The 72089-nt window shown below is 30.1% G+C and overlaps 5 protein-coding genes and 3 non-coding genes across 11 annotated transcripts in view; 4 read left to right on the top strand and 4 right to left on the bottom strand.

Moving 5' to 3' along the window:
• The window catches only part of LOC100500578 (protein HIGH CHLOROPHYLL FLUORESCENCE PHENOTYPE 173, chloroplastic), a 6527-nt gene extending 1823 nt beyond the window's left edge, over window positions 1-4704 (top strand). For all 3 annotated transcript variants that reach the window (XM_003524924.5, XM_041015541.1, XM_041015540.1), the window contains 12 exons: window positions 1-118; window positions 321-344; window positions 491-602; window positions 1104-1229; window positions 1330-1379; window positions 2275-2433; window positions 2519-2614; window positions 2697-2815; window positions 2904-3027; window positions 3503-3616; window positions 3790-3870; window positions 4236-4704. The exon at window positions 1-118 is cut by the window's left edge and continues 17 nt beyond it. In XM_003524924.5, the coding sequence (XP_003524972.1) occupies window positions 1-118; window positions 321-344; window positions 491-602; window positions 1104-1229; window positions 1330-1379; window positions 2275-2433; window positions 2519-2614; window positions 2697-2815; window positions 2904-3027; window positions 3503-3616; window positions 3790-3870; window positions 4236-4382 (1270 nt within the window). In that variant the 3' untranslated portion in view covers window positions 4383-4704. The remainder of the gene's footprint in view (window positions 119-320; window positions 345-490; window positions 603-1103; window positions 1230-1329; window positions 1380-2274; window positions 2434-2518; window positions 2615-2696; window positions 2816-2903; window positions 3028-3502; window positions 3617-3789; window positions 3871-4235) is intronic.
• A 6909-nt stretch (window positions 4705-11613) lies between these two features.
• On the bottom strand, window positions 11614-13667 carry LOC100793777 (probable WRKY transcription factor 65). The gene is made up of 3 exons (XM_003524922.5): window positions 13228-13667; window positions 12696-12842; window positions 11614-12549 (listed from the first exon to the last, which is right to left on the bottom strand). Exons 1-3 carry the CDS (start codon window positions 13392-13394, stop codon window positions 12096-12098), a joined length of 768 nt encoding a protein of 255 aa, XP_003524970.1. The 5' UTR covers window positions 13395-13667; the 3' UTR covers window positions 11614-12095.
• A 7498-nt stretch (window positions 13668-21165) lies between these two features.
• On the bottom strand, window positions 21166-22911 carry LOC100793239 (uncharacterized). Its single transcript, XM_006580113.3, has 3 exons — window positions 22284-22911; window positions 22020-22166; window positions 21166-21562 (listed from the first exon to the last, which is right to left on the bottom strand). The coding sequence occupies exons 1-3, from the start codon at window positions 22359-22361 to the stop codon at window positions 21278-21280; spliced, it is 510 nt and encodes a 169-aa protein (XP_006580176.1). The 5' UTR covers window positions 22362-22911; the 3' UTR covers window positions 21166-21277.
• An 11267-nt stretch (window positions 22912-34178) lies between these two features.
• On the top strand, window positions 34179-34317 carry MIR399E (microRNA MIR399e). Its single transcript, NR_126685.1, has one exon. It is a non-coding gene; the product is annotated as a microRNA MIR399e (primary transcript).
• Window positions 34318-43243: 8926 nt separating this feature from the next.
• Window positions 43244-43346, top strand: MIR399D (microRNA MIR399d). Its single transcript, NR_126684.1, has one exon. It is a non-coding gene; the product is annotated as a microRNA MIR399d (primary transcript).
• Window positions 43347-50449: 7103 nt separating this feature from the next.
• MIR399J (microRNA MIR399j) lies at window positions 50450-50550 on the bottom strand. The gene has a single exon (NR_161687.1). It is a non-coding gene; the product is annotated as a microRNA MIR399j (primary transcript).
• A 6331-nt stretch (window positions 50551-56881) lies between these two features.
• LOC100792716 (uncharacterized) lies at window positions 56882-57876 on the top strand. Its single transcript, XM_003524920.5, has one exon. The coding sequence runs from the start codon at window positions 56971-56973 to the stop codon at window positions 57682-57684; it is 714 nt and encodes a 237-aa protein (XP_003524968.1). The 5' UTR covers window positions 56882-56970; the 3' UTR covers window positions 57685-57876.
• Window positions 57877-63359: 5483 nt separating this feature from the next.
• On the bottom strand, window positions 63360-68266 carry LOC100792185 (large ribosomal RNA subunit accumulation protein YCED homolog 1, chloroplastic). Of its 2 annotated transcripts, none has more exons than XM_006580112.4 (3): window positions 68130-68266; window positions 67150-67907; window positions 63360-63963 (listed from the first exon to the last, which is right to left on the bottom strand). In XM_006580112.4, the coding sequence occupies exons 2-3, from the start codon at window positions 67698-67700 to the stop codon at window positions 63558-63560; spliced, it is 957 nt and encodes a 318-aa protein (XP_006580175.1). In that variant the 5' UTR covers window positions 67701-67907; window positions 68130-68266; the 3' UTR covers window positions 63360-63557. The 2 variants fall into 2 exon arrangements, with proteins under 2 accessions (XP_006580175.1, XP_003524967.1); XM_003524919.5 differs by having other exon boundaries at window positions 67150-67729; window positions 68130-68262.
• Window positions 68267-72089: the final 3823 nt, after the last annotated feature.

Below are 72089 nucleotides of genomic sequence, written 5' to 3'. Positions count from 1 at the left end.
AAAAGATAGCACTTTGATCCCTGAATACTTTAAAGGCGTGAAGAAAGTGATTAATGCTGCTTCTGTCATTGTTGGCCCCAAGGAAGGAGACACTCCAGACAGAGCAAAATACAGCCAAGTATGTCCATTAGCTCTATTAAGACAGTAGAAATTTGATTTTTCTTATGCAATAATCCATGCTTATCTATCACTGAGAAATGGATGTGTTAACGTTGACTTATATCAACCTGTTACTTGTCTTAATTGTTTTTGTTACATGATTGTTTGCTGAAGGCTTCATATTTATTTTTCTCTAACAGAATGAAATTATTTATGTGCAGGGAATTAAGTTCTTTGAGCCAGAGGTAGCTTACTGATTCTTCTTTTGTTGACATTATCTTCAGAGTCAGATTTGTTCTTGTCAATTTAATTTGGAAGTCCAGTTGGTCTGCAAGCTCATTTGGGAAATTCTTGAAGCTTTTTTTTCTTATTTATTGGTTGTTGAAAACAGATAAAAGGTGACTCACCAGAAAAGGTAGAGTACATAGGAATGAGAAATTTGATCAAGGCCGTGAAGGACAATCTTGGACTTCGAAGAGAAAAGCTATTATTTGGATTTGAAGGTAGATTACTAGTTGACAAAACAATTGATTGTGATTGATTCAACTTAATTGCCCGACCTAACTTTTTGACATATGCATGACCAGTGACCACCAAATTTAACTTAGGTGCATGACAATAAAAAGGAAACTTGTAGAAGCTGAATTAATTTTTATTTTCTTTCTTGGGGGTTGGGTGGTTGTGAGGCACAGTTCATGCATAAATAAGTGTATTAGCTAGCTGATAACTTTTGAAGACATGTTCCACTAGGCTAATAGTAGGAAGAAAACTTAAAAGGGTGACATACTGGTTTGAATTTTGAACTTAGAACATTAAGTTGCACGACTGATTGCAGCAGCCTTCTGAATTAGCAGAAGACCGTCTCCGTTTCATGGATTGTGCTTGCAACATGCTATAGTGAATATAATTACTGTTGGTTTGTACTTTGTATTGAGAGAACAAGTGTTTTTAGTTTTACTACTGTGTGTCCAGTGAATATAATTTGTTTTCTATTTTCCTTGCAGGCAATAATTACAGGCAGCTTCCTTGGGGTGCTTTAGATGATGTGGTGATGGGTGGAGTTAGTGAAAGTACATTTCAAATTGACCCAAGTGGGGGTGAAAATGGTGGACCAACTGGGATTTTTAAAGGTATGTGTCAAATTCTTGCAAATGCATGTGACTGCACTTTGGGGTAATTTGTAACCTGTGTTTTAATGCTTGAAATAATACAAATGTGTGTCTAGTTCAGGTGTTGTTTCTACAGCAAACAATGGTGGCTTTACAAGTATCAGAACTAAGGTAATATGCAATTATTTATATTAACTTTTCAATGAGGCCAAGCAAATGGCAATGACATACTTGATTAATATTGTTTGAACCAACTCTGACATAATCTTTTTTTCTAAATCTTGAAAATGACCTCAATGCTTAGTTCATTCGGTTTAATAAAAAAATATCCTATTCCTATGTCTTTATTCTTAAATCTCTTCTAAATTCTGATGGATGGACATAAACATTGAATTGCGGTCCTGGTTCAATTATAGTTTTAGATAAGTGTTCTGATACTGCCTTCTAATGTGGTTTTAAACTTTAAATCACCCTTTAGCTATTTTTTTATAGTAATTTAATAGTTCAGTGCTTGTGAAATGTATAATAAAGAACCATTTTTTTAAGCAAGGAAAGCATTTATTTATTAGGGCAGTAAGAAATGAATACACTTTTCCCCTTGAAAACATTTAACTGGAAGTATGAAATGGTGGAACAGAACATATCAACATTTAAAATATTTTGCATTTATTATTTTTTCAAGAGAGGGCGAGCCCTGGTGCAGCGTTAAAGTTGTGCCTTGGTGACTTGTTGGTCATGGGTTCGAATCTGGAAACAGCCTCTTTGCATATGCAAGGGTAAGGCTGCGTACAATATCCCTCCCCCATACCTTCGCATAGTGAAGAGCCTCTCGGCAATGGGGTACGAAGTTTTTTTTTATTATTTTTTCAAGAACTATATTTTTCCAGTTAGTTGAATTATTAAAGTTAAATTGTATGACTGCAATTATTTCTCAGTTTTGGGTGTTACTACCTGCCTGTGACTAGCTTTTATTCTTTGATTAACATATATTTTGATTCACTTTAACTAGTTACTTAGTGAACTAAGTTCTTATTTAAAAAGGAGAGTTTTCACAATTGGTTTTCAGAATTTCTCAGAACCTGAAAATCTTTCTGCATATGATGGTTTGGAGTTCCGCCTAAAAGGTGATGGGCGTAGATATAAAATTATTGTTCGCACAAGCAGTGATTGGGATGCTCTTGGTTACACTGCAGGTTTTGACACTGAGAAAGGAAAATGGCAATCAGTAGGTATCATCTATTGCAATAGTTGCTGTCTATATTATCTAATAATACCAACTCTCGTGTGTTTTGTTCTTTTGTCTTTCGTAGATTCGAGTGCCATTTTCTTCCTTGAGGCCTGTATTTCGAGCAAGAACTGTGTCTGATGCTCCACCATTTGATCCAAGCATTGTTGTATCATTACAGGCATGACTCTGTATGTCTTTTGGCTTATTAGAAATTTCACACTTGTTCTTATTTCTTAATGATGAAGCAAAACTCTCTGCAGCTCATGTTCAGCAAGTTTGAGTATGATGGTAAATTAAATGAAACTTTTGTGGAAGGTCCATTTGAGCTTCCAGTGTCTAGCATACATGCATATATAATAAAGGATCCAATAACCCCCAGGTATAGCCTTATCTTTGTGCTTCTTTCCCCTCCATTGTTTACCCTGATATACTTAATCTTTTGTTATACACCTTTGTGTCACATTTAGGTTTGTACATGTGAGCTCAGCAGGAGTTACAAGACCCGAAAGGCCTGGACTAGATCTAAGTAAACAGCCTCCTGCCGTTCGATTAAACAAGGAACTGGATTATATCCTCACATTTAAACTAAAGGTAAAAATCTGATGATGGATCCTTTTTTAACATGGATATATTACTAATTTTTAAGGTCTCCAGTTTGCAGAAAATTGATGTCTATCAAGGTCATTTTGGTCTGCAAAACTAGTTTTCTTGGTTAAGACTTTACTGCAAAATAGACTATAAATTAGGCTTCAGGTCAGGCCAAGCTTTATAAAGACCAAGCTAGGCTTTAATAAAAAGACATATATTAAGTAAATTGGTCCGACTTAAGCCTTCTAGTTATTAAGTCAACACTCAACGATTGGAGTTTTGCTATAGTTTTAGAGTGGTTGTTGACTATGAAATTTTTTCCCTTGTCATTCAAGTTTATAGAAAAGAAGTATTCATTCTCTATTAAGAGTGTCTGATGGAACCTCCTTATTGCTTGCCATAGCCTATTTAGTTATGCAATTCATATTTCCCTGCCACATACTTGTTCATTTGCTAAAAGTGGTTTATGTTGCAACAGGGCGAGGATTTACTTAGAGAAAGTGGCATTCCCTATGTAATCGTGAGGCCTTGTGCATTAACTGAGGAGCCTGCTGGTGCCGATCTTATTTTTGATCAAGGAGATAATATTACGGTACTGTGAAAACAAAAGATGGATGCTTTTCTCGGTTCAAGTGCTCTTACTAAACTACCAATCTCATGATATATTTCCGCTTCTTGATTTCTTTTTGGCAATTCATGGTAACTATATAGTAGCATGCATTTTGCTCATTTTTCCAAATGCCAATCTAATACAAAGCTTAACAGGGTAAAATATCAAGGGAAGAGATTGCTCTTATGTGTGTAGCTGCGCTTGATAGCCCTTATGCATGTGACAAAACATTTGAGGTCAGCCTTTTCTCTTACTATGTTCATATTTTTTTCCAGAATTTGTTTAGTATTTTTACATTTTCTAAATGTAATGTGAACTTCTCTTACCGGTGACCTCCTTTGTGGAGAGGAGAAGCCTGCTCCTTCCAGGCTTTGGCTCGAATAGTGATATTAGCCTTTTATTGAATATGCTGTTTCTGCTTCTATTTATGGAACACCACAATCATAGTGCACATCGGATTTTATACGGGTTAACTGCATGAAATGGTTTAAGATTGAGATAAATTGTTTATCCGTGTTCATGGATCTAGTAATTTGATTGCGGATAGTCTCATTCTATTTTGCAAGCTAGCTACACAATCTCATTCTAATATGTGTTGCAGGTCAAAAGTGTCATTCCATTTAGTGAGCCATTCACTGTGGATCCAGCAAACCCTCCTCCAGAAAAGGACTATGACGTATATTTTAAAAATTTAAAAGAAGGCATTACTGGGAAGGAAGCTCTCCAACAAAACCCTGTTTCTGTTTAGTTCGGCTATGAATATTGCAGATGTGAGAGTACCTTGAGAGCTGTACAGTTATTGATCTAAAGAGATCTAAACTTGACAAATCTGTGATACTACGTTTTTAAACCAAGTTAGATATGGCCTTTACCTTACAATCTGCATGTATATCCTGTCTCCAAACATGAGTCCTTTTCCTTCTAGCAAATAGGAATGCAAAGAATTTTTATATTCAGACTGTAAGAAGATAGAACTATCGTTTTCTTATTCATGTAACAGTTTTAGGTTTACATCTCTCAGCTGATGAGAGGAATGAGAATTACAGGAAGACATGCGTGGAGTTAGACAAGCCTAACTGTTTATTATTATTATTATTGTCGAAATCAAAATCCACACACCACACTTTTGAAAGTAACTTTTTTTTTTGTATCATTCAGAAAACAACAACAAAAACTACATCCTAGGAAAGGAGACACTGTTTTGAAAGTGCTTTGTTTTGACACTCTGACGTCTGTATATTATTGAGAATATACAGTTCTTTAGATGTTTTTTGGTATCACTTCTCAAATAATATTAGACAACTAGTATTTTTACTATCACAACTAGTTTTTTTTATATACAGATTTGTTTTGTATGTTATCAGAAAAAATGTGTTGAGAGCATGCCATGTGTAGAGGTTGATGAGCATCCAGTGCTACAGAATACAGATTGTTCAGGCACGTGGATTGGTTACCGGACCGAGGACAGCGCTTATACAAATTGTTTGAAATTTTTCAATAGTGTGTTGCTGTTCCTTCTTAATTACTCTGATAATCTCCTTTTCCTTAATAGCTGTAAGAATTTTATGACTCTAGATTTGAGTGGAAATTGGATCATTCCAAATTAATTTATAACATCTCTAACTCCTCCTATTTTGGGTTGTTTACGCAGTCTCTTCTTCCACTTGGAATGTGTTTTTGTTAGTAAATCATATCTTTTCATGTTCGACATGTTTTTATCATTAAAATGTTCTTTTTCCTTACAAATTTGATAAAATTATTTCGTCTCTGTAAAGTTTTTCATCGGTTTTTTGTTTTTATAAATTATAACGTGTTATTTTTTTTTTGTTTGGATATCCAAAACTTTTTTATATTGTTGGTATCATGGTATGTATAATCAATGTAATAAATGTTATATTTAGATGGGTTATATGAATAATCAATGTAGAAAATGTTACATTTGATTACATGTATAACTGATATAAAAAATTATCATCGTAGGTTTGAATATAATCAAATCTTATTTTAGATCAAAAAATAAAACATTATGATTTTATGAATATAAAAAATAGATAAAAAATTTTGTAGAGACAAAATTGAAACATTGTCAATTTTATAAGAATAAAAAATATATTTTAATCTATTTTAATTAGTTAACCTAATTATTGGATGCAATTAAAATAAGGATTGAATGGGTTTTGGTTTTGGTTGCTTAGTAAAAAAATATTAAACTCAATCTATCCCAACTATATTTTATTAAATTGGGTCTTAAATTAGACTCAACTCAATCCAAATCATTTATACATTAATTTTATTATATTATGAATAATCTCAATATCCTTCTATTAGAATTTGTTAAATATCTTTTTGTTATTAAAGAAAAAAGGTTGGGTGTATAAAGATCTGATTATAGGAAGAATAGAAGAACATTAGCATTAGCAAATGCAAATCTACATTTCCCACATTTTTTTTATATTTTTATCTCCTATAATTTACACTAGTCTAGCTTGTAAACATTTTACGACGTAGGCACAAAATTCAATGCTCCACTAGCTATTCCAATATCCCAATGCTGGGGAAAAGACCCAAACAAAAGTGTTACATACGGCCCCATTATGCGAGCACGATAAAGATAATGTATATTTTTCTTACTATTTTTTTATAGGATCTTGCTAGTAAACTTAGGCAATCAATAATAAAATGTTTTTGTTTAAAAGCAAAAACCAACAATGTATTTATCTAAAAAAAAACAAGAATGTATTACTAATATTTTTTTTAAAGAGAACATTTATTTTTAATTTCTTAATCGTGTGTTGGACACTGACTAATGTCTGTCATTTCTATATGAATACGAGTTTTTTCTAAAGGATTTTAAAACATTGCTTTAATAGAGAAGAGGAACAGTGCTGACCCAACCCTACCATATATATCAAAATGTGACTATTAGCATCTTAATCAATTGATGAACAACATACATTAGAGATGGCAAAGGGACCCAAAGGTATTGTATGAATCGCATCAGAAAATAATGGGTAAGAAATTGATAATATATATATATATATATATATATATATATATATATGTATGTATATGTATAAATTCACACATATACATGACTTTTGGCTAGAGAAAAAGAAAAGAAATACATGTAAATTCCTGTGAATATGATAAAATAATCATAGGAAATTTTTGGATTAATTCCCTTTGTATTCTAAAACAAGAAACATTGCTGAAAAACCTACCCACTTTTGTTTACATTCAGTATCAGGCACAACAGAACACCTGCAAAAAGAATAAAGGTATAGAATTTTTTTTCAGTGCAAAATATGAAAGAAGCAGAGGAACCAATGGAACAGGGAAAGATAAGCAAGAAGTATTATCATTGTACACTGAAACAAACTCTGAATCTTTTGCCACGTCTTGGTGCATTTTTGCTTCTGAGTCTTTCAAGCATTTCTTGCTCAGTGAATATTCTTCCCGGTGAGCTCAAGAACACCGTGCGGGGAACTGGAGGAGACCACAACCCACTTTGCTCATAATCAAAATCGAACTCTGACTCATCATAGAACTTCTCTAGCAACCTATCGGACACACATTTTGGAACATGTTGGACCTGAATCTTCTGTGGAGATAAGGTCTCATGGGGCACGTTGGTTTTAGCAAGCATTTCACTCGGAGATATATTATGAGTGATGATGGTAAAAGAAAAATTTGAATGATATTGTTGTTGATAACACGCCAATGTGGTGCATGTGAGATAGTGAGAATACAGGGTGGGAGTGATGTAGCATTTGAAATGGAGACAAATCTTATGAGGGATGATGCAGAAGTTGGGAACTGTGACAAGGACGTGTATGGCTCTATGCAATCATAGATGGGTCGTGATCACCATACTATGAGATATTGAGATTCTTTTGGTGTTTCAATGCCAAGTGTTCAGTTTGTTTGGTATTAGAACTTGCATTTAAATATAAGGGAAAAAAAACTTAAATATACTTCTTTAGATGTTTTTAATGTTGTTCTCCAGTTAGAATTGATGTTCTAATTTACATTGGTTACTATGCCAAAATTTCGGTGGCATTTCTCTTTATTGAAAACAATACTAAAATTACATACAGAACTGTATCTAAGTTTTGTCTGCGAAGAAGTTCCTAGAAGTAATGTATGAGCAAAAACTCAGTTTGGCCTGGCCCTACTTAGTGGCTTATCCTAAAGCTTTTCCATATTGGTTGGTAGTGAAAACAGAAGCATGTGTAGATGAGACTATGTGAGGCCAATCATTTCTGGGACACCCGTTTATGCATACCTATATTTCATATGCATATATGTTAGGTATTATGTTAAAATAATATTTGAAATTTTGTGCATGTTCGGTTGAATTGTCTGAGTAATTTATAAACATGGAATGAAGACGACGTGTTTATTTATTGAATGATTAATAAAGAATGCACATGGGGTTGAAAATTTGACCAAAAATTCGGACAACTCAAGCCAGTAACTAATCTGTATTGTATTCCTTTCTCAGTTTCTCTTATGTTTTCAGCTTTTCTTTATTATATGAAATATTTAACTATACACACACGGTTCTCCCTTGGTGGAAGATGTAAAATGGCATGGGAAAAGTTTGATTCGTTTTTCCTTTCGTTTTCTTTCCCTTTGTACTTATGTTTATGTGCGTAACATGGGGGCCTAACTCTGCTCTTTATTTATTCTATCAGATTCTGTTTTCATATTTTAGGTAAAAAAAAAAGGCGGAAATGAACCTGAGGTATCAGCATCCTAGAAGTAGAAACCTTACACGCAAATTTTTTTATCATCATTTCACTAACTTCCCGGGTGTCAATAATGATGGTTAAGAATGATGCCTCTGAATTGGTTCATTTTGGCAATTTGGCTTTGGGATTTCCCTCCCTTCGTCCCCAAAAATTTCAATGACGAAAGATAAAGAGAAAGGTACAAAGGAATGATGAAATGACCTTATGTCACTTGAAAGGATTTAATATGATTTCCTTTGCAATTTTTTTTTAAAAAAATTGAGTTAAAATTTTGAATGGAAATTTTGGAATTTTTTTTATAATTTTTTTTAATGTGATGGACCGATGGTTGTCGATCACTGTGCGAAAAATTATAAAAAGCATCATAAAAAGATAGCTAATATTGTAGGAGAAAAAGATTATACATTTATAAAAAGTTTTACATTATCATTTAATTATAATTTATTATTTATAGTAAGTTTATTAATTTTTATAATCATTATTTTAAAATTCATATCAATAATAATTTATGATTTTATTATCTTACTAAGGTCATCCTACTAACGATAAGGATAATGTTGGGCCTTCGAAACTGAGGTCATATATCTATGGGGTTGCTATTGTCACTATCACAATTTTTAATTGCAGTACCAAGCATGTGGAAATGATCATTCTATACTTCTGAGTTTCCTATATCCCCATTTCTTCTCTATTCTTCTCTCATTTATCCATCATGACACCCCACCACCCTCTTCATCTCTCACTTTTTTCTCTTCTAATCTCTTTCATTGGATATATATGAGACTTGATAAGAACATTTTAATTTTTTTAGCCAATAAAATTGTGATTCCATTTTTTTAAATTTTTGAAATTCTCAATGGAATCATGATTTCATTTTGTATTTACATAAACAATAACATAATTTCATCATAAACAAAAATCTAATCACATTCTCATTGTGTTTTTGTCAAAAGGGTAATTTTGAAATAAAATGAAAAGACACCCTCTTGGGTTGTGGCATTAGCAATTTTGGAAATGAAATAGTAACTCCCTATCTCTATTCGTAGAACGCGCGACAATTACATGGGCCTGTCAGGTAAGGAAAAATAGATGATAGTGAGGACTGCATGATAAAGTGAAATTATAATTATTAATTAAAATTTAACAGTTAATGTTTAATAATTTTTAATTTATTATATAAATACATACATATATTTATTTTTATAAAATCTTAATTATTAATTAAAAATAGTATATACGTATATTTTTTTAATTAATCATTGTTAATGGTAATGGTCTTATCATTTTCTATTTCTAGTCAAGTTCCATGCAAATTTGATTTTTCTTTGATTGAATGAACTAAGCCTGTCTTAGAAAACGTTCACGAATAAATAAATAAAAAACCATGCGCCTCTTTTAACCAAAAAATCTGTAGTGATATTGGGGGCATCTCCTGAATGTTCAAAATTCAAAGTTTTTAATCCATGCATGTGAAGTTATGGGTTATTCATCTAAGAATAAATAAAATTTCTACCAACCGTTATATTTTCTTACATTGGGAGTTTGTAAAGATTTCTCTTAACAACGTGACAAACTTCTCCCCGTAGATTATTGTATACCATGTGATGACGTTAAATGAAACAGTTAAACGATGTAATATTTTAATGGTTCAACAGTTTTACTGTTAAATTTACTCTTTAAATTTTTAGAACAACGAGAATTCAAAAACTATGCTTGTATAATAAAAACATATTAAAATATAAATAAAATGCTTTTAAAAATAGACACACGCGCGCGGGCACACTTCTCAAATTGGCTGGTTTGAGTAAGTAATTTAAAAAAGAAAACCACATTTTTTAATGTCAAATTTATAAAGTGATTATATATTTTAAGGGAATTTTAATGCATGCTGTAAAGAAAAATTATTTTATAAACATGGAACTGTAGGCGAAAAGGCACGTAATTTTTTTTTATTTTTTTATATTAAAGTCATCGAAGTGCAATTAAAGATTAAAGAATACTTTGCAAAAGCAGCATTTTCAACTGTAAAAAATGTTCATCCAAACGAGTATTTTGTATTAATTAAAAAAACACTTTTTTCAGTTAAAAATGCTGAAAGTCATTCTTTGTGTGTGTGTGTATATATATAAAATCCTTAATTAATACTTTTAATGCAAATCCATAACCCCTATCTTGTTATATATGTATGAGGCCAGATGATAGGTCCTCGTGGCTCTATCTCGAGGCATGAGGGAAAGGAAAAAGGAAAAAGACAAGAGATTTTATAAATTGTTTAGCTAGAGAAAATATTCTATAATTTGGTTTTGTTTTATGCTATTCTTTAATTTCACGAGCATATAAAGCAAATAATAAAAATAATTTTTTTATTATTTTATATTTTCAGTTTTCGTTTTGATTTTTTTTTCTTAAATAAAGCTGATGGTTTCTTACTTATTGATTATTTGAAACAATAATCAAAACAAAATATTGATATTCGAATTTGCTAACATTTTGGTTTTTTTAACTTCTACATCTACATCCTCCCGTAAAAAAAAGAAAAAGAAAAACCTTCTACATCTGCATTAAACTCTTTACCTAAAAAATAACAACAAAGTTTGGCAGTAAATATAAATAGACACTTAATAACGATTTGAGCATTATGAGAGTTTAGAATAATGATCAATGAAAAGGTAGAAAAAGATAGATATAATTATTATTAAAGTCTTTGGCACAACTTTGAACTGAAATTAAAATGTTAAAATCATACGACATCAAATAAAAAAAGTCAAATTAGTTTTTCTGAGACTTGGACAAACTTTACTTTTTAAACTAATTTTTAGAGTTAGTTGAATTAAACTCAATTTATTTTTAATGTATGCAATATTACATGTTTTAAATGGATCGAGCCAAGTTTAAATTAATTTATAACGTAACTCAATTAAACATAATTGAATTTGGTTAGTTTTACCCTTTTTTTTCTTTTCTAAACAATCCAAACCATTTCAGCTCAACCTTAATTGAGTTGGTTGGGATGGAATAATGAACATTCTGACCATTTAAATTTCTCTATCACTTTAATTTAAGGTCGGATCCTCCATTGCATCACTTTTAGTAGTAAAAAAAAAAAGTTTGTTACTTGTAATTGTGTGGTTAACATCGTTATCAATTTAAACGAACATTTTTATTGATTATGGGCATTGGTTGCCATTTAATAGTATCTAGAAGCAAAAGAGGAAGAGATGGGGATAGGGGTCCAGTAAAATATCTTGTTTCTTTGTCAAACATTGTGCAATGCAAGTTGTTGAAATGGACGCCCAAAGTTACGCTAATTACAACCACTTCCCTAACTGCCCTTTTATTCTTCAACCCTACTTCTCCTATTTTCCTTTTTTTCTTTTCCATTTTCTACTCTCAATAAAGTAAAATATAGGTAAAGTCTACCGCTATTTAGGATATTAGTCAAAAAAATTAAAAAAATATTTTTTTTATTAAAATACATAAAATAATATTGTTTATAACTTCTTTTGAATATTTTTATAATTTTTACAATAACTTTTAATTTTTAATTAATGTCTTAACAACGGTAAAACAAAAAAAATAAAAAATATCTCAATACTAAAAAGGAAAAAAATGCTGGTATCTTTTTCTCTTGTGGCGCACGAAGAACGCGTCTAACAGGCACCTCTAGTTTTTCTACTTTTTTTCTTTTCGTGTTGACTTTTTTGCCCTCAACTTGTGGTCCCACACCACGGCGCCGTGTACCGCCGCCGCTCCGCCAGCAGCCCCTGCCGGAACACTACCGAGCACTCCGGCAGCTCTCCGAGGTCGGCGAAGAGCGACTCGTCCTCCTCCCTCATCGGAATCAGCGCCACGTCAGCATGGTACGTCGTAGCCATAAACGGGCTTTCGAGAACCGTGGACGACGTCGCTTCCATCTCCCCCAGCCACCCCAATTCTTCCGCGGTTGTTATCATGGACTCGTCCGCGAACTTCTCCTCCGGTTCGACCGGGTCCGGAACCGGTTCAGGTTTTTTGGTGGGCCTGGCGTGGTTTCTAGAAGGTGGCCAGGGATGGTTGTGGTCGGAGGAGTAAGTGACGACTAGCATCGTGGGGTCCACGCAGCTCCTTTCCACTTGTTTCCGTGCCGGACACCCCTTCGAACTGCTACACCTGTAGTACCCTCTGTGTCATAAACAACAAACACTTTCACTAATCAAATTAACAAACAGTTTCTTGTCGTCGGTTATATATATATATATATATATGTTCACAAATTAACCTTAAAATAACCAAAGTGTTGTTGCAATGCAATGGAATTATATAATTACCTGGGATAAGGGGAACCCTTGATGGGTTTCTGGCCGTACTTTCTCCATGCCCATGAATCCGAGGGTGGGGTGTTGCTCTCTCCTTTTAGCCTACACCCTTCTGTCTCCTTCATTGGGATTTGCACCACCCTTTTCTGTATTGCCCTCCTGCTTATTTCAACATAATCAATTACATCAATATTACCCTCTCAAAATTCCATAGCTATATATACACACTAACTAGCCAGGTGTTGTTAGAAGTATAGAATTTCTCATATCAAGAATTGTCATTTTACTAGAGAAATCTAAGAGTTTTTGATACAATAGTTGAATAAGCTTACACACTAATAAAAGAAAGAAGAAGAGAAAATTTCTCAATATCAATACCAAAATCTTAAATTTTGGAGAGTATATATATGCAATTTCTCATATCGTTGTTGTTCCTTTGAGAATTCGTTCCTAGTATTAATTTCCTTATATGTAATGTTTCGATTTTAAACGGAAGGTAATTAGGTATATATGTAGATAGCAAGAAGGACTAAGGAGTACTAACCTTCTCTTTGATGAGGAAGTGGGGGAGGGGACTAAGCCATCGATGTTGAACACAGTGGAAGAAGGAGGGGACTCGGCAAGGTTTTCTTGAGCTATATCAGTGTCTTGATCTTGTTCACTGGTATATGAGTTAACGTTGCGGTTCTTTTTTCTGAACTTGCTATCCATTTGTTGAGATTTGGAGCTGGTAACTGTGTTGAGTGTGATATTATATATTGAGCCCTGGATCCCACCTAGAAGGTGGCGATGGTGATGACCATGGCTAATGGAAAAAAAGGGTTAGCTAGATTATACCAGAATACAAGGAAATTAAGACAATTAAGGAGAAGGAAATTAAAGGGGGAGGAGGAGAGAGAAGGTGGGGTGCCCCTTTAAAAACGGGGGCTTCCTGTGTTGACAGATTGGCTTTGTCTTTGTTTATTAGGGGACGTGAGAGCAAATACTTCATCATATCCGAACAAACGCTAATTTATATATGAATATGTCATTTGAAAGCAACCCCATGATTTCTTTAGTCGTTATTTTATGTGAAATTTCCTTAAGGATAAGCCCATTCATTAGTTTAATGCAACTAAGTCTCCCCTTTTTGTCATATCTGGGGCACCCTTTCAAACACAACTTAGTCTACTTTTGCTTACATATATAGTGTACGCAGTATTAACTCCTCAATTTTAATTAATTAGCTGGGTTGTTATGTATGGAATGGAGCATCTTCTTCATATTATTATATAATATATAACGAAGATGATAATTGAAGCGTTTTACGTTGACGTTAGTTAAAAACGGATCCAGATTTCTTGCTGTCAGGAAAAAACACACATTTCAGTCAGATGATTAAAATTGTTTGATAAAGATATAACAGTTCATAATTTTTTTTAATAAACTTAATTAAAAAATACCTTTAAAATACTAACTATCTGATTGAATCAGACGGTCATTCATAACTGCGTGAATGCAAGTAATCCATTTCCATCAAAAACAGGGTGAAAAACCAAAAAGGTACAAGTTCCATACTCCAAGTGCGTAGGCTATATATTAAAGATAAGATTTTTCATAAAAAATTACAAAAAGAAATATTCATTTTTAAATATTATATTTAACAAAATGTTGAAAATATTGGTTTCTCATTTGAGATTAAAATCATATAATTTTTTTTTTTATAATTTTTAGGGGTTTTTTTATCAGCAATTTTTAGGGAGTTAAATATAAAGAATTTTTTATATAAAGATTTAAATTAAAAAAATACTCCTTCAATTCATCCTAAAATAAGTATCACCTAAGTTGTTTTATAAAATTCACCTTATTAAACAAATGAAAGGAAATAATATTAGTATTTGATTCAAAAACTAAAATAACATATATTATAGGTATGAGTGAAAAAGAATAATTAATATTATATTGAAAATTTATGTGACATTTATTTTGGGATATTTTTTTTTTCTTTCTATATGTGACATTTATTTTGGGATCATTGTTTTATGAATAAAAATTATACTTAAACTATATAGAAATTAATAAAGGTGCCAAACTTTTCGCCAAACATAAAAGGGCTAGCTGGAGGAACAAAACTGGCTTTCTTAAGCCAAACCAACGAGAACCTTTTCTGTGGTACATGTAATAATAATTAAATTAGTTATATTATGTATTGCATTATCATTAGTTAACCAGTAGTTGGTCATGTACGATACATGCCTAATTTCTTTTAAAGATAGTTTTGAATTCAAATTTTATGTATGAAAATGAAAAAGAGATAAATAAAAAAAAAGTAAATTTTGAGTTGTTTGATTTGAGGGATATAGGAGTGAAATTGAGAAGAGAAAATATTAAAATTTCTTCTGACCTTGAGAATCCTAGGATGAACAGGTGATTCATCATGGATCATTATTTAAGAAGCACAAGGTTATTATACACCATAGTCTAGCATCGGGAACGACGTTGCAACCTCAAATCTTGGTCGGAATCCTCACTTGTTGACGAAATCCACCAGATTCAAACGCACAAGCTACTCTTAGAACTCATGGCCTCTCTCGAATCCTTCACTTTTGGTCCCTTCGTCATCCTCACATCCACGAACAAACAAAAAAATCTCACCTTCTCCCCTGCATCCCTCCATGGACACCTCCTCCAACATTATCATGTACCTCTTCCGCCATTTAATCTTAAACCCAAACAACCCATTTTTTTTTTTATTACCATATATGAAACCCAATTGATAAATTTTGCTATCGTTTCCATTTCACGATTGTTGCTTCAATCAGAAATTAAAACCGGAAATTCAAAAGCTTTTTAAATCTATTTGGTAAAAGTTTATGACTTTACATCGATATGTTTTTCACAAAATTGTTCACATGAAATGTGAAAATCTAAACTTTCCAAGATAAGAAGAAAAATTTAACAATATGAAAATATTGCAATATTTTTATTAGCTCACTTAATATACTTATATAAAGTTTTGAATTTTTTATGAAATATATTTCCTTCTGTCCTTAATATAAGATACTATTTAAAAGAAATTGATGATAATTTTTTATAAGGCATTTAACAATTTCTAAGAATTATTTAGTATTTTTACTAGTTATTTTTATTAAATATTCTAAATATTTGTGCATTTTATTGATTGAGGTGTATAATACTCTTATACTTTAATGTTTTCACATCACCCACAATAAGATAAAGATTATTAATACGAATAAAATTTGTACTACCGTAGTCTTTGAATATAAGATCATTTTCATTTTATTGCTTAACCCTTTTTATCATATACTCTTATAAAAGTCTGGTGCATTCATTATTTTTATTATATAATATCTTTAATTAATTACAATTTTTTCTATGTAAACATTAATTATTCCTAGATGAGAAACAATTAGATGAAGAAGAAATAAAATATAATTTTGAAATAACGGTAAAATAATTGGTACATTTTTTTTATATCTATTGGTGTTGTTTTTTTAATACATCATCTTTCTCTCCATCTTGATAAAAAGTGCATAAAGGGAAATTACTATATATAAAGAGCTAATTAGCTAAAGCTATTATCCATGGGTTGTATATACGATTACATATGATTCCTTCTGAATTTATATATAAGTAAAAATAATTATTTTTAAGTAGATTAGATGATTAATTAAAATAATTTAATTTTATAAATCTCGAGTAAAAAACAAAATTATTTCTAGAACATCTTTCATTAAATTTTTATATCAAGAATAAAATAAAGTCTTTGAAAATAAAGTTATAATTAAATGAAATATATTTTAAAAAATAATATCATTAAAAATGAGTAAAACTAATCAGATTTACTTATATTTAAGTACAAAATACAAAATATTTTTTTAAAATATGACTAAAATTAATTAGATTTATTTATATTTAACTACAAAATAATTTTTTTTGTTAATATACGAGTTATGAGAAAATACATAAAAGGGATATTCATAGTAGTTCAGATCCACTTTTCAGTTTTCATATTGCAACTATATAACTAATTAATCATTGGTTAATTAGTAGGATAGTGAAAAAAAGGAAGCAAAACAACAAAACTGAGCTAAACAACGGTCACCAACCCCAAAATTGTTTAATATACCTTTAAATATTGATGATTATATGATCACATTTATTTTGGATCAAAATTCTAGAGAATGGGTAGCTATCGAAAAGTTTAAGTAACATTTTCATTTTTGTCATGACGTATCATTTAATATTCAGATCCCATTAGTTTTGACTGAGTCACTTATGGTTGGATCTGTCGCTCTCTAATGTGAAAGGGAATGGAAGTACCTATTGGCCAATATGTTACATAAAAAATATCAAAGTCCAGAAAATAAATCAATATAGTTTTCTAAGGTGCCTAAAAGCGTGAAGCAATGCAACAACTGGTTTTATATTATTGATCGTTTATTATCTCCAGCAACCCAAATTTTATATTGTGAAACTCGTTCAATCCATTTTTATTTTCTACATTTTGTCAGAAAAATAATAACTATATCAATCTACAAATGAATCGGGGGAAAAAATAATGTATTTGATACGTTTCTTGTTTCCCAAATTTTGACTTCCTTTCCTTACGGCATTAGTGATGCACATTATTCTCCACCTTAAATTTCTTTCTTATTATATACTACCTTCTCTGGATATCTTATATATTTTCGCTTTTGTTTATTTTACAAAAGATCGTGACAGAATCTAAATCTTCTTTCCAAAATAATCGAAGGCCTACTTATGACTCATTATATAGGTGTTTAATGGAGTAGTTTCTATTTATACAACAATTATCCTTAAATTCATGTAAATTTCTAACTTTTGTTTTTGTTGTTGCGATGATCGTTAAGCATTACTACTACAGTATATTATTTTGCCCTGTCAAATGGCTCATCATGATGTCACCGCCACCTTTCAAGAAACAGAAATTTCTTCGTTTCTTCGTTTCATTTTTCAAACCCCTTAATTAATTATATGACAGATTTATAAGTTTCACTTCTTTAAAAAAAAAAAAAAAAGAGTACTACTCACTTGAATAAATACTATATCTATTGATAGTATAAAAACAAGTTACATTACCATCTAATTATACTTGCAAGTAAGTTTCTTAATTTTTATCATAATTAACTTAAAAGTCACACTTATCATAATTTCTAATTAGTAGATGATGTAAAAAAATTATGCTAACATTTCATAAATATTAAAATCTCTATATATGTATAAAAAAAATGTATTAAATTCAAAATTTTAACTACATTTTTTATTCAATTTAACCCTCTCTTTGTACGGGATAATCATTTAAAAATATATAAACAATGAAAATTCTAAAATTAACTGGATATAATTTCCCACTTAATTCTACCGCATTTTTATGCATCGATTAAACCATTTTGATTAACACCTTTATTTCTTCATTTATCAAATTAATAATTTAAAATGGATGAGTAAGTATTTGCTACCTTTAAATAAATTACTGGCTGAACCAGATGAGGGATCAAAACATCTCACTTCCACACGCCGAACATTTTTCATTTTTGTCCTTTTCCTAAGCTAAACTTTGACAAAGGTTGCTTGATTGTTTTGCTTCCGTGGGAAAGTTATTTCCTTTTTTTTTCTTTTTATCGAAGCCATGTAGTATAAATTAATTAATAGTAAATGATATCCTCATGAATCCTCCAAGTGTGTATTGTTCGAGTTTTCAAAGAATAATGCCAATTTGATGATCCCCATGCTCTCTGTTTTGTAAAGACTTAAGACAATTAATTTTAGGAAATTAAAGGCAAAATTGGAACACAAGACTTTACAAAAAGATGTCGAAGCTTTGGAGTCCCAACATGTACATGCATTATGCATAGGTGGTTAAATAAAAAAAAATTGGCACCCTTACAAGACTTATACCTGTCGGCCCAACCCAAAATACAACAAGAGAACATACCAACAGACCTTAACAAAAGAAATAAGAAAAAAAGGTAAGATAACAGTGTTTAGGAAATGGAAATGGGCGGAGAAGATAATAAGTTTAAATTTTCTTCTATTTCACTTTTATTCCAAATTTTTTTTTTATCTCTCTTAGCATAAACATTTTCCTTGCAGTTAACTTTCCCACAGTTCAGTGAGTTCACTATGCAGTTACGATACAAGGATTACAATTTTTTCTTTTTGATTAACTTTGTTCATTGAGTTTCCTTTTTAATTCCGACTGCAGCTAATCCACACCCGTCTATAACTGAGAAATGGCTGAAAGCTACAGTCCATGAATTCGTGTAGGGATGCTCATGATTGATTATTCAAATAACGATAATCATAATTAATAAATAATTAGATTATAAGTTGTTATTATAATCATAATCATAACTAATTTTATATATAATTTATTATAATTTAGTATAACCAGTTATGAATATATAATTAGTTAATTTGAGCACCCCTACATGGGTGTAACATGAGGAATGAGGACAATTATAAATGTTTATTAGAATGTATTTGGATTGGATTCAATTTTCTCATAATCAATTTCAATTCTACCTTGTAAGTCAAAATAATAATCAGTTATTTTTATTTATAAAGTTTTTACTATTATTTTGGACTCAGAATCTATATTTTGATAGCTATTCAAACAACACACTATTAGAGACGAGAGTTGTCAAGAGACTGAATTTGGAGAAGAGAGGGACGGAGGAGGTGGGGTGGGGGAAGAGAGAAAAGAAGAAAGAAAAAAAAAGAAAGAATCCGAAGGGACACATTTTTTTTCTGTTTTTAACCAATTTTTTTCAATATGGATGCTTGTATTTTTTTATTATCAATTTTATGTATTATGGTAAGTTTAAATTATATTCATAAATAAATATATTAATTATTAATAAATTTTGTATTTTTGTTATAAATTTTTTGAAATTAAAAAATATATAATTAGTTAATTTTCATTGTTTTAAAATAATTTATAAATAAATATTAGAAGGTGGGTCCCTGTAGGATCTACAAAAATTTAATATCTTAAAATGAGATATACCATTAGAGTAAAAAATATAAGAAATATTGAGAATGATATACAACTGTTGAGATTCACCAAATAAATAATTAAGATTTCAAATTAAAATCTACTATTGGAAATGCCGTCAATAAAATGTATTATTTACCTACACAAACCAAATGAAAATAAGAGATTAATATTATTTTGGGTTCTCTACTTAGTAAAGTTCATTTGACATTTCACATGGAAGATGATTCATGTTAAGCATGTAGAGGAGGCTTATTTTCAAGGAAAAAGAACCAATAAAAGAGGGGGGGGGGGGGGGGGGGAGGGAAAAAGAAAACTCTCATAATCACCCAATAGTCACCATAAAATTCATTCTTTTGTCATTGAATTTGGTTAAAATTTGAGCAATAGATTCAAGACGCGTTATTCTTGATTTTCAGAAGTTAGACTGGGGATTGAGGTAACTCTGTTTGCAGATTCAAGAGCTTGAATTGCATAATAACTGTTTTTGGGTAATTTCTCATTTGTAACCATTGATATATATTTAGCCGATTATTAACACAATTTGTAACCCTATTTGAGACTTATTGGTATCTTTATTTGAACATTGTAGAATTATTTTTGGTTTGAATGGCTTTTGATTTTTACCTTTGTATTGTTAATTTTTCTTGTATATTTGTGTTCTTTTGTCTCTAGCTATTTGTTTGTTGTTGCTATTTCCAAATTCTTATAAATTGGAAGGAATTTATTTTTCACTTGCATATTGTGCAATTGTATTTATGCCGTTGTCTTGTTATTTTCCCTATAAAATATCTCTCCTATATCACTCCACTCTATTTCTTTCATCCCAAAAATCAATTTAACTAAAGAGTGTTGTTTCTGTAATTCCCTCGCACTTTATATATGAAGGAAAATTTTAGTCTAAAGTCTGGTTTCAAAGGAATTTTTAATGAAAAAAAGACATAGAAAGAGCTTTATCTCCTCTAAATGGGTCTCTACTCACTTCACCTCAGATTAGGCGAGATACAAAGCGATTTCTAGATATTTATAACTTAAGATCAGCAAAAAAATAAAAACACAGAAATTCACAACAGAAGTTAACAAATTAATATCTAATTCCCCAACAAGTTAGTATATGAAAAATGTGAATTATGAACACGAATTCATGATCCGTTTGTTAAGAAATTTTTTGTGTGCATTGGCAAAAGGCACGATGGGTAAATCAATAAGTCAATCTCTCATACTCAACGACTCTATTTGGTTAGGAATCAACATTTAAAAGTAGGAAAATGATTGTTTGTTTAGAAACGGCGGCGGCGCATAATCAATTTTCGGACAAAAAAATGGTGTCACCGTGAATTTTGAGAAGCAACTATGTGTTGTTGTGGCTCCACCGTGAGATTGGCCACGATTTTTTTTTTCACTTTGCTGCCACCCTAAACACACTAAATAATCTTTGATAGTGGAAAGCCTTACTCAACCTTTTTCCCCTCCCATGTCACCAATATGATTTATATTAAAGATGAACGTGAAATTGGTATTAACTAGTTTGAGATACACAAGATGCTGAACAGATTAAAGCACTTAAAAAAAGTTACAAATCACAGCATTTGTCAAACTTCTGCGAGTCCTTTTCACCACTCTGCTTTCCAATAGCTTTTAGAAGCGCTTCAGTAATGTCTCTTACATCCAGCGTTTGGTTCTCAGCCACAGCAATGGCTTCCAGAGAAAAACCATTTTCACATGAAACTCTGGCTTGTTGAACATTCAGACACATCTCATCAAATGCCTCTAAAATAGACACCAGATTGTCACCTCCTTTCTCGCACGTGACCCTCACCATAAAAGTTCCTGCCCCTACCTTCTCTATTTTCACATCCTGTTTCATTTTAATTGGAACATTAAATATATAAAAAATATTCAATATCATGTTAGCTATCATAAGCATAAAGATGTTGTGTTAACTACTTATATGATCAAAATAATGCAATATAAATAATGACAACTCTTACTCTATAAGTTAACTTTCAGAATTAAATTCATCAAACTCAAATTAAAATTCTAAAATGGTGATATAATCAAAATAATAATTCTTATAAATAGAGATAACTTTCATTTTGTAAGTTAACTTTTGAAATTAAATCGGATTCAAACCTAATGAATTCTAAAATAGCTAATGAGGTAAGTAGCCTTCCACTTGTATATATTATTTTCATCATATGCCTAGTCAACATTTGATCTCTAACATGTCATTCATGATAGGATATTTTCATTTCTATATATAGGCCTTGTTTTTAATGTGTGCCTTTGAGGAAAGGTTAGGAGAATAAGCATACCTTGTTCTCTTTGACATGGTTCGATAGGCTAATGAACTCTCTTCTGGTGGCTAACAGGTTTTCATACTGTCTTTTGACAGTTTCCAGTGCGAGCTTTAGTTTGTATAAGCGTAGAACGGTACTCTTGACAAGGGAGGTTCTCTTGGCCTTCAGAACAAAACATGTACAGAAACAATTACTTCATTGCATGAAAAATAGTTATTATCATTTTGAGACCATGGGAAAGAAATTGAGGTTGCAATAGATGGTGTTAGATAGCATTACAGAGTTTGAGCAGGTAAGTACTCGCACAATGCGAAGTTTTCTGCGCAGTGAAATCCTTTTCTGCACCCTGCAAGCCATCTCCTCTGTATAGCAGTATTTTTTTTTATAACTTTATCTTCCTCTCTAGTGAATGTGAATGTTATATTTGTGATTTGTGACTTGTGAGTACTTAACTCTGGCAGGGTATTTATAGATGGTGAATGGAGTGATGTGTCTCGGATTCTTTGCCATTTTTGAATTCATAAAAATAGCCCATTTCTACTTTGATAAAAACCCAAATTTAAATTTGGATAAAGACTAGCTGATACCTCCACACCTATTTCACGTAGTGACGTGGGAAAAAGAAAGCCACTGACGAGACTGTGAATGATAAAAAAAATGAAGAGAGACAAAGAGACATGAGTCACATAGCATTGGTGTTTGTTTTGAACGAAATCAATTTTAATAAAATTATTTTTAAATTATTAAACGTAATTGAAATGCATACTTAAATTAATTTCAATTATAAATTTATATTGGAATGTATAGTTTTTATTGAAAAATATTAAAAAAAGAAGGACTAAGAACATAAAAAATTAAGGTTGATATAAATTATTCAAGGTTTATAATGATTTATAGTTTTATACGTACACTTCTTCTCTTTGAAATGATGGGATTTTCATTAGCACAGAATCAGTCATACAATTTTCATTTACAAGTACGTAATGAGTGATAATTTTTAATAAAAGAAAATTCATAAAATGTAACATAAGTGACTAGTACTTTAAATTCTTTAGACACGTGTTAGGAGTTGAATTCTTAATTATGTGAATAGAATAATACTATGTTAATAGTATTTTTATTCTGTTTTAATTTTTTTTATTTGGCTTATCTCATTTTATTTTATTATACTGCCGATCGAGATTAATTGATTATTGAAAGTATATGTTTCATTTTATTTTGAATCACCAAATTCATGGCATAGTAAAATAGATTTTCATGATTTATGTGCATCCCTTCTGGAGATATATGTACCTACATTGTAAATGAAAAAAGCTAAGGCAAGTACACACTAGTTTATTTCTCATTTCTCAAGGTGCTAGATACAAAGCCCTTATCAGCGCAGAGCAGAGTAGGTGAAAGGGATTGGTAGGAATCACAGAAACTGAACAAGGGGGAGCATAAAAAGGTGGATGATATAGTTTGCATGGGAAGGGATGTGGGAACTGAACCAATGGACAATAAGAGAGGATGGTATTTCTCAGTGACTGCCAATGAGGCATAGATGCATGCATATCACAAACACCCTTCACGGGCCTCTGTTTCATTTTCATTTGCCTTTGTCTCTCTCTACTCTACCTCTTCCATTGCAATTTGCATCCCATCCCATGCCAAACCTTCACTATCTAGTGGCCACAGTTGTATCACATGTACTGACACACATTTCTGTTTTATTCTTTATATCGTTCCCTTTTTCGACTTCTGCACAGCCCGATTCACTTCAATTAATTCCTAAAGTATAAAATAGCTAATTCTGCCTGCCAAATAATAATAATATTCTTTACTTTAATGTATCTTTTATAGTTCATATTAGTATGAAGTTTTTATTTATTTTATTAATGTGTTCACTATTTATATATGTAATTTTTTACGTTTAAGAAGTTAGTAGTTATGACCGACTTTCACGTTTACCAGTCAAATTCATGTGATTTTTTTAACTTTTGAATGAATTTAACAAGCATGCATTTTAAAATGAAAAAAAAATCTACATACATGTTTGTACTTGGTTTTATTCAAATCTTATTTTTTTAGATAACAATATTCTACTCTTTCAAGTTTCAAATACTAACTTTTATACTGACCTTGTGTTTTTTTTTTTAATTAGGTTATCATTATATTTATTATTTCCCTCTTCCTTATTATTATTTTAAGGACTGATATATGGGCATTTATTCGGTGCATACACCTAGTTGATATATCCTTAATTAGTGTTTTTTTTTCACATCATATCATATTATGATATATTTTATCTACATTTTTCTGTTTCATTCCTTTCTATTTCTGGGATTAGATTTATATACAGGTGTATAAATTATTTTTGTACTTTAAAAAATGTGAAAAGAAATAATTTATCACATTGACAACTGCATCCTCTATTTTTGGTGCAAACTTATTTAAGAAAATCATTTTCCAAGTAGGAACTTAGTAATTAAGGAGGTGTTTAGTTTGATTGTTTTCTGTTTTTATTTTCACTGAAAATAGAAAATGACAATGAAAATGTGTTTGATTGGATTTCTGTTTTCATTTTCAATAAAAATATTTTCCCAAACGCGGTGGCAAGGAATGTAATTTTAAGCAAATCTAAAAATATATTTTCTTTTGAAAACGTATTTTCAGTGTTTTAATTTCTTAAAAACAAAAAATAAGAAGTCAAGCTAAACATGTTTTTAGAATTCTAATCTTTTGAAAATGAAAATCGTTTTTAAAAAATGAAAACAAAAAATAAAAATACAAATCAAACACATTTACATTTTAATTTATTTTTTAAAATTTTAAATTGAATTTATTAAAACAATTAGGTTTAGTTACTTGTTATATCACAATTCACAGCATAAATGTCATATAGTTGGCATGATTGGTTTGTGACAGCCAGATCACAAGTAGTAGGTGACACCAAAATAATTATTGAGGTGATTTAGATTTATAATTAATTTGTGGGTATCCTATATATAATTAAGGACTAGCACGGCTATAATGATTTAATTTGTTGCAACCATGCATGTATGTAGCTAAACTAAACCAGAGATAGATAACTGATCAATGGATAAAGGAAGGAGTTTAAGGAATTAGTAATTAATTATTAAATATTATTTAATAGACTGACACATATATAAAATGCAGGATGTGTGTATGTGTGCTATATAATATTAATCCAAGTTGAAGGAAACCGTTTGGAATAAACCATGGGATTGGCTGGTCATTCTCTAGAGCTAGAAATGACAAACACATAGCACATAGCAATCGAAACAACTTGTCCACTACTGAATCATCTCATTCTTGCACAGGCAAGCACTAGCACTACAAGGCAAAAAGAAAATTTGGATTTTAGTAGTTGCATGCCTCCTTAAATTGCTCTTATTAGCCTTGTTTTGTTGTACGCACTAATTTTCTCTTTTTTTTGAAGGCTACGAGCTAGTATGTGAAAGAGGATTACTTTAGTGTCTCCTCATATCCTCTCATGTACCAATGACAAAAAGTTCATCCTTCCATATATTGGTTTCAGTTGTCCATTTGTGCTTGACATGTCTCTCTCTGAATGGGAAAAAGGAAGTTAGATTTGTATCTATTCATTGGCTTCTAGCTAAAAGCTCTATGCTTTTCATCTGCTTATATCCCTTATGGAATATCTAGACTCACATGCTCAAAATAAGGCAGCAATATTTGCTATACCACCCAATCTTTCCACGGGCTAACATGCTCATGTCTTTGGTTTGTGCTTCGAGGCAATGAAATAAAAGCACAAAAAAAATCGGCAATAATATAAAAGTAATGAAAACTTAGAAGGCTGATATATGAAATGACCGATCAGACTTCAGAGAGCTGGCGTTAGAGTGGTTTGAATGTCAGAATTGGTAAGATTTATATAAATATTAGGATTTAGTAGTAAGTTGCATTGTGTACCCCTTAAAAGATATTCTTTTAGGAATGCGATTATTTCGTTAATTTGTGAACGGTATACATTTATGTATAGCGAGAAGTTAAATTATTTAGCGTTGAATTCACCAACGATCATAACTAATTACTAATAACCTTATTGACATGATTACAATAAAAAGTTTGCAAGTCTAAAATATACATCACAACATAATATGTGATCCTCTTCATGCTACTGTTTTTTAATCTTACATTGCGTCTTTTAAAAACTCTCCAAAGGAGACAACAAACATGTTTCACATGAATAACCAACATTTTCCATAAAAAAATATTACCAATCTCCCATAAAGAGTTCATATAACATTCTTCTTACGAAACTAAATTTTCTAAAGTAGTGATTAATCGTCTTTTTTATTGAAAAATCAATGTTTTGCATATATTATTATAACATGAAAATACATGATCATGTCCTCTTGGGGGTAATTATCTAATCTTTTCAACTTTATTCATATTAAATTCTTTTTTCGATAGTCTAGATAGTGAAAATTGTGTTATTTAGCAAGTATTGCACAAGTCCTTGTTATAACCATATATTTTACTTACTATTGATTATTTGAAAAAGGTGTGATAATGAGTTAAGAGAAAACTTGCAAGGTTTTGATAAAATTGTTATTTGATTATGTTTGAACTCCAATTTTTATCCTAATTTATCTTATTTTGACTTTATTTTGTTGTGAGAGCTTATAGGTAAGTGCAAACAATTGAGAAGGGAAGCTGATTGATTGAGAAAAGATCCAAATGAAAAAGTTTTGAGCATCTTCAAAGAGTAAAACCCATGTTGTACTTGTAGATCATGCTATTCTCACATGGTCATGGTGATTTTTCAAGAAAATTCCTCATTAGCGCCACACATTTGAGTATGATCATATTGATAACACGACTCATGTTGTTCCAAAGGAAAAAATCAGAATCAACGTCACATATCCGAGCATGACCATGCTACTAATAACATGTCCCATGATGTTTTAGAGGCAAAAATCAGAATCAATGTCACACATCCGAGCATAGTCATGCTGACCTCAGCACGACTCATGTTGACTTAGCACAACCCTTGCTAACCTCCACATTGCTGTTTAATTATCATTAGTATAAATAGAAAAAAGGGAGACATTTTTAGGTTAGCTTTTTAATACTTTTGTACAACAAGGATTTTTTGAGTTTTAGAGTTGCACCGGAAACAATTGGAATTCTAATCTGTAAGAGTTTTTGATCTCTTTCATTCTTGATGCTATTTTGTATGATGTTTGGCTATATTGTGAACATGTTGGCTAAACCCCTAGAGCTTGGATTATGATGTAATTGTACCCATATACTTTAATTTCATATATAATTGAGTTCTCTAATGTTATTCAATTAATCTTATTGTTTTAAATTCTCTTTTACATTAGAATTAATAACTCTAATTCATAGTTAATTACATGTTAGTGACCATCTACTCATGATTAACTGACTTGCAAAATGGTAAGGTTCATAAACTTGCATGATCAAATTGGTGTCATGAATCTCCTTTTTACAAACCTCTTTATAATTTATCCTTAATCATAAATTAAATCTCAAATGACCAATTGTGAATTAATTTAGGGGAAAAAAATATTTTCAGACCTTGACCATAGGTTAAGTATTAACTTGAGGCAATCAATGATTAAATCATAAAATTAGGATTCTTAATTAAAATTGGAATAAGGGAAAAATAAGTATATGCAAATTCATAATTTGAGCTTGTCTTCATTCATACATTTTTCTTAAAAACTATTGCTTAGCTTGATTTATATTTCTTTGACACAATTGGTGAAACACTTTCAACACAAGATAAAATGTCCAAAATTATTTAGTTCTTATCATTTGAATTATTTAGGAACAACTAATTTCTAGGATATGATATCTAAACTTTCGAGTCCACGATATTATTGCATAGGATATATTTACCTTTATGCAACATTATTTTACACATCAAGTTTCTCTATTTTCAACCGTGCCATTTGGGAAGGAAGAAGTGTTGAAGTGAACAACCAACATTTTCTACTACCCAACTTAAATCTCTCTTCGAAGAGGTGTTTAATTATGCAAGCTTCCTATATGTTGGTGTTTAATTTAGGGGGTCTCTAGTTGCGACCACCCACCCTCCTTGGCCAAAAGAGACTTAGCTTCTTCATCTTGCAATTCAAGACTTCTTACCTTTTTATCATTTTCATGTCCATCATGGCATCATGTGAGTTCTACCATTTAAACCATCCACACAGCTCAAATCCTTCGTACAAACTGGAATCTTTGTTTGTGTTCACCATTATAGATACGTCACTTTTGAAAGTTAAAGTCGGGCGTGCAGGTAAATAGTACAGTCATGGTCTATAAAAATGAAGAAAAGAATGAAGTAATAAACCTTTGTGGGAATTTTGATTTTGTTGACTATCAGTAAACATAAATCCCCATAAATACTTGCTAAAACAATGTATTAGAGCTATTTTAGTCACTCTAGGTATCAAGTAGGTAAAATAAACCTTGCCAACCATAAAGATAAAACCCCTCATGCTCCGTATGCCTTTTATTCTTCATGAAATATTTTATCCATGGAGTAAAATATGCTCTTCTAGATAAATATTTGAAAAATAATCTAAACACTACAATTAGTTCTTGTTCTATTTCTTTTTTCTTAGACTCATTTTTACTTCAATTAAGCAATCGTGTCAATACAAAATTCCACAGTTTGTTTGTTCCCATATATTCTAATTTATCAAATTCCACAAGTAATTCTACTTACCTTTCAAATATCTAATCTATTTTAATAAATATTTATCCTATATGCAATATCTATACTAAAATACGAATTTAAACTAAATTAGGAATAAGGAAAAAACAGAAAATTCTAGCATAAAATGAAATCTTAAGATTTTTTTTTGAATAAAATTAATTACTGAAACTAAAAGCCAAAAGGATGAAAAAGACTTCACTCCCCAAAACTGAGGCATTCTTGTGTAAGTTATTTATAGGGCAAGTTAAGTTTCTGGTTATCTTAATCGCGAATTAAAATTGTAATTTCCCACTTGCACTTTTTAATTGCGGTCTCTAATCTCTGTTGCTATTTGCCTGCCCATGTATCAGGGGTAGCAGATCCTGGAGCTGGGAGGCGCAGCAGTGGTGGTGCCCCTCCCTTTTCTGTTTGTTTGTTGACCAAACACGTTGGGCTCAAACACAGGCCCAAACTTTTTTTCTTCTTCATGAGATTGAGATTGAGATTGAGCTTAAGCTTAATCAGAGGCATAAATTGTTTTTTTAATGTTGAAAAGAGAAGCAAAATTAGAAAGGAAAACTCATGGGCTTGGCCCAATATCATGACAAAAGTGTATGCATTATCCAGGGATCGTACTTCCTGCAATTTTGATTTCTGAAAAGTTCCATTTCCGAAATGTAATTTGCATTCCGGAATGAAATAGAGATACAAGCAAGAGCCTATTTTCAATTAACAACTGATGGGCTTACGTTTGCCCAAATTTACTTTCGTTGGTGTTATTTACTTTTTAATTAACTATGCAACTTTTTTGTGGTGTTATTTACAAACAAAAGAATCAATAATTAAAGTGAAATAAGAACAAAATAAAAAACGAAAAATGAAAATCAAATAACAACTCATTTATCTTTTCACCTCCGGACTGCGTTGTTATATATATGTCAGATTAAACAAAAAGATAAAGCAAGAAAGGCACCAATAAGATGGAATCGGGACAAATAAACCAACTCAATGAGCCAGATCCATCAAAAGTAAAAAATGTTGTTCGCGTATTAAAATGATCAACTTTCTTTTATTTTGACTTTAACTATGTATGCATTTTTTATTTTTGTTGAATAAACTATGTATGCATTTAATAATACAGACCTGCAAACAAAGATTCAGGTGCGCATACACGGAAATCATTAATATAATATATCGAGCTGAAAAAATAATGTTGCACACCGTTTTCATTTAGTAGAGTACGGGTGTGTAAAATAATTAAATAGAGAGACTAAAATAATTTACCATAACCTGTAATAATTGTTTTCAGAATGCAAATGATAATGTTTGTTAAATAAAAAATAAGTTAGAGCATCACAATTATTACATGTTATGGTGTAGCCTCCTCCCAAAACGGAAATTGCCCGGTTATGTAGCTGCCTCGAAATGTTAAAATGATGAATGATGATAAAAAAAAAAAAATTAATGATACATAAACGATCTCTTATTTTAAATGTTTGGTCAATATTTTTTTATTTCTTTTCTTATCACAACATAAATCTTATCATTATTATTTCTTTTTCTTTTTTTTCTCTCTCCTTATAGTACAATAAGTGTTTATCAAATATTTTTCTAAAAAAAGATAAAGATAAACTAAGTGTGTTGATAAGGTGTTTAAATATTATTATTCTTTCACAAAGAGACATATTTGATAAACACTTAATATACATGAAGAAAAAGTAAAAAAAATGAAAAATATATAAATATAATATAATTTATGATATAATAAAAAAGAGATAAAAGAAAAAAAATGAGAGATGTTAAATGTTGATGGAAATCTAAAAAAATTATGAGTGTGCAGGATTCTTTCACAAGACATTCACCACGCTCTCTCTCTCTCCCACTCATTAATTTTCCACAATAATAAATGCCCACGCTTGGGGGTTCCATGCATTCATCACTCACATTCAATCTCTCGTCACCCTCACAGTCATAGCACTCCCGTTTTCTCTCCCCCGAAAATTTAATTCCCAATTCAATTCTCAACCACCCTTTCTCACCAGTAACCAAACGAGGTCTCTAGCTACTCCCATCTTTTTCTTTCATTTTTCATGGATATTCAAGAAATTAAGAAGGATATATGACCACTAAAGTGCATGAACATCCTTCTTCATCTTTTTGATTATCCCTGAGAAATTAAAGAAATTCTTCGCCTTGGCCCAACAAAGGCTGCACAAATTGTCGTTCCATTCCACTCTTCTTGTATCATCATAACAAAAAAAAACAATTGTTTTATGATATTGCATATTGACTATGATAACACGTTGAGTTGATATTAATTGATCCACTACTTGCAATGTTATAGTCTTAATACAAAACAAAAAGTTCCCCATTTCCATTTGCAGGGCTTCCTCTCTCTCATCCTCTCTGAACGACGTTTGATGAAGTTACTCTAGCTAGGTAATAGTAAATCCTTTTAGGGTTGTTGGCAATGGACATGCTTTTCAGGCAGGCCTATATATCTTCTGAGTTTAACATTTTAACCGTTATTAATTTCAGGGGGATAGTTGCTATAAAATAGTATATATATGTTTGCCATGAATGCAATTTCAATATTTCACCTTTAATTTTAATTGTTTTTCTCTGGCCAGTCTTCCAATAGTTAAAGAACTGGCCAGTCTTTAGGATTTGCATTTATTTGGTTTGTTAAGGAAGAGTTTGCACAATAGGAATGTGCAAGAGATGAATGGAAATGTGGATGAGTACTTATGAGAGTTTTCAACTATATAAGAGATATCCTATATATCCTTACTAATTAAAATGTCATATCTTATCCATACTACAAATTTTAATTATACGAGCAGTTGCCAAGAAACAAAGGAAAGGCTATTCTAGCAATTTCAAAGTTCATCAAAACTTCCCACAATTTCAATACACCGGACTCAACATATTTTGGTAATTGGTATCTTCTACAATCTTTTCCACGAAGAAAGAACCAGAAAGTTAACCTGGTCCAAGACCTCACAAAATACCTTCATAATGGCTCCCCTTTAGAATTTGCTTTCATGTAATTTCTATTCTTTTTGGAATAATGGTAATAATTAAAGTATATGCATGATCTCTTTCAACTACCAAGTAAGTAAAACAAAGGGTCGAAATGTTGAATAATAAAAAATTTCCCTTCTGGTCAAAGCTGTTCAACACCTGCACTCCATTATTAATTACCTATATTTCCTACAACATACTAAAATCTAAGGGATCTATTAAAACTATAGAAATAGAGGCCATGTGAGAGATGCAACTGAAACTGCAATTGTACTCTTCTAGGTGAGGCTCAATAAATACTCCCTAGCCTCCACCACCCACTTCCTCGCAGTATGCAAATTCGTATTTCATTCACTGTCCAAAGACCATGTGATCGATCGATCACGTGAAGCCTTTGACATAAATGGTACTAGTAATCTTTTGGTACGTAAACATTAGATGCTTAAACAAGAAGCAGTACGTTGCTTCTGCTCGTAATAAATTCTGTGCGTAATTGAGTTAACTCATCTTAAATAATTAATTATTTAATTCTATTAATTTGTTTGAGAGAATTTTGGGAAGTAAGTTTATTTCTCCAACATAACGTATAAGCTTCTTTTTTTTTTATCCTGTTCAACCAATTTGTTCCATGGAAATAAGTCTTTTTATACTAAAAGATATTTATGTATTTATGTATAATTCTGGATGTATGACTTCACAATCCAATGAAACATATTCCGTGGTTTCTTTTCACCATTCGAAAACAGTAGCTACTTTTACTTTCCACATGCAAGTTTCTAGATGAATATAATGATGTCACTCCTACAAATTATTATGCAAATTGAACAGTGTGTAGTTCCAAGCAATTTAATTTAGATTCTAGCATTAAAGACCACGTTGTTCACAATTCAATATGTACTAAGGAGAATTAAAATGATATCAACATGTAAGGATTGCCTCAGTGAAAAATAACCGTGGTTTAAACAAAAATAAAACCACAACCACTGTATATCAATAGTTAATTATCGTGACAGTTTGACTCCCAATAGTCGTGGACAAGTAAACATCTTAAACCTAAAAAAAAAGTTGGGGAAGAATATTAATTAACTCAATCTCTTTCATTTGAGTGTGTCACTTAGTTAACTACAAAGAATTGTAATTAAGAAACTGAATGAATAAACATGAAGAATGAAATTGTTAGATAACAGAAAGAGATCTAGAAGACACTGCTGGCTGTGTATCATGGTCATGGGGTTTAAATTTAATTATTGAAATTATGAAAATAATTACCCTTATGATCATTTGGCAGGTTTATTTTCGTAAATAAATCTTTTCTTCCCTACTTTTTTCCCATCTACATTACTTTACAATTTAATTTTCAATGTACTTGATACATTCTCTCTCCTTTTGTTTTTTTTTATAATTTAAAACATTATAAAATATAAATATTATATTATATAATTTTTTTAATTGGTTTTAAAGTTACTTATTTATTAAATTAAATTTTATAATTTTGTTTTTTTTATTTTTTTAAAGAAAAAATATACAGATAAAAAAAATAAAAAAAATTGAATAAAATTAGAATATAATTTTTTAGTTATTTTGTATGTATTTTTGTAGTTGAATTTAAATGTTGTTAATATTTTTCTGTTATGCTCGTTAATTAAAAAAATAAAAAAAATTAGTTAGTAATATTAAAATAAATTAAAAAACACAGTAAAAAATAATTGATACATCTATCTATCTTATAGGAAAAAAGTAACTTAGATTGAAAAAAAAACAAAAAAGAAAATGTGTATTTACGAAAAAAAACCTCATTTGACAATTATAAAATCAAAGAGACCATGAAATAAAAGAAGTCATTAATATTTTCATGTCAGTTGTAAAGTAATATTTTCTATAGTCTTTTTGTATTTTCTTATTTAAAAGGATGCCTCTGATGCTCTTTCTCTTTCCAATATTCCTATAAATTTGTTAGAAAGGCAAAAGATTGCAATAATGGAATATTAATTTTTTGAACTCTGTATAAGAGCTATAAAAGGAAAGTTCTTTATAGATGCTTTGTTTTTCAAAATAAATTAATCAAAGATTCTATTTTAATCCCATAATATATAACAAGTTTAACAACCAAACATAGAGAGATAAACTGTTGTGTTGGAGTAATAGGAATATCATATTTGGAAAGAGGGGGTTTCGACTTTTGCAGCTTTGAATGGCCACCAACGCATAATATAACCTATATATGTACCACACAAAAACATTTGGAGAAACAAAGTTACGTTTTCCCTTTTCACTTTTGTTGCCGGTTAGCACTTCAATGTAAAAATTAATTCACCATAAAGGATGGTTCGCATACAAAAGAATAAAACCTTATGAAAGGACACATGCAACGCAAAATAAAGGCATCGTTCCATAGGATATGCCGATCCTAGTGAGCCATAAATAACGTTCCCAAAGGCATTCCTCTATGTGTGTGGATCTTCCCAGTTGCAGCTGCATTACAGGGCAAGTTCTCCATTGGCAGGTAGCCACTATGATATGCATCTCATAAATATTTGCAACTTTCTTAATGTGCAATCTGCCAAAGGAGATTTGCCCAGCGATTCTCCTGCAACATCTGCTTCATGAAAACAGTATTCGTTAGTTTCTTCAATCATTCATTAGAAACATTTCTTGTACTGGTTGAAATGTTGCATCTCGAACCATTCATATGCCATATTTCCCTTGTTTTGTATTTTGGTAAAAACCATTTTTCCCAGCTTCTTTTTCGGTGAAGTCGATATTTATAATTTTATAATTTATTTTACATTTTGGTTAGTATAGACCAGCAGGTGAATAACCCATAAGCCATGCGATTAGTAAAGTGACATAAGATCCCATTGTATTAAAATGTGGGGAAATAATTTATTTAGTGAAAAAACTGGTATTTAATTTATTTCATGTATAAAATTCTCTTAAATCAATAAGTATCTCGCATGGCAAATAAAATTAATCTCTAATTTAGTGAATTAGAAAACTAAGATCTTTCACATAAAGAAAAAAAAAAGTAAAGGCCAGCAGGTACATAAAGTGGATAGTTTATGTATATAGGAAACCTCTAATGGTTAGATTGTTTTTTATTTATAATTTATATGAATCCATCTTATAACACATTAATTGCATAAGTTTTTACTTTTTTGTCATTTAAGTAACTTTTTTTTCTACCTTTAGTAATTTAATTCTAAAATATTTAATTAAAAAGTTTATGAATTGAACCAGACAAATTATCTTGCATCTTTGTATCTCTCCTTTGGAAAACTACGTTTACACTATCATATTATTCACATGATCATGTAAATAGAAATATGATCATGCTTTTATTCACATGGTCACTACTACGTACCTACCTCCTCTCATTTTATTTTTTGATTCAGTTCGTCAATTTTATTGGGACCCAAAAATGGCAAGCAATTTTGATTTATGGCGTGCCTTTCAAAACAAAAATTGATTTATGACTTGAATAAACTCCCATTGCTTACATGTCGTTGTAAGTCTCCCACACTGCAATGGGATGTGTGACCGTTTCTTATTTACAAAAGTAAGTTAAGTAACTTCTGAATATTCTGGGGTTAGAGTTGCTCTAACCATATTGTTTAAGAACTTGTGTTTAATTTCTAATTTCTTTTAAACATTATCAAACGAGATTTAAAAATTAATTTTCTCTTATATATTAGGAGTGAACAAATATCAGGATGGGATCGAGAAGATAGTTGCCCAAGCTACTTAATTTTTTTTTTTTTGGTGTGTGTAATCAAGATTTAGATAAATATTTGGGGTAAGTCAAATCAATCTTTTACAATAAGGCATTCTTAGTTAATTAGTATCTTAATCAGGGCTTTAAAGTACTGCTTCATGCACTTAGTGAGCATAAGTTTTGTAATATAAAAATTGGTTAAAGTGGTTCTCTTTCTCCAACACGAATATAACAAGCACATAATCCAAATTTTTGAGCTGCTTCTAGTTTCAACATAAACAACTTTTGGGTCAATTAATATATAATAATGTTTGCTAGTCACCGATATCAAATATCGCGTTTAGAAGCCAAAGAGAATGTGCTGTAGTATCTTCTTTCAGCATAATCGTGCTATTCTTTATTTCTACCTATAACAGTAAGTCTTTCTCTTTCCAACGAAATCAGATTCCTTATGAATGTATAAACACAAAATCTGAAAACATATATTCTTATTGATCACTCTCCGTTGAAAGGTACTTTAATTATGACCTAACAGGTTCATGTTCATATATAAAAGCACGTATATATAAATATTTTTCTGCGATACTTGGTTGGTTCTTTGATTATTCTATTCTATGTGATGTTCGCCACATATCATTAAATACGTTACAGTGTTACACGGCACGGGAAATGTAAGACCAGATTTGACTCGATCGGCTTATATATGTAAGTAAAGAAGTGGGCATAATTCTATAAGTTGGGTCCATGAAAAATGCTTCCAGTATGCCTAGGTTTTTCTTTGCCTCCAAGTTTGTTTTGGTGGAAATAGAGAAGAAGGAAATTGAAAAAGAAAAATATATAGAACGAAAATGTCAAATTTTTATTGTTTATTTGAGAGGAGAAATAAAAACCAAAGATGCACTCGAACAATAACAACGGGGATACTAATATATATATACATACATATATATATATATATATATATATATACACGTCTTTTGCATAGCCAAATTCTTAATGTAACATGCAACATGTACATACATTACTTTCTAATTAATAACTACATATATGTCAAGTTAGCTAAGATTGTAAGTTTGGAACGTTGATAATCAAAATAAAAAAAAATGAGTTCATGTCTTGTACAATAGTATCAGGGTGTCTCTTTGTTTTATCACTTTTAATTTATTCGAACAAAATTTAGTAAGAGTTTTGTTGTTTGTGAGCATTAAATTAAATACATTATATTTAATGGATGTGATTTAATTGATAATACATATTAAACTTGTAGAGAAAAACTTAATTCTTTTTTTAAAAGGTAAAAAAATATTATTAATTGGCATTTGATTCACAAGGTATTTCCAAATAACATTCTCAAAATACAATTGTAACATAGTCCAATGTAATCACAGTACATATGCAATGTGCCCCACCCAATACATACTTCAAAAGAAATAATATCAGTCATAATCCGTTGAGAGTGAATGCTAAAATTGTTCCATAACAATTTTTGCAAAACAATACATCCTTAAAGAGGGATGAGATACACTTCAAATCAACAATTAGTATCATAATCAATTTTAATTAAGGACCAAAACTTATAAAGATACTTCACAGTTTCACTAAGAAGGAAAAACCCTAATTATAATGGTTATAAGAAAATTAAATGTATCCTACAATAGTACTTAAAAGACATGTTTGTAATTAATATCTAATTTTGCACTTATGAAAAAAGGCAATGCAAATTAATCACCTAAGAGTATTGATTGTAAAATTAATTTAATAGAAAATTCTTATTGAAAAATATTTATCATATCAAACATATTAAAATAATTCAATATTTTCATTACTAAACAATTAAAAGTATTTAATATATAGAATATATTAAATACTCGTTAATTAATATCTTTAAAGCATTCGTTAATGTAGCCATTTAAAGAATGAATTCACAACTATATGTAATAAACTACTCAAAATTCATAGAATAGAAACATGCATTACATTACCAAAAAAAAAAAAAAAAACAATGATCACTAGAACAAATTAAAGTTTGCTTACTAAAGGTATCGCATCGTGCTCTTATTAAGCAAACAATATTGATATATATTAGAAGACTGCAAAGATTACTCCCCACAACAATGTCTCTAACAGCACCCATTCCTTACATACGTATATAGTTGTATTAATTGATTAAATCATCAATGTTTCTTTGTTTGTTTGAGATTCTACACAACTTACAGACAGTGTTTAGTTTCACTCTGGAAAAAAAAATGCCTTATGTTAAAAGTGCACCATAAAATTAATTAAACATAATTGAAACATTTGTGGTAGAAAAAAAATACACACAAGCAGGATGTTATAAACTATCAACACCCTTAATTTAATTGGTTCCATTGTGCAAAAAATTGCTTGATTTTTTTTAATGTAAAACATATTACAATTAAAATATTTTATCATTAATTCATATCAGTATATTTATTTATATTAATCTATTTATTGGCATGAATTCTTGAAGAATTTTTAGTATTTTTTTAAAAATAAGGCTACGCTCAATTAATTAGAGAAATATTAATATAAAAAAATTTAACCTCCTTGTTGAAAAGGATATATTAATTTAAATAATAGGTAACAAATAGGTCTTATCTCAACAAAGGGTATACAATAAAAAGTCTCCATGTGTTTCTTATCTTATTCAAGTCCTTTTCTGAGCTTATATGTAAGCAAATTAAGAACCAAAATTTACATCCTTCTCTTTGCCACTCTTTCCAATCAAATAATTTTTAAGAAATTATCTATAAGAATCAAACTTAGGATAAAAAAATTTATAACAATATATGAGCTTATGATAGGAAAGGAAAGTTCATGGTTTTCTTTTTCGAAAACAAAATCAAGATTTTTTATTTTTTCCATAATATAATAATTATTAATTATCTATATATTTACCAACCTGAATTCGAAAATAAAATAAAAAAAGATAAATTTTTGTGCAAGCTGATTTAGGACTTTAGTAGTTGGAAGGAAGGGTTTCAACTTTTTACAGCTAGCTAGCTTGGATGGTTACCAACACATAATGCAATCAATATGTACCATACAATCACAAACATTGCAGAAACCTACTTTCATTTCACTTTAAAAAGTTGGTTCGCGATGGATTAAATAACCATACGAAAATCCCAGAATAATTCCATAGGATATGCTGACTCTAGCAAGCCATAAATAACATTCCCAGTGACTTCCGCTTGGTATACCTTCCCAGTTGCAGATGCATTACAGGGCAAGTTCTACTTTGGCAGTTTACTATACTATGCTATATTATATATGCAATTATGCAAGCAAAGTGTGCAACCTGCCAAAGAAGATTTGCCCAGCGATTCTCCTGCGACTCTAATATCAACTGCGTCTTCTCTGAGAATAATTTTTTCTTATATTTTAATTTTCAGTGAATTTTATGTTAATTTACTCATTACTTAATTTATGCTTTGAGTTGATGAAAGTATGCGGAGCAGGAATGATACTAGTTTCATCAAGTGCTAGAGAAAGAAAGATGAGATATGGTTAAAAAAATATTTTCATGACATTTTGGTGGTGGTTTTTCCACCAAAATGAGATATCGAAACACATTTGTTTAATAAGATATTTGGTGGAAGAAATGTGTTTAATATAATTTGTACATTACAATGAAGAGCATGCATGTGAAACTTCTCTTTTACGATTAAATTGGTCATATGCGAAAATTTATCGTCTATGTTTGATTTAATAGGAATTCCAAATCCTTCCTAATTAGCTTGATATTTTTGTCTCTTTTGTTTCACATTTTTGTTACTACAAACCTTTTATTTAAATTATATTCATTAATTCATCTATGTTAAAACTCACTTTAAAAGCATAAGTGAAAGCTTTGTGATCATAAACATCTTCCCATGTGAGAGAGATTTATAATAATAATAATAATATAATTATTGGAATTTAAGTATGAAGTGATGAAGTCTCACATTGTCTAAAAATAAAAAAAATTAAATATTATATAAATGAGAAAAATATCCATAAATTTAAACTTCAAAGTTTTGGATTAAAATTTTGAATATTTTATTGGTATAGATTAAAATTAATGTAATTAATATATTTATTAAAAAAATATTAAAAAAATTAATAATTTGATTAATTTTTTTATTATTTAATTTTGATAAAATTTTATACACATCAAATAAGATAAAGTTATAGTGAATTGATAAAATTCAAAGCCTATATGAAGTTATTGAAATTAAATTGTAATAATTGGTACTAAAAAAAGTGTGATAATTGATGTAAGTTACTTTGCCAAATATTTCTTTTTGCTGTCTGTTCAACGAATTCAATGCTATATAATTTATAGTACAAAAAGTTCATTGTTTGTGCTGAATAAGCATTTATTTGAACTGCTGTGTGTTTTTTTTATATATAGTTCACTGCTGTTTAAGATTAATTCTTTTATAATTATTTTTGGAGTAATTTGATTTATCACCGTAAGAGAATGAATAAATCTGAGGAAACCAATTGTTTTTGTTAATTACTTCAATTCAAATTATCTTTAATATATGTGTAAAAGATAAAATAAAATGAAAGAAAAAGAAGAATGCTTCAACAATAAGGAAATCCTATGAAAGGTCACAATCAAAAGAATATTATGAAGGCATTGTTCCATAGGATATGCCGATTCTTACCAGTCGTAAAAAACGTTAATTAGCAGTGGAAATTACACTTCCCGGCTGCAGCTGCATTACTGAGGAAACCATAGTAGGATATGGTTTCTTCAATTACAGTAAAGCTCTTGTAGAATTGTACGTAGTTCAATTAATTCTTTAAAGTACATGTAATCATTAAGAAAAGTTTTAATTTTTTTTTATCATTAATGATAGTTTTTTTTATTTAATTTGGTGCAGAAGTAAGGGAATGTCAATTAATAGTGAAATTGAAATGAACGAACCCATTAGTGATTGGTTGCATAACGAAAACGAACTGTAATGCAGACAAATTTTATTTACAAGGATTTGAATCACGAAGTTGTCATCAGGTGATAGATTTTATCTAACTATACATATCTCTCCTAGCTCGTGCATTAGTCACATAATTAACTTCGTCCAAAAAAATACCTAGTCGAAGACAAAAAAAAAAGGAAAAGAAAAAAGATTTGGACAAATTAAACTATCTTTCCTAATAAATGTTTTTGCAGTGTTTTATTCTTTAAAAAAAATTAAATTATCTTATCCTAAGTAGTTATTGGAATAGTTTGCTTAACCTTATTTTTTAAAATAATTATTTTTTAAAATAAAATTAAATAAATAGTTTTATGATTTTCTAATGTATTTGTTTAAATTATTTTTTATTTAAAATAAACAGTTTTTTTTTTGCTTTTTTTAAAAAAATAAATTTTATCTACTTTTAAAAAAATTACTTATATTAAAACAGTTTTTGTAATTTTTTTAAAGTTTATACAAACTTATATATATATATATATATATATATATAATAAATGTATTATAAAAATATTTTCTGCCTTATTAACATAAGTAATTATTCTTAACATAAGCAATGCTTCCTAATGGAAGTCCAACTATATTAAAATGGTGCGTGATTTATTATAAATTCTGATATATGTATATAATTCTTATGATAAAAAAATCCTAGAAATAGTTAATTATTGTAGCTAATTAGAAACTCATTCTGTTAACTTTGAGGGGATGATCATTACAAGATGACTTAATGATTTTGGGTGTGAATTTTCACATTCAATTGATCCTTTAAAAAACTATAACTAATACTCTCTTTTTCCCCAATCTTTGGTTATTTTAGTATTTTGTATTTGTTTCAAAACTTTGATTATTTTAAAATTCCATTATGTAACTGTACATTTTATTCTAGAATAAATTATACTAATTGTCTCTGAAATTACACAAAACTCTTTATTTTGTTAACATTTACAAAAAGATCTTTCTTATTTGTAATATATTTTTCAAATAATTAAAGGAGTTGATGTAGGAATAAAAAAACAAGAAGGACTTATGTAATTCTATAAAACTTAGAGATTGATTAATATAATTTACTCTTTCCTCTTCTAACTATGCCCTTACATATGGTGAAGTATTAATTAAGATTATTTTAGTGAAATATTAATAACTTTAATTTTACGAGATACTGTGATGAAGCATTAATATTATTTCGTAGTAAAATTTGCATTGAAAAAAGAAGTAGTTGAAAATAATATAGAAATTTGTAAAATAATAAATGAGGAAATTTAGATATAAAGTTGTATAAATTAAATATATTTTTTAACACGTGTAAAAATCTTAAACAACTAAAGATTAAAAATGAAGGTAGTAACAAGGTGTTAATTATAAGTATCACTGAGTTTTTATTTTTCTTAAAAAAAATCCTCTGACAAAGGCTTATTCATTTCATGATTGCTCATATATATAATAATTGCAATATAAGAGAATACATTTAGTTTTTCCACTTGAATGGATTCATTTTTTCGTATATGGCATTTACAGATTTGGATCATCAAAGCAGGAGCAGTACCTAATTAAAGTGAGCTTCATGCAATTTAGGGATAGAGCATACGTTTCACATACAACTCATTAAAATCTCTTTCATTCTTTCCGACATAAGCAAAGAATCCAAATCCATGCGCTGCTTCTAGTTTCTTCATAAACAACTTTTGTTTTCCATTATTTATTTGATAGCACAGATAGCTAACCTTGTGCTTGAGAACTTCGCCTATAGTATCTTCTTTTCTCACAGCAGCATAATTCATCGCTTATTCTCTTTCTATTTGCACTTCTTTTCCTTTCCAACAATATTCAGATTCCTTAATTCTTTAAACCTAAATAAATAAATAAATCAAGTTCCTTTTGATGAATGTATAAGCAGAAAATCTAAAACCATATATTCTTGTTGGTCACCCTAAGCTTGAAACGTGAAAAGGTACATTGCTTAAGCCGGCCTCCAGGAGCCAAAGTGCTTATGATGGCTTTCTCGTGCTTTCTTTTTCAAAAGAAAAAAGAGGTCAAGATTCTACTTTGATCCCTTGTGATTTGATTAGGTGCTGCAGCTGCGAGAAAAATGAAGGTAGCACACGTTTAATGATATGTAATTTTAACTTCATATTAATTATTAAATAATTTAAATTAAACATAACTTTTACTTAGTCAGTAATTACTTTAGATTTTTTCAAGTTCTTCCAATAAAAAAGTATTTTGTTATCAATAATAAATAAATATTAACATTTTAACACCCTATACAAATATAAATTCTCCGGCAAAAAAAGGGAAAAGCCTTTGGAGTTTGGAGAGGTCGCCAATGCAACATGTATGTACCATGCCATCTTGAATTTAATTTTCGTAGTCAATTTATTTACTTCTGTTTTTACTTTTAATATATAAAATTGTCACCTTATTTTTTTATATATTTTTTGTTTCCAAATATTTATATAGGAAATACAGAAAAAAAATGATGGTTTTTTTTTTCCAATTTCTATACAAATATTTGAAAATAGAAACACACACACATATATATATATATATATAAAAGGTACGTGACAGTTTTGTCAATTCAAAGCTAAAACAAAAATGAAGTAGAGGTAAAATTGCTAGCTCTAAATTTTTTTAACCTTTTGATTTTCCTTTTGTACTGCCAAAAGGGATATATGGTTCCTAGACAAAGGAATAAAACCGTATGAAACACAAAATGGAAGGCATTGTTCTATAGGATATACCCATTCTAGCAAGCCATAAATAATCTTCCCAGTATCCATCCTTAATGTGTGTCATCTTTAGTTTACTAGTTGTTTTGTGGGTGCATTACAGGGCAAGTTCTCTTTGGCAGGTACCAACAAGCTATGCAATACTATATGTGTGTGCAATCTGCCAAAGGAGATTTGCCCAGCAATTCTCCTGCAACTCTTTTTTAATTTAATTAATGCATGTGCGGGATTCATCTGATTCTCCAGTAAAACATTCACTGTAGTGGTTGAAACTTGAAGGTGATGCATGTGCTACGTTCATTTTTGAGGACTTGCATGAGGTCCTCTTTTTTTTCTTCTCATAATTGCTTTTTGCTTACAGTAAGGTGAATAGTCCGTTTCAATTTAAAGTATGTGTACTTTACATTATCCTGTTTTTAAATTTACTTCGTCACTGTTTAAGCTATCAAGAGTGAACAAGTATCTTAAACGAGAAAAGGGTACTTGCACCTTTTTTGTGTGTCCGACAAGGTTTAGACTAATGCACTAGTTTAGTATTAAATTTGCATGCATTACTAGGTTTTATGCATTAGACAATTTTTTTTTTTATCAATGACAACAGTAAATATTAAACCTAAGAATTCATGCATATCATTCTAATTTAGTTCCTATCATTAAGCCGATCTTAGTGTATCAAATCATACTATTAATATTTTTTTATTATCATAATATTAATATAGATTATAATATCTATATCAACAGTTCGTTAAACAAAAACTATACTAGTTAACCAAACAATCCAAATTAGTGTATTTTTAATGCTTCATTGGCATTGGTTTCGATTTTAATTATGTCATTCAAATCTCATTTGATGGATAACCCTATATCCATGTACTAATGTCTAATAACTCCATCTAGTTGGAGTATACATATTTCACGGGTTACAATTAGCTTAGAGCATAGGATTATGCAAGATTTATGGATGGTTCTTTGAATTCATAATGTTGCAGATTTCACATTAACTAAAGATATACTTAAAGAAGAATATATAAGTCCAGGGATAAAAATTATCTTACAAGTTAATTTTATAAAGTTCAATCAATTAGGTAAATTCAAAATTTTAAGATGATATTAAAATTTATTGTAGGAATTCTTGTTGGACACATCAATCATATCACTTGCTAATAAATTGTTATAGGACCATCCACATATATTCAGATGTACAAATTAACTTCATACTTGAGATGTCCAAACCTTGATGTAAGGGGGTGTTGAAGATCTCACATCGACTAAAAATATGATATTTTTTCTTTACTTAATTTCATGTTATTTTGTAATTGTTGGTGGACATTTTTAATTAACGATCATTTGGACCAAAAAAAAATTAGCACAGAATTATTTTTATCTTTATCTAATTGGAAATCTTGACTATTTACTTAGATTCAATAAAAATTTAATCCTCCAACCTTATGTTAGTCCAAGTGGAAGGATTTAGACATCTTAAGCAGTGTTTTGGATTTGAGTTTTGTGGGGGGGGAAAGGTGATTAGAAAGAAAGATCATATTCACTAAGATGTTTTATCATATTTTTTTATCAAGATTAATCATTAACAAAGTTAATTAATACTTTGTACTTATAACATGAAATAAAAAAAACTCAATAACATCTCATTAAATTCAAATTCAATCCAAAAATAATATATGAAATAAGATTGAGTCAATTTAATTTATTTATATAATATATTAATTTTAACATTATATATAGCTGAATTATAAAATTAAAAAAAAAACTAAAATTAATGTAACTTTTTTGTTACCACAATAATTATTGCCATTAACTCTCTTGTAGAACCATTTGGATAGTTTTCTTCAAAATATGCTGTTGGGTTTAAATTTTAATTAAAAATAAATTCATCAAAATTAACTTTAGAAAAGATATTACTTAATAGGACAGGATGGATCAAAATCCCTAATTGAAAACACTTTTTATGTTGGATTCGGATTCTATGCAGTCGGAGAAAACATGCATTCATGCAGTCGCGCGAATAATAAAAACCATCTGATGAAGATCTGACGGTCCATATTTCCGACTGTGTGACAGTAGGGAATCCAAATCCTTTCATGTTGTGGTTGGTCAACCAAAAACCTTGTAGTATTAATGATAAAAGTGGCCATAAAAATTAAAGGAAAACCTCAATTACAAGTTGTAAATTTCAACTTATATTATAATTTAGAACAATCAATGCTGTCTAATTAAGAAGGCTTGTAGTTGTGAAGCAACGTATCATGCTGAGTGGCCGGGCGATTCTTGTTTGGCAGAAAATATCATATCTCAAGCAAGAGTGTAGCTGTAATCTGCCAAATTAAAGGATATTTGCACTGTTATTAATTGTTCTCTACCTGTGAAGTATACCAATTAACCATTTTGCTTGTACTGGTATATGCTACGGATTATCCTTCGGGAACTCCTTTGTGTTGTGTCTGCTGTTGCTGTCATGGTCCCCCTTGCTGTGATAAAGTTCTTCATTCAACCAACCTTACTAAAAGGTCCTTACAGTTGGAAATTAATTTGAAGCATTTTATGATTTGTCATTAGTTAGTTTTGTATTTTTCTTTAAATTAAACATGCACAACTTAATGCCAGTCTGACTAGAAAATAATGCATCTTCCATAGTTAATTGCACCATTTTTGTATCACATATTTTGGTTCCATGATTACCACTGAAGGACTACAGTGTAGTTTGAACCACTACAATATTTTTTTTAAGGCATGCAGGCTCGCCCCCTGGTCTCATATATTATCCTATATATCAACCCACACTGATATAGTAGATAAACGAAATATATTAGATAAGACTAGTTTAGATAAACTTTTCATAAACATTATTGGAGAGGAGGCTAAAATAAATTAAGAAGATAAAATGAATGATTTTTTAATAAGTTAAAATCAACCTACACAACTCAGTTGTAAGAAAAAGCTTTTCGAGAAACATAGATGTATAAATTTATTTTAACTTGTAGAAGTGATTATTACGAGATTTATCAAATAAATTGATTCTTATTAATTGGTCAATTTCGTATTATTTGAAGTCACAAGTTGAACAACCTAAGTAATGAATTGATTCTTTTAGATTCCTCTTTCTCAAATTCATTGTTTTTAAAGGTCTGCTTGATAAAGTTTTTTTTTTTCTTTTTTCTCCACTATTTTACCTTAAACAGTGCATATCATTCACATATGGATCACAGGAAAGGAATTGCCAACCTTCGGTTAACAAATTTAGCGTGTTCCTGGGATTCCTTTGGTGATAGTGGAAAATGTCACCATTCAACCACATTATGATGTTTTAGTCTACAATAATTGCGGAAAATAAAGTATAAAGGACTGCTTTAGTCATGCAATATTGTAAAATTTCAAAGAACAAAGAATTTTTTTTGGATATACTGAAATGGCAACAGCACATACTAAGTTAAATCTAGTGAACTGTAATCTTTACAACCAAAAGTTCTGGAGAATGATTTCATGGAAATCAAGAATAATTTGTCAATTTTATTGAAATTTAAAAATTCACATGTTCTTCTGATCACAAAAGGATTAATTGTCAACAAACTGACACGACAGAGAGGAGAGAAAGTAAGGCATAGCACAAACATATGGATCTTCCTCCTCAGCAAGCTTATTCTCTTTTTCTTTCACCTTTCACGATTGATATTCTAAAGTACTGAAAAGTTAAATACCTATATTATATATGATACAACCCTTTCTGCTCTTGGTCAGTTTTTAAAGTTTTATTCTGCTACTAGTGATTGACCCTTTAAAGTGTGAGGGGCTGCATTAATGGAAGGGCAAGATTAAATGGTAATGCATTAGATCAATACAAACTTACAGGTCTGAAGTTATAGTTATTTAAAAAAGTTGTTCATCTATATGCATGACACCTACAGAAACAATGAGATGAAGTAAGGCGTAAAAAGTTGGATTTAACTCCTCTGAAGTAAGAATTTTCAGTTTAAACAATAAAGTATATTGATAGCCATTGATTAGAACACCAACTGTTGAGATTGTGATCAAATACACATGCACGTGTATGATAAACAATAAGGCTAGGATCTCAATAGTTAATTTTCTAATCAATGACTGATGTCTATAATATAGCTAATTTTAATCATCTAAAGTGTATTCCCTTACTTTCCTTCTAAAGTTAACAAGTATTAAGCATAAAATCATATTAAGGGAGAAGTTCGTAATTCATAAGAGACTAATTAATCTACATTATTTTTCTGGTTGTATCCTAGCCTGAAAGTACAAGTTTGGTAGATTTCTTTCCGGAACTAAGTTTTCCAGAATCTGACTCTTAATTTCGCATGACAAACCAATGCTCAGCCCCAACTCTGTTTATTGGATAGAGATCATAATGCATGGATGCAATACTTGCGACAATGTGCTCTGGCAATGATCACACTAATTTTATGAAGACAAAGTATAAGTGCACACCAGTAGTATGACTTAACTCTACTTATTATCTTCAGTATGTCTTTCCCAACGTACTAATGCTTTTCTTCTATGATTTTCAAGTGAGGATGTTCACTATACTAGCAAGTTATTAAGTTCAAGAGATGCAACGCTTCATACCAGATGGTGAAAGGCTTTTTTCAAGACTTTTTTCTGTCTTCTACTCATAATTGAACAGAAACAAATATAAAATATATGCAAAATTTGGCCTCTTAAAAGTTGCATAAGGTCGATCAGAATTTCTTATTAGATTGTCAAAAAATTAAAAATCTTGAATTTCTTTTAGTGGTTATATTTAAGACATTGTGGGTTGGCGGTCAGTGCTGTTTAACTATTGACTAATGCGACTAAAATGATCTGATATCTTTACCATCAAATAAATAAGGAAAAATAATCATTGAAAAAATTATTCATTGCCTTTCATGTTCTCAAGCTCAAACATGTAAAATTATAGTTTGTAATTTTGTACGGGCAAAAACTTCTTCTAAGAAGGTGTTAACTCATGACAACTGCACCAAATTGTCACAAGTAGTAAAGTAAGACGGAAGTTCGAATGTAAAGTGCACAGGATTTTGTTTGTACTAAGATTGGTGCAAACTTAATTTTTAAGCAATTAGAGAGTAGAAGAGATAAAAATTTGTAAGTGTGGAATTGAAGGGCAAAAGTAGAAGACAAAAAAAAAACAATAGTTTGAATGCAAAAGATGAATTTAGAATGCAAATGTGATGGGGCCTAGCATGCCAAAACTACTTGTGATGTAATATTAATAATTTTTCTTTATATAATGTTATCCCTATTTTCACTCATATATGTGATATTCTATCTTTGGTTTCTCGTGTGAAGAACCTAATTTATCTATTTTTCTCTCTCAAATTTATTTACAAAGATAAAAACAGTAAATTACATTAATATAAAAATGCATAAAATAGGCTAAACAAGTATCACTTTATTTTTAGCAATGATTTCATTTAGATGTCTTTTCTCGGTTCTCAGAAACTAACCGTTTTTTAATGTATTATCCTCTAAACAATACATGAGCATAGGTGATCAGGCCATAATCAATAAACAAATAAACACAGAAAAAAGCAATGGATTGCATTAAATAGATACTAGGAAAGAATTACATTACAAAAGTTGGTCTGCAAGGCTTCCAACAATGGGGTTTAGCCTCTTGCTGTCATGAGAGGCTTCACACTTTAGGGACTGATGTGAATAGGAAAAGGGAAGGGATGGATAAAAGAAAAGAAGGGAAGAATGGGTAGAGAATGAGAGTTTCCCCTACTAGAGATGCTCAGACTTTGGATGTATTCAATAGAGAGCTTCAAGTGTATCTTTTCCTTCTATTTCCTACTCATTTTGTAGGCCTAGGGTAGCTTAAAATTCACGCGACCTCGTGCTGAACGCGCACTTCTGGGCTTAATGGGAATGACGGTGTGATCATGCGCTGAGAGCAGAAACATATGGGCTTAACGAGTATAGTGGCGATCACACGTTTAGCCTGGGATTCACGCTAAGCACACCTTTGGACTTTCTTGGGGGCCTTTTTCGCGCCAAGTGTAAACTTCGCTAAGCGAGGAGACGCACTGGGCATGCCTTGTGCGCTAAACGAGTTGTTCTAATCTTTAACTTTTCTTCAAGTTTTTTTCATCAATTTTACTCCAAAACACTAAATTTTCTTCTTTTGAATCTTGTCTGGTAAAAAATTACAATAATATTAAATTTCTCATTATTTCATTAAAAATAACAGTAAACTAAAAGAATTCTAATTGTTTTTAACCAAAATTAACTATCAATTAAACTCAAATTTCGCAGTTACAAGAATAGAATATGAACTTAGTCTCCATTAATAATGTTGAGCTAGATGGACCTAAAAGGGATAAATGAGGAAAAAAGACAGTATAGAAGAAACTAAACCGAGTTGGCATGCAGCAAACGCCGGCTTAGTCCAATCAATGCTTGAAAATTGCTTGTTTGGATTACAAGCGAAAATGAATTTCAATACGGGCACATGTTTAATTATGGCACACATACTAATCACTTTCAAAGGTGTAAAGTCAATTCTGCCAAAAATCTAAAACAAATAGGCTCTTAGATGCTGCTTGTGCATCATGTCTGAATCAGTCTGATGGATTTTCTGCGTTATCAACAATTTTTATCATAATGATACCTTCAGATATAATCGCTCATATAGTTATACTGGACATCAGTCTGTTTATTCTTTCAATATACATTTGAATTTTTGTGTACGAACATTTGATTTTTATTATCATAATGAATAACTAAACGTTATGCAAACGAAACCCTCATATTGGCCATGTGATTTGGGGTGTTATTCTAGTAAATGCAAAACATTTGAATGTGAAATAACACATGGAATTTATTTAAACTGAAATGGTGACGGATAGATTTTGACATTTGAATATTTCTCGAGACGAATTAGAAAAAGTAAGATATACGCATCAAATATCAATGCTCCCTAATAAAAGGTACATTAGCAATGCAGCAAGCGAAGTTGCTAACTGAAGCTTCTCTTTTTGTTAACTTCACAGTATAGTGCTTAAGCATCTTCATTTGCTACATGACACTAGATGAAACTGGAAATGCTGGCCAATTGTCTCAGAAAATCTCTGATTGTTGGCTATCTTTCTATCATTTTGATCTCCATGTCTCATAAAAGTGAAACTCCTCCATGTCCATCAGCCACATATTGAAAGGAAAACCGTTAGTAAACAGGAAAGAAATTAATTAAATACAGTCATAGAAGAAGATAGAAAATAGCCAACACAATGCATTTAGTCTGAAACTGTTAAAAAATGGCAGGGCAAATCTCCTTTGGCAAACCAGAAGCATGCATGTTCAAGCCCTCTACTTCTCTCTGCCACTGGAGATTTGCTCTATCATTCCTCAACAGCACATTTATGTATCACACTTCCAACAACAAATTTGTGTCTGAGGCAATCATCATAAAATGGAAGGCTATTTATAGGTAGCTATGAGCACCTAACTTGGATATGCCACTGATAAGCATTAGGAGCAGGCAGCATATGCCGGTACAATTCCATTGTAAGGTTCTTGTTATTTACTGGTCCAAATTCTTTCACCATCAATCCCTTTCAAAAACAAGGATTTGTCTATATCACGATTTTCTATCAGATGCTTTTCCTATGTAGGAATTGGTCATAAACAATTTATGTATATACATGCATGAAATGAACTATCAGTACTTATGCATCTGTAGTTTATGCATGCAGAAGTGGACTTCCTTTTCATGCGGATTATAAGTCCATATTATGATGTGTTAATCAATCCAAAACAAAATTTCAGGTGAATAAAATTAAAGGTGTAAAGAGTCTAGCAGCCACTAACTTTGGATTACAGACTGTTGGGTAGGACGATAAAGCTTAATGAGATTACTATGGGGATTACAAGGCATTACAAATTTTTCTAATCTTTGACCAAGTTGATGTTCAAGGCCACACTTCATTACTCTGGTATATCAATCATTTCTTAGAGGTGTCCACGCCCACTATGAAGAATTCAACGCTGAATTGCTATTTTGCTAGTTGAACCTGTTCTTAAGCATAACTACACAGTGGAAGAGAATTTGCTTTACAATTCACGAATTTATTGTAAAAATTTAAATGAAGATTTGCTTACATTACTTGATTAATTTCTACCTACTTCCAGAGGTTCTTTGACATTCGTGCACTTCTCCTATGAAATTTGCTGTCAGATTGTCACCATAAACAGAAGAAAAGAAAAGATTCTCCATTTACAACAGGTATGAGTATGTACTATGTACATAAGAATAAACCGGTCTCATAATAATTTAGCTAAAAATATCTCTTTGTTTCGAAGACCACCCTGATTAAAAGAGGAAAGAGAGATAGACAAGTGAGGTAAAACAAAACAAATCCTCTAGATAACCTTGGTCTTTCAACATACAAATTGCCTCAGGCTGTTGCACTTTCATTGCTTGAATCAGGGCAATATATCGCTGAGCCAGAGCATAATTTAACACAAGATCAACTGATTTTCTCTAACAGCTCAAATTTACCTAGAAATTCATATGACTACATGCATACGTACATAGGTACATAAGCAGATCCATATACATACATACATACATGTATATATTTATGTATGTATAATTTTATTGAGAAAGTATTTCTAAATGGAATTTCAAAGTGTCAGCTGCACTGGTTACTCACTATACTACACAAGCCATATGATATCAGCAATCGCTAATACATTTAGTCACTTCAATGGAAAGATCACATTGATTTTTGAAAGCAGACAATATCATTAAACTTGTCATTTCAGAATTTGGTAATGCATGCTTGTGAAAAAAAGAAGGGGGGTTGATTTTTCAACCTTGACATAGAGAATTGGACATAGTTCTGGAATAGGTATTTACTACCAGCATATTCTTAACTTAAAGTGAACAGAAAACACTAGAAAAGGAATAGAGAAGAATTATGCCTTTCATATGGATGGAATTTTCTTCGTCACGGATTCACATTTCATTGCGTGTTCTGTTTGTGTAGAGACATGTTTGTTGATTAAAAATTAAATGCAAGGAATTTCAGAAGAAAAACCTGTGGTACCAATCTCACAGTAAAAGTGCATTAGCTGTGAGACTAAAGGCACATGATGGACCACTTTCTTTGTTGTAACTAGTTGTTGAGCAGAGGATGTGCTGGAAATATCCTTAGTCTTGTGCGATGCATGTCCTAGTTTTATCACCCCCTACACTATATATAGACATGGATACCCAGAAATTGGTTATCGAAAAGCAAACTCATGTGCAGATGCATTACTGGGAAATGACTTTTTGGCAGTTGAATTGAACATTCAGCTGCTTGACATTCAGGCCATGAAGCGAAAAAGCTATGTTCACCGCCGCCAAAGAGGATTTGCCCTACAATTCATCCTGCACACATTAATTATTTTCATATATCAAGAAAGGTGTATATATATTATGTACATGCGTAATGCATGCAAAGTGTGAAGCATTTGCTTTTTTTTTCTTTTTTGCAACTTTTTTTTTGGTCTAGGTGTCTTCCATTGGAGGCTTGATCGAGTTTGGTAAAATCAGTACGGATGAAAAAATTTCTCTTTCTAAGCTACATACTTATGTCTTCAAATCTTTCATTAAGTTAAAACAACTTCATCCACATTAGGATGAACTCAGGTTCCACATAGAATCGACGGGTTTTTAAGTTATAATATTTACATCAAATCTAATATTTTTTAGAGTAATGATCACAAACATTCCATTATTTTAGATATCTTATTAATATTTTTCATTTCTTTCTATCACATCATAAATCTTATTAGATTTATATATTTTTATTTCTCTAGGTGTTTAAGTGATGACATGGATATTCGCATAATATTTTTCTATTTTTTAATTCCTCTTTTAGTGCACTCATTTTTATGTTCATTTTTATTTATTTTCTCATCCCTCTATATCACATTATAAACCTTATGATTTAGAATCTTAATTTTCGTGCATTCTTAAATATTAAACACATCACTAATGCTCTTAATTTTTCTGGATCTCTCTATTCCTATCACATCATCTATCATATTAATATTTATCTCTATCGCTCTCAGAGAGTGTGGTGTCAAAAACAATTATTTTCTACAATTTATTAATTTTCTCTCATTTATGTTTTTCTGGGGTGTATACATATTAAATGAGTGTTAAATTTTTTTTCCTATTTATACATCCATATGTCACACTCCAAGATAGGTGTCAAGTAATCATTGAGAAGGGAGGGAACCGGCTGGTCGAGAAAAGTGTATAAATTGGTTTAAATATTTTTATATTTGTTTTGTATTCCAAAGAATAAAAAATATATTAAGTAAGTAATTTTATAGTATTTTATAAGTAATTTATATATATATATATATATATATATATATATATATATATATATATATATATTCATAATTAAGAAAGCACATTATAATGCTCAGTTTAATCATTTAAATATTTAGCCATGCAAACAACTTTTGTGAATGATTGACGAATCTTTTTATGTCTCTCCTCTGTAAGTAAAAATTTGCACACAAATTTTGTATCAAAATAATGATACATAAATCATTCATAATTTTATATTTTTTATTAATATTTTTTACTTTTTAAATTTTATATTTTATATTTTATACTCTTTAAATATTAAATAACATATTGAGTATTCATCAAACATTTGCCTTTGCTTCTAGCTACAAAGCTATGTCTTAGTAGAGACACAATTTTTTTTTAATGAAACAGAGACACAATTAGCACGTGTGGACAATTGGAGACTTGAATCCGGAATTCCCAGTTACCAATCACACAGTTTATTACAAGAATATTCTTCATAGGAAATTATGTTATCCTAGTCCGTTTGTTTCATTCAATATTTGTGATAATATATATATATATATATATATATATATATATATATATATATATATATATAATATTTATTACTTTTCTTCACAGATATATCTAAATTCTAAATAATATTATTAATGTAGACTATAGAGAGAGGGAAAGAGGATGCATTAAGTGAGAACTCTTGAATATTATGAGAAATAAAAATAATAAATTTGAGTCATATAAACACATGACTACTTAAATAAATCATATACATTTTTCTTTTAATTTTGATAATTCAAATATGACCTAATAGTTTATATTTATAATTTTTATGTCAAAATAATAATAATAAGAGTTCTCACTTAATATGTTTCCCATATATACAAAATTAATTAATGCAACAATTAAATTAAAAAAAATTATAAAGCAAATTAAGTTAAAAAAGTTCATGGAAATAAAAAAAAAAAAGTGGATATTGCATTGTACTACTTTATTTTAGTAACAGATAATATGTTATTTAAAATATAAGCAAATGTCATCTGCTAGAAAATAATTCAACGAGTAATTATGTGAAATTCGATATACATTCATATAAAATACTTTGTAATTCCCACTAATTGTGAAAAGTTGAATCGGTTTATGTTTTGTTTTGGATAAAGATTATATATGTTCGTTCAAATAATGTATATCACTTTAGTTTTTTTGTTTAATCCTCTTACTTATAAGAAAAAATAAACTCTAACTAATTTAAAATTTAGTCAAAAAATAAAAAAAAATAATAGAGAATTATTTTTTTAAAAGATTAAATTTAAATTATATTCAAATGATTCAACCTTAACTTTAATATTTTAATAATTTGTATTCAATCATTTGGTTATATCACTTTCATTATTATGTTATAAATACAAAATATTTATTAATTTTATTAATAATAAACTTGATTTATCAGTCTCGGAGGATCCCGTACTACGTATAATGAGTTTGACATTGTTGTGAAATGTATTTATTTTCAGATTGTCTCGACGTTTTAAAAGAAATTCTGCTGCCTAATTTTTACTATTTAGTATTTACTAAAGGACCCTTTCGAACTTAGTTTTGGAATACAATAAATATTTTGAATTTGACTACCAATAATGCGTGTCCGAATGAATATTTTATTTGTATAGATGCACACGTGACTGGGCAAATAATAGTCAACACCTGATAAATATTTTATTTATTTTCAGATTCACACGTAAAGTTAACGAGATAAAAAGAGAAATTCATCCCGTTAGTAACAAAAGACTCATATGTTATTGATAAGTAATTTATAAATATTTCTGCAAACATTTATTCAAGAATGAGGTTTATCCGGTTTAAAAAAAATTAAAATTTAATTCATTTAAACTTTTTTTATATATATAAAAAAGAAATTAAAACATAAATCAGTACTATCTTTTACAAGTAGGTACACCGTACACGACATCAGTATTCCCATACCATTACGTGTTATAAAGCAATGCAGGCGTGTAGCGAATTTTTTTATACAAAAATTCATATCTTTATATTAATTATTCCCTGTATCGAAAAAAAAATATTAATTATTCCCTGATTCCCCCTTTCTCTGTATGACATTGATTTTACTAACAGTCCCAAGTGTGCTATTGTTGTTCACACGTGATCTGAGTTAAAGCTATAATATAATTGGTTGATGCCTAATTTATCATAATGTAAAGCTTTTTTATATTGATCTCGTGTAGGTTATGTATCAAAAAGCAAAAACCACGTGTACCTTAATTTAACTCAAATTATTAACTACTTTGAAGCATTCCCGTGTGTGGTCCTTCTAATCCTATTAATTATAAAAAAAAATAATTACTCATTTAATTTCAAATTTATTCCTTTAGTTCATATGATTATTTTTTTAATTATTAAAATTTAATAAATAGATCTTTTATCCCTGAAATTTACATTTTAATTTTCAAAAAACTTCTGTAATTTAAATTTTTTAACTTTATTAATTAAAATATTTTAATGACAGTGATCTTTTGAAAATTAAAATATAAACATCAAGAATTAAAAAATTTATTTATTAATTATAAAATTTTAAAAAAATAAATTTAAAAATTATAAAAATTAAATGAATAATTAAACTTACAAAATATTAATTACACTAAAGAGACTAGAGGGGGAATATTATTACATATAAAAACTCATTTTCAAACATGAGTCTATCACAAGAGTCAAAATGTTTGGACTAAACACTGTAATAAAAAAAAAAGTATGAGAAAAACAAACAAGAAAGACACTAAAACATGCAAGAGATCTTGAATTCTAGCAACCACAGTGACATGCGCAATTCAAGTTTGTGTAATTTGGAAGCAACCCACAATAATTGTTGTAGTTAGAACCATTAATTTTACATCAAAACGGTTTGGTGTAATCATCAAACAAACAAGAAGAAATGAAAACCAGTAAAATGTCAGAATCCAAGAGATAATAAGATAAACATTAGTGGTTGATAAGTAATTTGATGTCAAATTGTTGACAAAATCCCCAACCTTATATCTAGCTTTATCTAGTAGCATCCATAATTCACTGTTCCACCTCAATCAATTAACCCTTCCTTTTACCTATTCATAAACCCACCTAATTCCAAACAGTATTTCCCTAACGACGGAATCAATAATTTTCACTCGGCAAAATAGAAAATAATATTCCCACAAAGTTATACCACACACGAATTGAAAAAGACATGTTTCAAAATTACTTAATTCAAAACGTGTAGACAAATAAACAATTGGTTTAGAATTTTGTAATTAGAGGGTAAAATGAAGGGCAATATGGTCATGAAACATGGTATATATATTCTAGTTATCTACATGGACTATGTAATTCACTTCCGCTAACACGCAATTCACAAATCACAAATCACAAAGGTCTTTTCATTTCTGCTGATTATCCTCTTCAGCCGCCATGGAATCGGAGGCTGTCTTGAACCTCTTTGATTCTTGCTGGTTTGAGGTTAACATTTTGAAGACAAATTCAAGTCCTCACACATCAATTACAAGTTATAAAGAAAGTTTAGATTATGAGATAAAAGAAGAAGAAGAAGAACCAAAGCTACCCTTGATCCGAACCAGCCACACCAGATCCATGAGTGACCAATTATCCATGATAACGACAAGCTTCAACCATGATTCTCTGTCACCAGACTCAGTGCTTCTTCTCCATCCAAAGCTCCAAATCATTCTCTCAGGAAAAGAAGCCACTGACTCAGAATCTGATGAGGTGTTGTGTCCCAAGAAGAACAAAAAAATCTCAAGCAATGGAACTAGGAAGAGGAGGGAGAGCAAGAGTTTGTCAGACCTTGAATTTGAGGAGCTAAAAGGGTTCATGGATCTGGGTTTTGTTTTCTCAGAGGAGGATAAAGACTCAAGCTTGGCTTCAATTATTCCTGGGTTGCAAAGGCTAGGGAAAAAGGAAGAGGAAAAAGAAGAAGATGATGATTGTGATGAGATAAGTGTTCCAAGGCCTTACCTTTCTGAAGCATGGGAGGTTCAGGAATGTGATAGGAGAAAAAAAGAGAACCCTTTGGTGAATTGGAAAATGCCTGCTATCAACAATGAAACTGACATGAAAGAAAGTCTCAGATGGTGGGCTCACACTGTTGCTTCCACTGTCAGATGATGATGAACTTCTTCATAATCCAAAAATTTTCTTCTTTTTCTTTCGTTTCATATATACATTTTCCTTGTTCTTTTTTCAATTTTTCTATGTATTTATTCCCTTTTCTAAAATTTTTTCTGGAATCTGGCATTCCACAAAATTTGTTACATGTAATTTTAGATAAAAAGAGAGGAAATTTCATTTTGCATTTCAGATTTATTGGTTCAATGTGTACTTATGTAGGTCCTGGGACAAATTTTGTTATGGTGCTCATGGTAGGTCTGAATACTTCTGCTTCTTAGATGTTAGGTTGATGGTGAACAAACTTTTTTTTTTTTTGTCTTGCTTGTTTGGCTAAGGAATTTACAATGCAATTGATAGGTAATTAGATATTAAAAGCAGAAAATAGAGTTTTACAGAATTAGATGATGATTTCAGTTCATAAGAACATACTAATAATAATTGGCTGAACCATAATGGGGAATTAAAAATAGTAGCATCACTTTAAATATCAGAAGCATTTAATTGTTTCTCCTCCGTTGCATTTATCTGTAAATTCTGTGAGTATCACATTTTTGTGCAGCTGATACACTCTTATCCTTTATTCCCTCATAGCCCGGAGATATAAGATTGATTTATTGGGGAAGGAAGGATAGGTGGTAGATTCTCCTTCTATAAAAAAAAGTAACAATCCTAATAATAATATTTGTTGATAATAAAAATATATCGCAGAACCTGTTGTACTGTCGAAAACATGCGTAGACCGAATCTAAAGAGTAACCAAAAAATTATTTTTAAGAAATCTTGTATGTATTACTTTTATCAACTAAGGCTTTTGTTTCTTTTTTTCAGGAATGAATTGGATGATTCATTCCAGCAAAGCAGGCAAAGCATGGACATCGGAATCAATCTTTTGATCCAACATCAGAATCAATCTAGGCTGTGATCAAACAAACTTTATTGTTACATATTTTACAAATATATATATTATATATCACATTAATTTTAAGGATAAAATATATTTTAGGTCTTTTAATTTTCAATCAAAATTAATCTTAATTCCTATTTATTAAAATTTATGATTTTGATCCTGTATTTTTTATGACTGTTGAATTTCTTCTCTCATCTTATTATTCTAAGTTCTATAAAAAAAATGAAAATCACCAATTTAATATATATATATATATATATATATATATATATATATATATATAAAGTCCAAAATTACATACTAATATTCTTAAGATATAAGAATCTATATCAAATTTGACAAAAAATAATTGAGATACTTAAAATATATTTTATCCTAAATGTAATATAGATTAATAAAATATTAATAATTTTAATATAAAATTTAACAAATATTAAATTTATGTGATAAAAGATTAATATAATAATATACAATGAATTTAATATATGCATGTGTAATTTCAAATTCTCACGTAGCCAAATGGCATGACATTTATATGTGGACCTACGAGTACGAGAGATGAACATGGAAAATGTTGAGTGATCAGTAAAGATGCAAAATTTGCAAATATTATTAGCTTTGTGTGGTTTTCTCTGTTTTTCCCCCTTATAGTAACCTGTCCTCTGTTCTACTTTATCATATTCTGGTATGTCATTTATTTTCTTATCACGTCCTCTTTTTTATCTTTAATCATAGAGGAGAAGAGTGGCATGTATCTAACACGTGAACATCCCTTGTCTTTTGTTATTTGTTTTTTCCAACTACAATATCTGAAAACCGTAACTAGAATTATACAAATATAGTATTTATTTAAAATAAAATAAAAATTCTCTTTAAAATCGTAGCTAGAATTATGCAAATAAACCGTAGTAATTATCTTTTATGCCTTCCAAAGATTTCCTCTTTAAAACCGAGCGATAAAGGAAAGCTGAAGATAAATCTCTCTCCCAGTACATGGGGTGGAACATAAGCATAATTTGGTTATTTCTTTTAAAAAACAGTGTACTCTCCTTTGTCAGTTACCTATTTAAGTAAAAGTTTCTTTAACGATGTTTTGAAATTAAAATGCAAAAAAAGTTGAAATCAGAAAGGATGACAATAATTGAATATGCAAATTACTACAACTTTTTTCTGATTTTGCAGATCGGGACTAGCTTAGAAAGAGCCTGGCAATAGATATTTTGACAAACAATGCTAAATATCTCCATTGGAAAGAAGCCTTTTTTTGAAGAAGGAGAAGGGTAAACATGTTGGAATAAATATATATGTCCAAGATTTAATTTAATTATTTTATTAAATTGTTAATTTTACAAGTTCTTAATTAAAATTAGAGGTTTATTATTTTGATAGGAATTATAATAAGGAGAAAAAAAGTCATTTATAATTTTAATCTAAATTGTTATTAATCGTTAGATTATTATGAATAGGACATCAATAATTCAAATAGATCAATATATATGTAATGATCTTTATTAGATAAAAATGAATAAATTTTATTTATTAAATTGCATATATATATATATATATATATATATATATAATGTATATGTGAATATCATCTTTGAATTGACTTAATTGAGAATTCATAATAATTAATATTAATTTGATATGTCAATAGAAAGTTCTCAACAAGACATATGATAGTTTCCTTTTACATGATATTATCATAGTAATTAATAAATTATTTGTTATATTTTAATTTCGGACACCTAATGTCTCAGTGCACAAATTGAATGAATATTGGATATGATTAAATATATGTAAAATTAATGATTAATCAATAAGGAATCCATCAACTCTAGGTAATGAGTTTAAACTCTATGATAGAATTAAAACCTTGGTCAAGATAATTGAATGAAAGAAGAAAAGAGTTTAAGTCATTGATTAAATGTGTTAACTTATTAGAGTTTGACAATAATACTATACTCTAAAGTTAACCTTGAGCTATGAATGATTGAAAGAAATATTCCATTATTCTTCTATTGATTCTTAAAGATAAAAGATGTTGTTTCATGTTATCCGGACGTTAAACATTGTTGTTAGAAACCTACCTTAATTATTAAATTAATTATGATTAATTTATTACCACTTTAGTATTGAATTACGAAATTACACACAAATGAGTGTTTCAATCTTTACAAAAGAAATAATTTATTTGATAATTAAATTAGAAAATTTTACTGAATTAAATAAATATTTTATTGAAATACTATTATATTTTTTACTAGCACCAAGAATATAATTAATATAAAAAAGAAAATATTATTTTATAAATGTAAAAAATGTCCATAAAATAAGAATAATATTTTATTGCTATATATAATAAATCATGTGATTAATTATTATAATTAATCATGTGATTAATTATGAATTATCTTTGTCTTATAACAAAAATCTTCTTAAAATAAAAGATGAGATATTTTTTATTTTTATAAAGATAAAGAGATATGAAATTATTTTAAATAAAATATTTCTTTTTTTTCTTTGAGAAGAGATTCAAGTCCATATCTCTTTAATGTTGTAAATTAAAAGCACCTGACGTAAAGTGCACAGTACATAGACTAGAAAAGTTCAAGCTTAGTTTTAACCCTCAAAAGTGGTAAAAGAGATTTGTTCTTTAGAGTTCTACTTGTCAAAGAGTTGATAACAAAACTTGATTTTCATATAGATATACATAGAGTTTTCACACTATTAAATAAAAATTATTGTTTCAAGAATACACATTCGGATACACAAATTTATTTTTATTGTATATTTTAAATGCAAAATAAATCATAATTTTTCAGTGTGCTAAGAACACTTCTATTTAACTATCAAAACAATGCCTCAACCTACAAAATTTATGGATGTTGGAGACTCTAATTTTGTGAGTAACAAAGATCTTGATGATGAATTCTCACCGCATGTGAAAAAAACATTCACCAATGTTTGAAACTCTTGTCTCGAACCACCTTGAACAAGTTAAAGAAGACAAGAGCAAGTTGACAATTTCCGACCCTCACAAAACAAACAAATGTCACATAATAGACAATTCAATGTAAGAATAATGTCATTCATAGGCAGGAAAAGGCTATGGTCAATGTTAGAATAAACAGCTGTCAATTATGATTAGTTGGCTTTTCTATTTTATTGTTGTAAAGTTAATTTTGTATCAGCCATATAAATAAGATTGTACACTCATATTCTGATCAAGCAAAAATAAAGGTAGGTAGTTTTTCTTCAAACTCTGTTAAAACATAGAGTTTCATCTTAACAGACAACACTCCAAAAAAAAGTAATAGTAAACTTCTATTTGATTTTATCAATTAATCTCCCCCTTCTACAAAAGAGATGCTATAACAAATAGAAACCTCTACTATACCTTGGGTTGACATCATGCATGTATGTTGTCCCCATAAACTGCCTTAATCAGTGGTTTTATTTGTGGCTAGGACTGCAATATAGCTAAGCAACAATATTTAGCGTTTAAGAGCAGAAATTGCAGGATTAACAATTTGTGCAGCAGCCAGTACAATCTCACACGTACCAGAATCATCACCAGCAATTTTTGGCATCATAGTTCGCAAATATAGGTTCATCTTTCAACTCACCCAGGGCACTTCTGAACTATCCAACCAGCCCACCATAAAGAATGTTTGCACATTCATCAATGGCTGGAGAATTTTTTTTTTGTCTTCACCAGTCCCTTAAGAAGAAAGTTCTGCCCTTCTATTGCTTTGTCCAAGGACAGCCTTTGAAAATTCAACAAATTTTTTTGCAAACAGGATTCTTGCATCTGCTCTCAGAATGTTTGTGCAGTTGATCATCTGGTCTTGTTTGGTTTCATTGCAAATTTGGCCAATCAGCCCATGATCATGATGGCCATAAGCTCTAGAATTTGTTGGCAAGGAAGATCGGCAAATGGGGATCAAGCAAGCGATGAGCAATAAGGAATATAGTACTGAATAATTCATTTTGTGGAGAGTTTTAGTCAAGAACACCTTTTGTAGTGTTCTTCACATTACATAATTATATTTCGGGTAACGGGTGTCATTACTCGAAACCTCCAGGAGACAATGTAATTAACTTTATATTATTATGTTTCCAATATTTTCAACACCCGAACGATATCCCGTTTAGAAAAAAAATAAAAATTTAATTCTTTATAAATTATTATACAATCAAATCGTTGTCAATACATAATATCAATGATATTATACCACAAATTTAATAGACATATTGATACTATGTATAATTTATACAATTAACATATACCATAAATAAAACATTGGTAATATCATTTAGTAAGGATATGATCTTACGATATGATAAATATTACTGTTATGGGACAACACTTATTATGGTTAGTTTCATTTACTATTTCTTTTATTTGTTAGTTCCTCTGAGCCTGTATAAAAATAAAATAAAAATTTTAAGAGTACATTTGTTATGGAACGAAGGGGTATTATATTTCTTCTCCTTTTTTTAACTACGGGGGTATTGTATTTCACAAATATATTAAATAATAATATTTAATATTTATATAAATACTTCATTAATAAAGTGTGTGTAATATCAATTGTATATTATATTTAATAAATAATAGTATCTAATATTTATATAAATATTAGATTAATAAAGTCTGTGTAATATTAATTATATATTATATTTAAATAGTACTAATGTATGATCATGGATCTAATACATATGGAAAGAAGCATTCCAAAGGCATACTTTAAGGCGTAGCTAGAACCAGAACAATGCTCCATGGATCTATATTCAATAACATCCATCATCCATGCCATGTATGATCATGGATCCAAGAGCTCTTGGTAGGCGCTTAACAATGTCAGAACATAAAAAAAATAAAATTCATTAAGGTCAGGACTTCTACACATAACGATACAGCACTGTGAGCAAAATCTGCACATGAACTTCATAATTGTTACAACTGCATCTTCTCTTTCAAATTTCCAAGCGGGCCAAAGCTTTTCTCTTGTACTTCCTCCTTGCTACAATTGCAATTGCCAGTGTTAAAGTTTTGACCACATTTCAGGCACATGCCTTTGCACCCAGGACCACATACTGAATTCATGGTAATCTCAAGATGCACCCTGTCCCTTATGTTCTTTGAAATGTCAATTTGTCTCTGTTGTGGAGGAAAATATAGTTGATCATCCATGTCAATAAGTGCATCGTCGTCGTCATCCTCACCACTGTTTCCAGAGGTTGTAAGTTTGTCTTCCCCAAAAATAACACCCATATCAATAGTCTCTGGTTCTTCAATGGGTTCATCAGTGAGTAAAAGTGAGAACTCAGAGAATATGCTCTCAGCAGATGGCGCGCAACACCTTCAAAAGAAAATCACATTGAAACAAGTTATTCTATGTTGTGGAAATAATAAATCATAGAATGTGGCAGGGGCATACTTCGTATAATTTTTATTTTTATTTTCACATGGAGTCAACAAATAATAAATTCTTTTCAGGCCTGCCTTTTGGTTTCTTCAATAAGAAGTACGTGACTGAAACTGCTATATTTGCACTATTGGCTACCTCATAAAAAGATGAAACTTTAAAATAATTATCCACGAAGATATTCGATAACTCAGTCATGTGAATAAGTATACAATGGTACTTGCGATGCTTAGCATCCAGATACCTGAAGGGAATTAACCTGTTAGCAGCTATTGTAAACTTACAAGATATCATGTTATTTCAACTACCCCAAGAATCTTCCATGTTATTACACCTAAATCCTAATGGAGCATTGGTGTGAAATTTAATAAATTGAGATGAATAATGCAATACAATTATGTAACAAGCAATTGTTGTTCAAAAAACAAACCAATCATAGCAGATCAGTTCATAATTAGGTGGCACAGGTCAACCAAAAGTGCAAGGAATATCAACAGCTATTATAAGTTTACTACTTTTTAGGTACAGGAGAGGGGGTGACAACATTGGGAAGAAAGAACTTGTATTGAATTGGAAATAGAAGGTACTGGACTAAGCATATAAATCTAGTTACGCCACATCCTGGAGGCAGATATGCCAGAACTTCATTGTAAATAATAGTAAAGTTCAATAAAGAGAATAGAAGGTAGAACAAAAAGTTCTAAGCCAAGTTCAATCACAAGTTGAGTGCAGTTATATTTCAGTGGAGTGTAATTTTCTGTGAAATCATTTGTTTTAATCCTAGGAAGGTGGAAGTGATAAGAAAGTTGGAGACCAATCGATTTCAGGATTTAAAGCTTCCAGGCTTTTTCTAGTTATATCTAAAAAGTTTGCAGAGGATGTACAACGTATGGCCATCCGAATTAAAATAATGCAGAAATGAGCAAGAACAATTTTGAACAGAGCGTTTTGTTGAAGAGTGAGTTGATGACTGATATCCACACCAGCAAATTCTGTAACATCAATTTTTATCAAAGTGATTTAAATCTATTAGTTCAATGAAACTTCCGCATCTGCCTCCATAAGGTCTATGCACCTTCATTCCACCTCAGTCCACACAATAAAAATAGGGGCAAATTACACTCACTCCCTGAAGTTTAACAAAATTTCACTTGATACCCCTCCCTTTTTTTACACTACACAAACCTTCCTTATCTTATATAACAAACAACATACAATATATCCTTCCTGTTAATACAGTGTACAGACCATCCCTCATTTCCTACGTAGTTATATTAGATCAAGGGAGGTCAAAGTAATGTCAAAAGAAACGGAGAGTTATTAGGTATAATTTCATTATTTTGGTGAATTGCAAATTGTATCATGTTTTATGCTGTGAGACCCTGGTGGAATAGAACTTACAGGTCATTTACTTAGCTATGTTCGCGTAATTAGTTAGTAGGGTTAGTTAGTCAAAGAAATACAAAGGGGTTATGTTAGAAAGAAGGGGAATGGGCCTGCAACTGATTAGGCCCATTGAGGATGGGTTTATGTTAGCAAACTAGTAGCTCCTATAAATAGGAAAAGGTGTTGCAAAGAAGGGTTTGTCATTTGGTGAAATACAATTGAGCCTAGAAAGAGACCTGTCTCTTAAATATCAAGGGAATTCTTTGTAGAGATACACTGAATAAACAAAGGAATTCTGTTTTTCTTTCATTTCTGATCTAGTTCCTATCAGAATGTTGGCACTGCAATCGAAATTGGAAGAAAAAAATATGTTCATATCATATAAACCCTCACGCCTTCAACAGTTCAGCATTTATGGAAATTGGATAGTACATAATAAATACCATGGTACACAAGCAACCAGAGAGAGAATAATAACCAAATTACAAGTTGATAATCTTGAGTATTAAAGCAAGCAATTTCACACTTTTAAATTCTTAGAGTAAAATTCAAATTGAATAAAAAATGAAAGATGTTCATGCAACCATTGCAATATCAAGTTGTTACTTACTTTAAGAGAAGCAATCAATGTGGATAGAAAGAAACAGTGTAGTCTAAGCTAATGTTTTCTTTTTACAGAGGAACACCTACCATTCAATGTCACTGCTCACATAAAGTTTATGCTGTTATCATTAAACTTGTCTTAAATCAAGCATAACTAGTAGAGATCAATTAAGAAAGTTGCATATTCTGAAACGTGTTTCCTGCTAGTAGACAGGGTTCTGTTCTCAATGCTGTTTATAACTAAGCAGGCTCTTCCAGCTAGAATTCGTGAATAAATCTTTTTCTCATCATTAAAAACCTAGAAAGCTATTCCTCATCTTGAGAGAAAACACAATATAACCATTCCTGTTAAGCAAAGTTCTGTAATAAGACAAATTAAGGAGAAGGAAATAGATGTTGCTGAGTCATCAATTCAAGTGTGTAAGGGCCCACATGGAATGCAAGAGGATAATTCTGTTATGCAGGATCCGGAATTACAGGGAATGCGCAAAAGCACCAGAGCACGCAAGGCCAACAACCAATTGAAGGATTCGTTACTTCTTGAGTAGTTAAATAGAAGAGCTAAGGGTACTTAGAGAATATCGTGTGAATTGTGAATCTAATTTCTCTCTCCCAAAAACTTTCCCTGTATTCACAGCTTGTACTGCAAATCCCTCTACAATTGTAGAGGTTGATACTAGTTTCAATCCAAAATTCCTTAGCTCTCTATATCACTCTCTGTATCATTTCAAGTTCCTATGTAGTTTTGGGCTTAAAAAATCTAAAGAGAAGGGAAGGGAGAGGAGAGGAAGCCAACACCATCCTATCCTACGACTAGTATCAGGCATCAAGGGGTTATCTACTCCTACCTTATTATCATTAATATGGTATATTAGATGGAGTCACATGCAAAACAAATTTGAAAATAATGCATAAATGAGCATCTAGGCCATAATTACTGTAATGAAAAATATATTCCACCATAGAGATTTTAGTTTTTAACTTTTGAGGCCTGAAGTATTAATCCATATCAAAATAAATAAAAAGCAAAGTAAAATCAAGAAAGAAAAATATAAAACGAAGAGATGATAAAGAAATTTAGAAAAAGCACTTGAAAGTAGACAATGTATATTCATGAATTGAAGGCAATACCTATTGCAAAGAAGAGTGATGACAGTTTTTATGATCCCATCAAGCCTCAATTTTTTCTTCTTCCTGGTCACATCTATAGATATCTGAACAGGAGTGCCATTTGGAAAGTCCTTCACGGCTTTCGTAACACGTAATCCCATTGCAGCAGCCCTAGTTTTTGAGACATCACTTGAAAGCTTTGCTAGACCTAACCTCTCCAAGGTAGTGCAGTACTCCAGATGTAAAATTGTTGCATTTCTTTTGTATATAACTGCACCTTCCCAAGGCGACCCCATATCTTCGACTTCTTCATCATCATCCCAACCCAAGGACTCATCATTAATTGACTCAAAATCATGCCCCTTAGACCTAACTGCATACTTATGAAGAACATTTAGTTCATTTCTCAAGTGAGTCCTTATATGCCTCGTTTTACAACTCAAAGCCACTTTATGTTGAAAAGGGGTGATGGAATAATAAGAGGCAAATTTTTGGTGGGAACTCAAACTCCTAATCTCCCGTTGAGAAAAATGCAAGGGCGCTGCACAGGATGAGGGGATTACAAGTGACATTTTTAAGGTTCCAATGATGATGGGTAGACCTAAAGCATCAAAATTTAATTTGGAATTCTAGTTATGGTACAAAAAGCAATATTTTTTTTTTCTTTCTATGGCAATTATGTATTGAAAAATGTTACTAAATCAGCAGTTATGACTATAAAACTATGCAGTATGGTCAGACAGTGTGAAGCAATTGACATTGACAACAGGCACTGGATTCTGAAAGGAAGGCGAAAACAATTCAGTATGAAAAATGCTAACGAATAAAGGAAACAGCATATTCTCAGTGAAAGCCAATATTTAATTAGAATAATGCAACTCGTGATTAAACAGAGATAGAGATGGAACCAATATGAAAATGAAGTTGGGTAGCCAAGTTTGTATAAAAAAAAATAACGATAGCAAAAAAAAATTAAAAAAAAAGAGCGAGAGGGGACTTACAGTCTTACAGAGAGTGACGGAGATGAGAAGAGGATGGAGGGAAGTGTGGCAAGGAGAGAAAAGAGATAAGTCGGCACACAAGCAGATTCATTTGTATAGCTCAGGTCCCAGTTTCAGAGGAGGCGAATAAAATAAATCATTAATTTAGTGATTTATTTTTTATTATTAAATGAACCTTTAAAAATATTTAAACTAATGATCAGTTTTTTTAATATTTTAAATTTATGTGACATGATTTGCAATACTTTTACTATTAATTAAATATTTTATTTTAAAAAACCACTTTAAAATGAGGACAATTCACGTATCTATTTTATTTTCTTAAAATTAATTTTGACCTCCTATTTTGCTTATTATGTTATTTTTGTCCTTTTATTTTAAAATAAAAACATTTGATTTTATTATTTTTTTTAATTCTTAATTTTAATTTCACTATTTTAAAATAGAGATTTTTTATTTCATATTTTAAAAAATTTGTAATTTTTGTTCTTATATATTTTAAAAATTGTAATTTTTGTATAATCTTCAATTTTATCATCTTTTATTTCTTAAATTATACTTAATTAAATCATTTTTTGATAGTACCTTAGATGTATATGTTATGTCTAAATTTTAATTGGAATAAAATAAACGAAATAAAATATAGTATAAATCAAGAATTTGATCAAAATTGTGAATTTTTAAAATAGAAGAATCAAATATTTCTATTTTAAAATAAGAGACATAAATCGTAAATTTTTAAAAATATAAGGATAAAATGTTTTTATTTTTAAATAAAAAGATCAAATTGAGTAAAATAAGATAACTAAACTTACATTTAAATATTTATTTTTTCTAGTAGATCGAATATCAAATTTGGAGAGGGATGGCTCAAAATAATGCGCTAGTCAGAAAAAAATTTCTTTCTTAATTTTCTTACTTTCAAAATAGTTTCAAAATAACTTTGTTTGTTTTAATATTTTATACCAACAAATGGATTAATTTATTCATTCCTTCCCTTCAAACAATGTAGATATTTTTTAGTTACCATAATATTGGTATTAAGTATTCACAAATTTAACTGATAATTAATGTATACTAAAAAATTTAATTAATCACCTCTTTTTAACTATATTTATTTTTATCAATAAGGTTCAAAATTAAAACATTAGTTAAGGGGAGATCAATTTTAATACCACTCGTGCTAATAATTTATTAATCAATTAATATAAATTTGTAATTAAATGATAATGTTAAATTATTTTAGATTGGAGTAAAAACTCGGTTTATATATTGAGTGAAAACAATACTTATGGTTGAAAATTCATCTTATCTCAAACTCTTACCAATATAACAAACATCATTGTAATAAAAAACATTTATTAGATATTTTCACTCTATGAAATCACTGTTAAGTTAAATGTTGGATTGCCTTTTTGTAAGTATTCATCCCCCAATGGTGTTTTATAACCTTGACAAATGATTATATTATCATTTAGTGACCTCAATCCATTTGAAGTGCACTATCAACACTTTTCCTAAGTTCAATCAAAGTTAGCAATCTTATCTCAAAATACATCATTGGCAATATTTGGCATTGTATGTGGGAGTCTAGTAAATCCAATTCCCACCTTAATATAGTAAACACCAAACATCAAATGACACATGCAGAGACTATCATAAATACTCATTTGAGGGAGGTCAATTCACCTCACAATCTCCATTCAATTAATCCTTTTCCATCTCAACCACTTCCATGTTACGCTAGCTTATGAAGCCATACTTACAATTGGGAAGAGTTCATACATCAATTAGGAGCAAATTAATTGTTGTATATTTGTTTTTCTACTATCTCAAACTATCTTTATTCTGTCTTTATTTATATATTTTATCCTCTTAATATTGCTTATTACTTTCAACCTACCATCTTTTTTTTATTTTTAAATTAAATTTCAATATTTTAAAAAAATAATCAATAAATAAAATAACTTCATATCACTAACTAAATTATTTATTGTAAATCTTAAAAAAAATATTTATCGTGAATTTTAATTATATAAAAAAGTATTTATTCTTTGTATATCGTTAAAATACTAGTTTAAGACAAACTAAAATACTCAAACAATAATTCAAAAAAAAAAAAAACTCAAACAAACTATAATATGATACGAAGGGAATAATCACTGCGAACAATGACTCAATAACAGATTCACTCTCCCGAAGCTGAAAGCCAATTGACTAAAACCTTGGTATCATAATAAGTAGAATAAAATATATAGTAATACAAACATAATGCTAAAATTGAGTTACATCTATATCAACACTAATGTATCCAATGCGTGACTAGGAAGTTGTGTTGCACCTCTTTTAAAGAATTTATCAAAAAAATGGAAGATTTAGATCTTGAAACACAGCATAAGCACACAGGCATCATATTTAATTGGGCTAGCTCATTTTCGATGATTATCTGTTTTGATATGGAAAGTGAAGATGCTGTTATATACAATGGTTCATTGAACATGTTAAGGTAACGCCCCGGTGCACATTGTGTTACCGCTGGTTTCCTAATGAGCCTAAACTGTCCCCGTGAATTCTTCCCAAATACAGCTCAGACTCGAGGGCATTTTGGTACTCCGAAGAAACACGCAGCGAGAATTTTGTTTTGCCCTTCTCATGCTTTTGGCATTTTCGAATAGCGTACGTCCAAATTGAAACTCTGCAAAAGAATATAAAGTTCCCGCATTTACTACTATGCTTCCTCGTTTGTTGTATAAACTAGTTCACATGTTACATGGTCTTGGTCCTGTTCACTGTTCACATTTCTGGTCATAGAATCATTCATGGATGGGTCACGGGTTGCACAAAGCCTAGACTCTCTCTGGTTCTACACCAACATCTTGACCTGCAGAGATGAGCCTGAAGCCTCTTTGGTTGAATCTGCACCTTTAATCCAAGCCAAAGAGTGTCCCAAGAGGGATTTGCAGAAACCCATTACCCCGTTGCAACATGAGTCTCAGAATGTGGAGAATTTGAGTCCAAGGTGTCACAAATTTGAAGAAGTGATGAAGACCATGGTACCAAGTAGGGAAACAAAGAAGAGAGAGACGAGAAAAAGAAGGAAGTGGCACAAATTGGGGCTATATGAAACCAATGTGGTTCATGGAGGGCTTGATTTGAGGTTTGATTTTGATGTGTTTGATGTGGAGTCATGGGAATATCAGATTCAGATGCTTAACATTCAGCGGCAAACTAAGATGCCTCCGTTTGATAATGATGTGGCAATGAAACAACATCTCAAGTCATGGGCTTATGCAGTTGCCTGCACTGTCAGATAAAAAACTTTGTAAGGTGAAAGCTTTAGCTGGCTATCTAGTTTAACTTGTTCACCATTTGCATTGTCAAATTCTCACTTGGCCTTGGTGATAACGGTTGGTTCCTGGGTCACTAGTTTGAGAGTCTATGAGGGATAACCGATAACGGTTACATAATTAATGTATTTCTCTTTGTTCCGTATCTGTGGTGGTTCCTTATCTGTCGTAGTAACTGTTTTCTTCTGTGATATTCATGAATTTCAGTTGGGTCATTAATACTATTAGTGCTGTTCCTGTTTCTGTAATATAAGTACTCATGTTTTTAGATTGTACAGTGTTTTTTCTTTCTTTTTTTTTCTTAACGGCTCTTTTTTTTTTTTTAACCAAATCTTGTTGGACTCGAGCCAGAGTGATTCACGACTGTGTTTTTAAAACTAAAAAGCTGGAGCTTCACACATTGGATGATAAGAAACCGGCTCTTTTGCTCTCACTAATCCTTGGCAATTAAATATGTTATTAATCGTTTAATCCTACATGAGAGACTAACAAAAATGGTTTAGACTTAACGAAGGTACTAATATACAGCAAATGTATCTAGTAAGACAATTTTTTTTTTCGGGAGAGTGAAAAAATAAATATTGATTATTATATCTCAGTATAAATTATTAAA

Source organism: Glycine max, chromosome 5 (genome assembly GCF_000004515.6).
Source record: "Glycine max cultivar Williams 82 chromosome 5, Glycine_max_v4.0, whole genome shotgun sequence".
Taxonomy (NCBI): domain Eukaryota; kingdom Viridiplantae; phylum Streptophyta; class Magnoliopsida; order Fabales; family Fabaceae; genus Glycine; species Glycine max.
The sequence above is the reverse complement of the archived record's forward strand: the minus strand, read 5'-3'. Positions and strand labels throughout refer to the sequence as shown.

Bases quoted from the DNA above. Each gene is read 5' to 3' on its own strand.
- LOC100792185 (XM_006580112.4), bottom strand. From the start codon at position 67,700: ATGTCACTTGTAATCCCCTCATCCTGTGCAGCGCCCTTGCATTTTTCT. The intron at 63,964-67,149 runs GTATTGCCTTCA...TTTCTTTTGAAG, and splicing joins ATCACTCTTCTTTGCAATAG to GTGTTGCGCGCCATCTGCTG.
- LOC100793777 (XM_003524922.5), bottom strand. From the start codon at position 13,394: ATGGATAGCAAGTTCAGAAAAAAGAACCGCAACGTTAACTCATATACC. The intron at 12,843-13,227 runs GTTAGTACTCCT...TGAAATAAGCAG, and splicing joins ACTTCCTCATCAAAGAGAAG to GAGGGCAATACAGAAAAGGG. The intron at 12,550-12,695 runs GTAATTATATAA...TTTATGACACAG, and splicing joins AAGGGTTCCCCTTATCCCAG to AGGGTACTACAGGTGTAGCA.
- LOC100793239 (XM_006580113.3), bottom strand. From the start codon at position 22,361: ATGGCTTGCAGGGTGCAGAAAAGGATTTCACTGCGCAGAAAACTTCGC. The intron at 22,167-22,283 runs GTAATGCTATCT...TTTGTTCTGAAG, and splicing joins TACTTACCTGCTCAAACTCT to GCCAAGAGAACCTCCCTTGT. The intron at 21,563-22,019 runs GTATGCTTATTC...AAAATGAAACAG, and splicing joins ACCATGTCAAAGAGAACAAG to GATGTGAAAATAGAGAAGGT.
- LOC100792716 (XM_003524920.5), top strand. From the start codon at position 56,971: ATGGAATCGGAGGCTGTCTTGAACCTCTTTGATTCTTGCTGGTTTGAG.